Below are 72,089 nucleotides of genomic sequence, written 5' to 3'. Positions count from 1 at the left end.
CCATCAATGTTTAGTGTCTGTACAACCCCCTTTTAGGCCTACCGTGTGTTCGGCTTAGATACAGGGCCCAAGCTTATACTGCATAAGAATACTGTCTGCTGGACCCTGTATCTAAGCCTACCTTAGGCTTAGTTACAGGGTCCAACAAACAGTATCACACAACACATGGGCCCTGTACCTAAGGCCCTGTTCACATCACTGCTGCCCTTCCGTTGAGGGGTTCTGTCTGGTTAACCCCTCAACGTAAAGGCAAATGGCAACCTTAGCTTCCGTTTGCATCACCATTGATCTCAATGGTGATGGAAACTTTGCTAATGGTTCCCGTTTGTCACCGTTGTGAACGGGTTCCGTTGTTTTGGCAGAATCAATAGCGCAGTCGACAACGGAACCCTGCCATAACGGTGACAAACGGAAATCTTTAGCAACGTTTATGTCACCATTGAGATCAATGGTGAGGTAAACTGAAGCGGAGGTTTCAGTTTGCCTTTTGTTGAGGGGTTAACCCGACGGAACCCATCAATGGAAGGGTAGCGGTGATGTGGACAGGCCCTTACTAATGTGTTTTTTAGTGTTTTTTTTTTTTTTTTTTTTACAGGTTGGGTCGTTGGACTACGTCGGATTCGAGGACTACTTCGATGACGGCTTCTTTATTTTCAATAAAATGGTTAATGAGGGTTGTGTGGGGGTGTTTTATTTCAATAAATCTATTTGTTCTGTCTTTTTTTTTTTTTTTTTTTTTTTTAGCCTCAAAACTGATTACATAAAATGTCATAAAACTAGCATCAACTGGTAAGATATCTCAACTTTCTTGAGTTTGTTATAATGTAATGGCCTAATTTTTATCCTTGGGCTACATTAATAGGACTGTGAAAAAAGGCTGATTACACAACGATTTTTAAAATGGCCCGTGAAGATTGATCGTCCAAAAAAGTTATTTTAATTATGAATGCATATATTTTTATGATATGCCTGCGTTCTGCTTGTGTTCATTTACCTGTAGGCACCTTAGAAAGACTGCATATAGATCCTTTACTGCGTGCATTCACGGCTATTTAGGTATAGGAAGTAGACGACCCATTCCGTCCTGCGTCGTACGCAAAGTCTGCGCTGCTTTTCCCGATTTGGATGGAGAATACATGGGATACCTTCCTTGTAGTGATACTCCAGCTGAATTCATGGCCTTTGAGTAGTGATCTAATTCATTTTTCAATTCGTTCTGTTCTTCAAGCATTATGTTGCACTTTATACACTTTCATTTTTTTTTTTTTGTTTAGGGCTAATGCAATTGTTTAATTTTAAACCTTTGTAAAAGTGAAAATGTCAACAGCATTTCAACTATTGAACTTTCTTTGTGTTCCGACCATCAACACTCCTGCCGTTTAACCCCTTCCGCTTTGGCCTCTTTTGACCTTCCTGAGGAGCCTCATTTTTAAAATCTGACATGTTGCACTTTAGGTGGTATTAAGTTCAGAATGGTATTTTATCAGCCATTTCTCAGATTTTCATTCCGTGAGAATTAAAATCCACATTTTTTTAAAGAAAATGTCGGTTTTGCAGTTCTTTTTCTCATTTCCACAAGGACTAAAGGAGAAAAAGCACCACAAAATTAGTAAAGCCATTTTTCCAGAGTAAAAAAAATACCCCACGTGTGGTCATAAACAGGTGTTAGGACACACGGCAGGGCTTGGAAGGCAACTGCTAAGATGCAGCGATCGATTACGATCGCTGCATCGAAGGGGTTCATGGCAGGGATCGGAGCTACAGGGGTTAATGGCATGCATCCACCGTTACAGGTGGATGTCAGCTGTAACATACAGCTGACATCCACCGCTGATGACGCCGGCTCAGCCCAGTCGACTGCGCAATTTATTTTGTAGAAAAAAAGGAAACCTGCCGGAACGTTGACAGATGGAAACCATTATCAATGTTTCTGTCACCATTGATATCAATGGCGATGCAAACGGAAGCTAATGTTTCCCACTGGCTTTCCGTTGCGGGGTTCCACGATGGAAACCTCCGACGGAACCCCTCAACGGAAAGCCAACGCTGATGTGAACAGGCCGTCTAATGTACCGTGTACTCTTTTGTTTAATCTTTATACACCATATTAGACTTTAAAAAACCAAACCAATGTACCACACTAAACTCGTATTTTTCTTATACAATTTCTGAAAACAAACATTACATCTAATAATTTGATTGGTAATAGTAAGAATAGACTTTACACAGTTCATGTTATTTTAATATTTTTATTTTGAAAATAAATTTGTTAAGGTCAACTTTTGTAATACACTTATTATAAAATAAACTTTGTTAAATGTTTTTTGAAATTATTTTATTCAGCAAAAATTTATTAAGAATCCTATCATATTATGACTGTTTCAAAACACTCTCTATCTGTTTGGTCGTAAACTTATTTATCAATAACTGTGCCATAAACCAGAAGCTTTGCACAATAGATTTGTATGGTTTTTTTAACATAATTTTTGTATTGGAATAATACATTTTTGTGAATTTTGTTTTTCAATAAAGAGTTTAAAATGTACCATGAAAACCAAATGGGATAAAATGTATACACATGCTAATTGGTGGGAGGGGCAGAAAACTTGTTTGTAAAATTAATTGAAACAACCACATCCATTTGCTGCTTTTTATAAATCTGTTTATGTCTGATGGACTTCTAATCCTCAACAGTTTTCTAAAATCGGCATGTCTGTTTATATGGGCATACTGGTCAACTTACCTAATAATTTCATTCATGGGCTAATTAATGTTTTTGTAGTTTTTTCTTATTTTTTTGTGTATTGTATCCACTGTAATCTTATATTTTCAATGCGATAAAAGCTAATTGTTAAAAACAATGTTGTAATAAAATTTTTAGTTTTAAAATCAGGAATGTTATCTGGTTAGTATTTTCATCTGTATGTAGTGTTCACACTGTAGGAAAAAGAAACAACAAATATTAAAAACATAACCCTGATCTATATTCAAATTCAATACGGAGTTCTTAAAAAAAATAATGAATTCTCTATACTTATGCTCTATTCACATCAGCGTTGTGCCATTTAGTTCTGCTACATCAAATCAGCATAACAAGGGAATAATGGAACCAAGGGTTCCATAGCACTTGGGACACCGCCTATGGAACACATTGACTTTGTGTTTCATCGGCTTTACGTGGTTGTATCTGTGATTTTTACAGGACACAATAGCTTTGCTATTGTCTCAGGTAAACAATGCGTAATGGATCTACGTCGCAGATGTGAACAGAGCCTAACATACATAATGTTGTGCAGAACAAGAGTATAACATCATAATCCCAATACTGCAACAAAACGAAGGTTTTTCTTTCACAAGATTTATTGCCTCACAATGAACACATGTAAACGTATGCAATCACGTAATATGATACTTTGAAACCCCAAAAATACATGAGTAGCATCTGGTCAGCAGAACTAAAAAAGTAACAGAACAAAGTAAATAAAGTTACTCACTTTTTCATTTTTCTCTTTATAGTCTGAAAAGAACTTCTGTAATACAAAATATAAAAATGTTATCTCAAATATAAAAATAGAACAATAACTGTGTTAATTTGGATAATTAAAGAGGATATGTCACTAGGTTACTAATGGCCAATGTACTCTATAACATAAGAGGCAATGTCATAACTATAGTGTATCTTTGAAACCAAAGGAAACATCAAACGTAGACAAACGCAAAGCAACTGATATTAAAAAATTATGATTGTCAGGAGAATAGCTGTCGTTGACATTTTGAAGGAACTATCGAGCATCTATCTGGCAGGAGGTACGGAAGCGTTCTATTTTTTTGTTTTATTTCTTTATTTGGCCTTTCTAAATTCGCTAAATTAGGTGGTAGGCTTGGTGCTCTAGAACTCCACGCTGATGTTACTTCTCCATTGGCAATCTTTAGTACATTAACGGCCAGTTCTTCCAAATATTAAACGCTTATTTTCTCATATAAATTTTTAACTCCATCTTGATTTTCCTTTTGGAACAATTAACCCCTTCCCGACATCCGCCGTATATATACGGCGCTGTCGGGAGGTGCTTCCTGCAAAGCGCCGTATATGTACGGTGCAGTGATGGTGCGGGCTCAGAAGCAGAGCCGTCACCATCACCGCAGGGTGACAGCTGTATTATACAGCTGGCACCCTCCTGTAACTGCCAGGACCGGAGCTATTCTCCGATCCGGCAGATAAACCCCTCAGATGCTGCGCTCAATAGAGCGCAGCATCTGATAGGTTTTCACCCGACCGGCAACCCAGTGATGCAATCGCAGAAAATGGCGTCCGAGTCTGCCTTGTACGGGAGCCGATGAGGACCCGCCTGCGGCGTGTCCTCATAGACTTGCTGTCAGTGAATAACTGACAGCGCTAATACACTGCACTACGTATGTAGTGCAGTGTATTAGAGTAGCGATTGGGGCATCAGGCCCTCATGTCCCCTAGTGGGACAAGTAAAAAAAGTTAATAAAAATGTGGTAAAACAATAAAAACACACACATTTCAAATAAAAATAAAGCTAAACTGACTTTTTTTCCCATAGTAAGTCTTTTATTATGGGAAAAACCGTAAAAATAAAAAAAACTATACATAATTGGTATCGCCGCGTCCGTAACGACCCAAACTACAAAACTATTATGTAATTCATCCCGCACGGTGAACGCGGAAAAAAAAAAAAAAAAAAAACAGCACCAGAATCTTTGTTTTTAGGTCACATCTCCTTCCAAAAAATGCTAGAAAAAGTGATCAAAAAGTCACATTTACTCCAAAATAGTACTAATAAAAATGACAATCTGTCCCGCAAATAATAATCCCTGACACCGTTTCGTGCACGCAAAAATAAAAAAAGTTATGGGTCTTAGAATGTCGACACAGAAAACAAATGATTTTATAAAAAAGTGATTTTATTGTGCAAAAGCTGCAATACATAAAAAAACTATACATAATTGGTATCCCCGCGTACGTAACGACCCAAACTACAAAACAATTATGTAATTTATCCCGCACGGTGAACGGCGTAAAAAAAAAACATGAAAAACAGCGCCAGAATCTTTGTTTTTAGGTCACATCTCCTTCCAAAAAATGCTATAAAAAGTGATCAAAAAGTCACATATACTCCAAAATAGTACTAATAAAAACGACAATCCGTCCCGCAAAAAATAATCCCTGACACCGCTTTGTGCACGCAAAAATAATAAAGTTATGAGTCTTAGAATGTCGACACAGAAAACAAATGATTTTATAAAAAAGTGATTTTATTGTGCAAAAGCTGCAATACGTAAAAAAAACTATATAAATTTGGTATCGCCGTAATCGTATCGACCCGCAGAATAAAGCTAACCTGTAATTTAGGGCACACTGTGGATGCCGATAAAAAAAAACAATAAAAAACTATTCCAGAATTGCTTGTTTTTGGTAATATCATTTTCATGGCCTAGTTCCAAAAATGTTTGCAAAAAAACTGGCCGGTAAAAATGCTTGCTACACCCCTAAATAAACTCCTCGATGGGTGTAGTTTCCCAAATGGGTCACTTTTGGGGGGTTTCCACTGTTATAGTTCCACTAGACCTGTTCAAAGCTGACATGGTGCCTAAAATATATTCTAATAAAAAGGAGGGCCAAAATCCACCAGGTGCTCCTTTGTTTCTGAGGCCGGTGCTTCAGTCCAGTAGCACACTACAGCCACATGTGGGATATTTCCTAAAACTGCAGAACCTGGGCAATAAATATTGAGTTGCATTTCTTGGGTAAAACATTCTGTGGTACAAAAAAAATGGAATTTCTGGGAAAAAATATTGAACTTTGTAAATGTCACCTCTACTTTGCCTTAATTCCTGCTCAATGTCTAAAGGGTTAAGAAACTTTCTAAATGCTGTTTTGAATACTTTGAGGGGTGCAGTTTTTAAAATGGGGTGACTTATTGGGGGTTTATAATATCTAAGGACCTCAAAGCCACTTCACAACTGAACTGGCCCCTGTAAAAATAGCATTTTGAAATTTTCTTGAAAATGTGAGAAATTGCTGCTAAAGTTCTAAGCCTTGTAACGTCCTAGAAAAATAAAATGATGTTCAAAAAACGATGCCAATCTAAAGTAGACATATGGGGGATGTTAGTTAGCAACATTTTTGTGTGGTATAACTGCCTGTCTTACAAGCAGATACATTTAAATTGAGAAAAATGCTAATTTTTGCAATTTTTCGCTAAATTTTGGTCTTTTTCACAATTAAATACTGAAATGTATCGGGCAAATTTTGCCAGTAACATAAAGTCCAATGTGTCACGAGAAAACAATCTCAGAATCGCTTGGATAGGTAAAAGCATTCCGGAGTTATTACCACATAAAGTGAAACATGTCAGATTTGAAATATGAGGCTCTGTCAGGAAGGTCAAAAGCGGCCAAAGAGGGAAGGGGTTAATCTGGTTCTGTTTGTGCCCTTTTTTTCAGTGTTTTTTTTTGGGTTTTTTCACGGTGGCCTGCTCTCTTCCCACATTTTTATTATGAGTAAGGGCAGCTAATTTTGTTCTTGCCTCCATTGCATCAATGCCGAAGTGTATCCTTTTGGCTCTATATTTCAGGACCAGACTATGAATATTCTCAAGACTTCCTGTATGACAGTTTTTCACTAAATGTGGCAGTTCGGCAATTAGTTGTGGGTTGTTCACAATTTTTTCAATTGTGAGATATGGGGCAGTCTCCCCCATATTGAGTATTGAGCCACAATACTTTACCTTCTTGTTCTACAGCATGCAGGGATCCATGGCTACATTGGGTATAAAGTTTTCCATCCCATTCGTGTTCGCCTGCAATGTGGTGAAGCAGAGACAGCCATTTTTCTTTAAGATTTTCCTCGTTATCACAGGTTTGTATAGACCACCAGAAATGAAGGCCGATTTTATCAATCCAGGGAGTAATTTCTTTACAAAACCTCTGGTGGCTGGCTTGGGTTAATTTTTTTTTTTATGGACTTGACATAATGCAAAACATCGAACTGTTGTCGTATATGTGGATAGTCTAGCCTCATAGTTTTTCTTATGCTGACATGTCTATCGGAAGCAAATATTAGAACTTTTAAACCGGAGGTAATTATTCTTTCAAGACAAATTTTAAATCCGAACTTCTCCATTGCGACGGATGAAGAACACTGATTTCTGAACAACTTCAAAATCAAGGATCTTGTCTGATAAGCTATCCAGTATGGTATATGTAAAGTATTTTGCATTGTGACCTGGGCTGTCACATTGGCCATCACCTGACACACATATTGGAGTGTTCTTTTCTCCTCTTGCCACGCAATGTCAATGGCCGGAAAAAGAAACTTACTCTGGGTGCCGGTAGTAAGTCTTTTCTGAAATACTTACCATGCCAAGTATGTTGAATAGTTTGTTGACCTTCTGAAAGTTCAACCCACTAAACAAAATCGATGCAGACGGTAGTAGGTTTCCCGAGGACATTCTTCCGATTTTTGGTTGGGACTCAAAAATTGTAAACTGATGGCCTTGGTAACATTTTCCATAAATTTTACATGCGGACGCATCAAATTTTTCTTTAAAGCTCTTTACAATGTAGTTATATTTTGGTGTATACTGACATTTAACTTTCATGATTAGATTGTCTAAACATGATTCAAATACCAGAAGCTTTCTGTCAATAACTTGTTGTCTAAGAGTTAGAGGTGTCATTCTAGGTGGTGAAAGAGGATGGTGCGTGTAAATTAGTGAGGCAGAATCTAATATATCTGAATCTGTCATACTGGTATCTTGGGGGAGATAGTCTTCATCTTTATGGCCATCATTTTTATCCAGATATGCATCACTTTCTGTGTCAATGCTTTCTTCTAGTATCCCAAAAGCTTCTTCAATAGGAGAAAGTGGTATGATGTCTTGAAAGTTGATGTCGTCTTCTTGAAAGTCGCAAGTCTCTTTTGTATCAATCTGTATAAGTGCTTTTTTTTATTTTTGGGGAGAAGAGAATTCCGAGTTACTTACCGATTTCAGGCTGTATCTGTTCCTGAGATGTAAAAAATCATAGCATTTAATAGGGTATAATCTGTTTGAGTAGACACAGAACACTGCTTTGGATGACACTCAGAGGGACTTTCTTTGCCTGGATCCTGCAAGGCGAGATCTTCACTGGTCGAGGTACCAGCAACGGCAGAATCAAATGGTCTCTTCATTTTTTTCTTCCTTCTGTCCTTCTTCTGGGTCTCTTCTATGAAACACTTACCCTCTGGAATTTGTTGGAAAATGGTAGGCAGTGCATCTTGTTGTATGCGTTGTGGATCCTTTGGAAAGGAATGCAAGCGGATAGCTATGCTTTGATCCTTTCTGCTGGTCTTACTCAGGCAATTGCTAAAAACGCATGAAGGCATTGTATTTATCTGTAATCGCAAAAAAAAAAGAAAATTGTCAGTTAAATCTATAGAAAAAAAAGGCATATTTTAAAACGGTTAGTTGTAAGAAAGACACTTACCAATGTTTAAGAAAAATAAGTTAAAGTTTTTACCTTGGTAAGTTGATTGGTTGACATGTACGATGTTATCTGTTTCAGTATTGCCTTCAAAAATTTTTAGAATATACTTACCAAGTCCACAACACATGAACGAATGTACGTCCTAAGAATGTATGATTTATTGATTGCCTAGTGTACAAAATTAATATAACAATTAAAAAATGTTTGATACGTTTTTATTCACTGTGCAATAAATCTATATATTATAAGAGTTGAATTACTGAAATAACTTTTTGATATTCTAATTCATTGAGAAGGACTAGTATGCCCGTATACTAAAGGTAAAAAAATCTAAATTAAAAATCCTTCTGTGGGATTCAAAAAAAGTAAAATTAATAAAAACAAAAGTAATGTTAAATAAAATAAAAAAATACACACAATACACATTTTTACAATAAACTTTATAAAAATGGAAGTCCCAAAACATAAAATAATTTTGGTATCGTCAAAACCGTAACAACTTGCACAACAAGCTTACAGCGTCCTGTATAATTAGTGTATACTGTAAACAAAAAAAAAACTGCATCAAAACTTTTTTTTTCTTCTGCATTTTTGCCGAAATAACATTGTATAACTAAACTCCTTAATGACAAGTCCATTTTACACGTTAATGACGAACGATTTTTATTTTTACACTGTTACATTCTAGGAGTCTTTTTTTTTTTTTTTTTTTTTTCTCTCCTTCTGTCCACATAGCTGTATAAATGCTTGTTTTTTGTAGGACGAGTTGTATTTTTCAATTGCACCATTTTTGGGTGCATATAATATATTAACTTTTATTAACTTTATTTTAGGAAAGAATAAACCGCTATTCCAGCATTGTTTTTCACGTTCTAAATTTCACTATGTGGCATAAATAACATGTTACCTTTATTCTATGGGTCGGCACAATTACAGGGATACCAAATTTGTAAAGGTTTTATGTTTTGCTACGTTTACAACATAAAAACCCTTTTTAAAAAAAATACTTTTGCATCGCCATATTCCAAGACCCGTAACTTTTTTTTTATTTTTCTGTCGATTGTAGACATTTGTGTGCTTGTTTTATGCGGGACATGGTATAGTTTTTATTGGTAGTGCTTTGGGGTACATGGGGTATTGATTAACTTAATTTATTTTTTATGGTGGGAATGGGAGTAAAGAATTTTGACATTTTTGTTTGTCGCGTTTTTTTTTGGACGCTGTTCACCCGGCTGTTTAAATGTGTTAACTTTTATTGTTTGCACCGTTACGATCATGGCGATACCATATGTGTTTGTTTTTGTGTTTTTGTTTTTTGTTTTTTTTTGCATTTACTAAATAAAACCACTTTTTTTTATTTTTACAGTAATCTAAGACACACCTCCATCACCATTGAAACGGCTGTTTTTGACGCGTCCGTGAGGCCGTTTTTAGCGGCCGTGTGATTTCCGTGTTTTCGAGCGCCGAGCATGGTACTGTCCAGGGTGCTGAAAGAGCAGGGTTGTTCAGCGTTAGTCCCTGTACAGGGTGCTGAAAGAGTTAATGGGCTGCACTGATCGGCGGTAACTCTTTCAGCATCCTGGTCAGTGACTAGCGCTGAAGAATGAGCATGCTCGGTGCTCGCAAAATACAATTTATGAAATAAAAAATAAAAATATCAGTTCATACCTACCCAGAACTCCCTGCATTTTCGTCCTGTCCGGCCTCCTGGGATGACGTTTCATCCCATGTCACCGCTGCAGCCAATCACGGGCTGTAGTGGCGGTCACGCAAGTCTGGATGACCTCAGAAGGCCGGCCTCCAGGGATGACGCTTCACCCCACGTGACCGCCTCTGCAACCAATCACAGGCTGCCGTGTCATACAGGAAGGTCGGACTGGAGGAAGAAGAGGGACTCGTCACCAAGACAACGACCGGGTACGTTTGAACTGCTTTTTATTTTATTTTTAATCAGCAGCCTCTTTTCTCTATCAGCGATTGATAGACAAGTGGCTGCATATTCGTGTAATATATCTGTAATGTACTTCTGCCCGCCCGACCGTTGCTAGGCAATGGCTCCGTCACACAAGGACGGCACACGCATGCCTTCCATGTGCCTTCAGTGTTTTTGACGGTCCCATTGACTTGCATGGGCCTCATGGTCACGGAATCTCGGAACAAAGTAGGACTGTCGTAACGGAGGAACGGGACAGTAAAAAAAAAAACAGAAGTGTGCATGGCCCCATTGAAATGAATGGGTCAGGGTGCTAGCCGTCAGAAAAACAGCTAGCACCCTGAAGAAAAAGACTGAAGTGTGCACTAGGCCTTTTTTTTTTTTGTCCCACTAGGGGACTTCACCATGCGATCTGCTGATTACTTATAGAAGTATATATGTATATTTGGTATACCAAAGCATTGTTGCCGATCAGTGTAAAACTAACAGGCAATTTCCAGAGGCATGGCCTAATAGGCAGTTTCTGAAGGCAGACCTGGGGGCCTTTGTTACGCTCCTGGCTGCCATGGAAATCCAACGGCTCCCCGCAATTTCTTTGCAGGGGCGCCAATGGGGTGACAGAGGGAGCTCCCTCCCTCTGTCAAACACATTGGATGTCGCTATTGACAGAGGCATCTAATGGGCTAAACTGACGGAATCGGAGCGCAGTTAGATTGCGGCAGGAGCCTGGCTGTGTTTTTTTTTTTTTAGTTAAACAGTTAGTGTATAAATGATTAAACATTGTTCTAATTTTTTTAATTTTTTCACGAGTCAGGAAATATTATAAATTAGATTCTAATTTATAACATTTCCCTTTGCTGGTCACTAGAGGGAGCAATTCCCAAAATTGCAGCATTGGCATGTGGTAAAGCAACCACATTGCTTTATGCTGCAAAATCTGAGAAGACACACTCGCTCTAGCGTCCTCAAACAATCCCCCCTCCTTTATCCTGGCTAGTGCCAGGAGAAAGGAGGGGATTGAACGTTCAAACCTCCTGCACTGTGTGTCGCCATTTTTTGAGCGAATACACAGTGTAGTAGGCTTACATACAGTGCTAATCACACAGTAAAACACGAACAAACATAGACATAACTTACCTGCTCCTGCCGCCGCCGCTCCCTCCGGTCTGTCTGCTTCCTCCGCTCCTAGTGCTTGCATCAGAACACATGTCCGGAAGCCGCGACCGAAAGTAGTAATCTTACTGTCCGGCCGCCCCATAAATTTCAGAAGTTTTTACAAGTGCACGCCGTTACAGACGTCATTGGAGCTGTTTTTCAATGGAGTCAATGAAAAACGGCTGAAATTACGTCCCAAGAAGTGTTCTGCACTTCCTTGACGCGGGCGTAATTTTACGCGCCGTCTTTTGACAGCGATGCGTAAAATGACAGCTCTTCTGCACAGAACATTGTAAGACCCATTGCAAGCAATGGGCAGATGTTTGCAGACGTATTGGAGACGTCTTTTCAGGCGTAAGTCGAGGCGTAAAACTCCTCCATTACGTCTGAAAATAGGTTGTGTGCACATACCCTTAGTGTTAAACATTGATTAAATAAATGTATATGTGCGCCTATGGATTCTCAGCAGTTTTTACTGCTTTTCTGCTGTAAAAACTTCAACAAAACCTGTTGCAGAATTTATTCCCCCTTATTGAAGACTATGGGCCAAACACGCAGCATAATTTGACATTCCTCAGAATCGATAGACAGACCGCAGAACACTTTCCGCGTGACTTCTGTAGTGCGGGCATGGGATTTTCTAAATCACTCACTTTGCGTCTATTGTAAATGCTGCTGAATTTCTGCGCAGAATTTCCTCTGAAAATTTTGCAGGGTTTCTTGTACGTGGAAACCAGACTAAAGGGGTTAAAGATGCTTGGCAAACAGTCAACACTTAATCCAGAATATAGCTCATGTGCAAGAATTATAGAATACTTCACTATAGGGGGGTTCCCCAGAAATGGAAAAAATAGTTCAGGTGTTCCCCCAAAGTATTAAGATTGATAATCACTTCCTTAGATGTTCAGTTTCTACTCTTTATTAGCTGATGCTTTAACATCTGCCTATAAAAAGAAAACGAAACCATGAAACCGGAAATAGCTCTGTATTCTCCTTCGTGGTACAAAAGATGGAGCTGTAAGTGATCCAGTGACTGCTCCATTTACTAACTGCACTTTGTCTCATAGTAACCACAGTAACCAGATTATTATTTTTTTTCTCCCCTTTTTTTTTTTTTTTTTGTCAGGTCATCTAAATGCGCTTTTGGGTCACTTGAACCTGGTACTGCAGGCATATAGTTTACAGACAACCGACTAAGAATGAGGTGGAAGTCTCCTAAGAAAATAAACAAATCTGCCATTAAATCCAGAATTTTGCCTAGCCACAACTGTCCTTGAAAAATCTGCAGTAATGCACCACACACAACTTGCATTACGCAAGGATATTGTAACAATCTCAAAATTAGAGGTTTATTGGGACTCTAATGTATTTTTCTCTCTTTCACCTGTCTAACTCTAAACTGTACAAAAAAAATGTGATACATAGAAGCTGCAGAAATAAAACTGCATTATTATTTTTTTTTAAAACCAAAGTAAATTACAAAATGTATTTTTAGCACTAAAATGCATTTAATAAAACAACAAAGGTGTCCATAGCCTTTACTGTGTCCACATCCAGAAATGCACAGATAAACACACAAGCTGTTGTCTCTCTGCTCCACTGGGTACTGTAATCACAGGGATCCCTGGTGTGGTGAACCAGCTGCCTTTGGCAGAGTAACCTCTGCAGCTTCAGAGGAGATACTGAGCAAGTGAGTGAGACCGCGATACTGCAATTGTGCTTGCTCAGCAACTCCTCTAACAAGAAGAGAAGACTCTTTACAGTCAGCCGGCTCCAGGGATCCATCCACAGACCCAGCGGCAGTGGTGTAACTAGGAAAGGCTGGGCCCCATAGCAAACTTTTGACTGAGTGCCACACACAGCCCCCTGTAGATTGGGCCCCCACCCACCGCTTAAAGGAGTATTCCCATCTCCGACATTTGTGGCATAGAGGATATGCTGTAATAGTTGGATAGATAAGGAGCCCACATCTGAAACCCACACTTCTCTCTAGAACCGGAAACCCAGAACCCCATCAAACTTTGTGCTGCTGGTCCTCCACCACAGTTGGACGAGTGTACCAGGTTTTCTGGAAACAGCCGAGTGCATTTTGTTAGAAGTAAATGGGAAGGGGGCGTGGCCTGACCGTGCATGGAGTGAGACACTCTCTTCACATCTCCTGCCTCCGCTCCAGTCAATTATCCGGCTTGCACTGATTACCAGTGAACAAATTTGGTGCTTCTGCACGGTAACAGGATCTTCTACTCGTCCTGACTCCGGGGACACCTTGGGCTACTCTATGCTGCGGAAAAGCGGTAAAACCCCTTTGATAATCAAGCGCCATGCCGATTTCCAAGATGGTGCCGAAAGGGAGCGGAGGTCCGGGACCCAGGCTCTGAGGAAGTCTGATGTTGCATAGGTACAGGTCCCGCAGCGGTGGCAGGCCGAAACACGTGACAGCCCTGGGGTAGGGTTGCTGGGGAGCCCACGATGAGAGATGTGCTTAAAGAGGCTCTGTCACCACAGTATAAATTCCCTATCTTCTACATAATGTGATCAGCGCTGTAATGTAGATTACAGCAGTGTTTTTTATTTAGAATAACTATCATTTTTGACGGAGTTATGACCTATTTTAGCTTTATGCTAATGACTTTCTTAATGGACAACTGGGCGTGTTTTACTTTTTGGCCAAGTGGGCGTTGCGGAGAGAAGTGTATGACGCTGACCAATCAGCGTCATACACTTCTCCCCATTAATTTACTCAGCAGATAGCTTTCTTACTAGAACACTATGTGCATCCACATAAACACACTATAACGCTACTCAAGTGTCCTGACCGTGAATATACATTACCTCCAGCCAGGCCGGGATGTCTATTCAGAATCCTGACACTTCTGTAGCGTTTGTTTGAGATTTACAGCAAGGCAAGCGTAATCTCGCGAGATTACGATGTAACCTGTCATTTAAAATGAGATTACGTTTGCCTTGCTGTAAATCTCACACAGGTGCTACAAAAGTGCCAGGATTCTGAATATAGACATCACGTCCTGGCTGGAGGTAATGTCTATTCACGGTCAGGACACTTGAGTAACATTATAGTGTGTTTATGTGGCTGCACATAGCGATATAGCTATATCGCTATCTGCTCTGTAAATGAATGGGGAGAAGTGTATGACACTGATTGGTCAGCGTCATACACTCCTCTGTACAACGCCCACTTGGCCAAAAAATAAAACACGCCCAGTTGTCCATTAAGAAAGTCATTAGCATAAAGCTAAAATAGGTCATAACTCCGTCAAAAATGATAATTTTTCTAAATAAAAAAAAACACTGCTGTAATCTACATTACAGCGCCGATCACATCATGTACAAGATAGAGCACTTATAATGTGGTAACAGAGCCTCTTTAAGGCTATCTCTAAATGTAACACCGCCATCAGTTCCCTGTCACTGCAGGTGGGAGGCATGAGACAGGAGCTGTCTGTCCTTAGACAAGATGTCCATAAGATCTCTGAAAGGACCACTGAGGTGGAAGCTAGAACCTCGACCCTGGAGGATGACATGCTTAAAATTAAGAGGGCATCTCGGAGGGCCGTGCAAGATTCCATGGCTCTGTGGGCAAAGGTGGATGATCTGGTGAATAGATCTAGACGCAACAATGTCTGTATTATTGGGGTCCTGGAGAAGGCAGAGGGAACTAACCCCACAGACTTTTTTGAAGGCTGGTTTGTCTTAACAATTTGGGGAGAATGTATTGTCACCACTGTTTGCCGTTGAAAGGGCGCATCGGGTGCCCACCAGACCATTACCGTCTGGATGGCCGCCGTGCCCAATTCTGGCCAGTGCTTGATTTTAAAGACTGGGACACCCTGCTACGTAGAGCTCAAGATATGCCGGACCTCGGCATCAATGGATGTAAAATTTCTCTCTTTCCGGATTATTCGGCGGAGGTCCAGAAATGGAGGGCCCACTTTATGGATATCAAGAAACGCTTGAGAGAGTTGAAAGTGGTCTACTCTAAGCTGTTTCCCGCCAAACTTCGGGTGGCGGCTTTGGGCGGCACCCATTTCTTTGAGGATACTAATAACGCCGCCTTGCAGTGGCTTGATCAGCATGAGGGACAACTTCGCCTGGAGCCTGCACCCCCTGACACGTGAGGTGTCTTCCCGGAGGGACTTTTTTTTACTACTTTTTTTTTTAAGAGAATTTTTGTCTTTAATGGACCCGTTTGACTGCTCTGAGTTTTTTTTTTTTTTGCAATGTCATATTGCTGTGTTTTTGCTTCTGCCCCCCTTGGATTTAACCCAGGGGGAGTGAGGGGTACTCCTTTTCTCACTGTTTATGCATAGGTTGGGTAATGTGCTACAGTAACTCCGTGTTTTTGTTTTTTTGGGCTGACCCTGACTACTGTATTGATTTGTGGTAGTGATGTTTAGTTATGGGGACGAAGGTTTAAGCGGAGAGGGGATTCGACCATTCTGTATGCTCTGGTTTGGGAGGTGGCGGGCTTTGTGCATACGTCTGCTATGTCTTAATGGCAAAAATGTGAATTATGCCTCTGACTGTGTCGCCGATAATTAGCTGGAATGTCAGAGGGCTCTCTGATGCTACCAAAAGACACGGTGTCTTTAGATTTGTTGAAATGCCGCCCTGCCATATGCTGCCTGCAAGAAACGCATCTTACTGCGGACAAAATAGATTTACTGAAACAGCTGTGGATAACCTCTGCATATCATGCTGTTTGTTCTCATAATTCTAGAGGAGTTTTCATCTTGGTGAATAGAGACATATCATTCCAGGGCATGGCGCAGAGTATTGATGTGGAAGGCTGCTATATTTGTTTGCTTTGCAGAATTGACCAACAACTTCTTGTCCTTGTGTCAGTATGCATTCCTCCATTTTCCTTGGCCTTGATGAAAGATATTGGATTTAGTAGCCTTGCACCATGGCTGGAGACTTTAATAATATCCCTGATTCGGCCTGGGATAAATGTAGGATCGTCACAAACTCCTTTTGGGGTCCTTACCTCTAAATTAGGCCTTTATAGATGTATGGAGGGTTAAACCTCCCCAGGATAGGCAGTTTTCCTGTTGCTCTTCAACATATGCTTCGCTATCAAGAATTGACTTGGCCCTTTGCAGCCTGACGCTGCTCCCTAGGATAGGGGAAGTGGACTATATATGCCTAGGTCCCTGTTGGACCACTCTCCCTTGCGGGTGGTTCTGAAACCCGTGGTGGGATATAATGACTCTCGGGGGTGGAAGCTTAACCCGTTTTGGTCATCTATTATGCACGATGGGAAACAGGTTCCAAGGTTGCTACGGAAATATTTAGAATTTAATGCGGGGTCAGCATCGGTGCATTCGGTATGGGAGGCTATGAAAGCCTACTTGAGAGGGATAGTAATTAAGTCCATCAATATTACGAAGTCTAAGTCAAAGGCTCTGGATGATAAATTGCATGCGGATGTGACCGCTGCGGAGGTAGATTTTATAGCTAATCCGGTGTCTGATACCAGTGAGCGCTTGAAACCGGCTTAGACGTCCCTGAGAACCCAGCTTTTTGAGGTGGCAGATAGGAAGAGACAGTTTGCTAAGCGAAGGTTCTATACGGAGGGGGAAAAGGTTGGCCACATGTCTGTCATTTCTATATCTCAGCATGAGTCCTCCCACATTGCCGCTTTAAAAGACAATACGGGCACCTTAATCTCTGATACCCCAGGGGTCTTGGGAATTTTACAGTCCTTTTATGCTTCGTTGTACTCCTCAAAGGTGTCTCCTACTACTGCAGATATTCGGTTTCCTGGGAACTGCTAATCTCCCTGGTTTGTACAGTGAGGATAAGGCCCTGTTAGATGGCCCCCTTAGCCGGGAGGAATTGCAGGAGACTGTGCGAGGTATGGCCAATGAGAGAGCCCCAGGAGTGGACGGCTTGCCCACGGAAGTATATAAAAACTATGGGGAAGTGTTGTTGCCTAGGCTGCTATGTGTTTCAGGAGTCCCTGGTGGTGGGATATTTGCAGGGAATCCATGCGAGAGGCCACCATTGTAGTGCTTCCCAAAGAGGGTAAGGACCCACTGCTTCCTGAGTCCTACCGCCCTATCTCTTTGTTGCCTACAGATGTCAAAATTCTCGCAAAAGCCCTGGCCAACAGGTTAAATAAGGTAATTTCCGCCATTATTCATGATGATCAAACAGGCTTTATGCCAGGTAAGGCGACATCTATTAATATTCGGCGTCTGTTTCTTAGTTTACAGATTCCGCCTGATAATGTAGTTATACGCTGTTAGACGCCGCTAAGGCATTCGACAGTGTTGAATGGCCCTATCTGTGGCACACGCTTGAAAGTATGTGGGTCGGTCCGGTTTTCATTTCTTGGGTTAAAGTTTTGTACTCCGGTCCCAAGGCTAGAATTAGGGCTAATGGAGGTCTATTGGAGAGATTTCAGCTCCTATAGGTACACGACTAGGGTGTCCACTTTCGCCCCTTTTGTTTGCAATTGCTATTGAGCCTTTGGCGGCAGCGGTTCGGCTTTCCCCAGCGATTTTTAAAGGATTCACATATGGGAATTATGTGAGTAAAATTGCCTTGTACGCGGATGATGCGTTGTTCTTTTTGGGAGATACGGGACCCTCTTTAACAGCGGCTATGTCCTTGGTGGATGAGTTTAGACGTCTATCTGGACTTACTATTAATTGGCAGAAAACAGCGCTACTTCCGATAGACCCCCTGGTTGAGCCTGTGGAAACAATAGGGAGCTCGGTCCAATGTGTTGCACAAATGCGGTACTTGGGGATAGAGGTGACACGGATATCTGATTTTGAGGATTTGAATCTCATGCCTTTGCTACAGAAATGTAAACCTAAAATAGGTGCGTGGTGTAAACTGTCTGTCGTAGGCCGTGTGAATCTTATAAAAATGATTCTGATGCTGCAATTGCTTTACTTGGTACATAATGCACTGGTGTGGATCCCGCTCACCAGGTTCCACAGGATAAGCGCTCTTTTCCGAGACCTTATTTGGCGAAGGAACCACCCTAGACTGCGGCTGGAAATTTTGCAAAGGCCCAAAACTGAGGGGGTACTGGCTCTCTCAAATCCATGGATTTATTTTTTGGTAGCTCAGTGTCAGCACCTTAAAGGTTGGGGCGCTCGTTCTGGGGAAGACGCATCTGCAGTTATATTGCAGTATCATTTGAAATGTGACATTTTATTGGAGTCTGTTGAGAGTGGGCGTCTCTCGGGTAGAGTATCTGTGTTTCCAACGTTCGATCTCATTCTTAAAACCTGGGGGAAAGTTAAGCAATTGAGAGGGGTGACGGGATACACTGAGTATATGACCATATGGGGAAACAGACTGTTGCTGAGTTCATGGGCCTAGACTGTTTGGAATACTGGATGGAAGCGGGGCTTACGAGGGTATCTCAATTGACAAGTGGGTCTACCTTCTAAATCCTTTCAGCAGTTCCACTTAATGTTCCACATAGAGGGTTCTTTAGGTAATTACAATTGAGGCATGCGTTTCAGGCACAGTTCTCACAGGTTCAAGTGACTATACAACAAGATAATATTGTCCAAGCTCCTGGCCCTACTGGGAAAACGAAGGGGGTTATATCACTTTTTATACCAACTCCTGCTGACTACATTTTTGGATAGTTATCCTTTGGTAGCTATGTGTAAATGGGATAGGGATATACCAGGGATTGATGAAGACCAGTGGTCCACTATAATGGAAGCTGTTCCGAATGTTTCGCTGAGTGAGGGCGGCAGGCTCTCACAGCTCTATATACTCCACCGGGTGTATAAAATGCCAGAGGTTTTACATCGGATGGGAATTCGGCCTGATGCTACATGTCCAAGATGTGGTTTGGTGCCTGCCGACCTCCTCCATATGCTGTGGGATTGCCCGCAACTTGATATATACTGGTCTGGCCTACTTGCAATTGTGGGGAAGGTGTTCTCTATCTGTCTAGGGATCCAAAGGTATGTCTCTTAGGTTTTGTAGACTGTCTGCCTTTGGACTCTAATGGGAAACTGGCAGTGGGAAGAATACTGTATGTGCCCTGGAAACTCATAACACAGGGTTGGATTCATGCTTCTCCCCCAAAGGTTCAGGAGTTTGTAGATAGCGTGAACCAGTTGCTCATTGATGAAAAGGCGATATTTCTTAAGAGGAGCATCTGCCAGGTTTGACAAACACTGGTTGCCATGGTTACATAGTGATGGGTTAACAAGTTCCGGACTGCTAGGGGGTGGGGCTGTTGGGATTTGGAGGTAAATCAATTCTTGAATATTTGATTTGGGTCTGTGTCAATGGGGTAATACTTACTTGGGTGGAGAGTGGGTTATGATATCCTCTGCTACGGATGTGTGTATGGCATGTAGATTATATCTGCTAGCGGAAGTAAAACATATGTTCCTGCCCTGCGTGGTGATTTTTCTGTATGCCAAATGTATACGTTCATTTTCCTTTATGGTGTATGGTTGACCGTTCGTGGGGGGGTCCTATTTCTGGACTGTTGTAATTGTTAAAAATGTGCAATAAATGGGAGTTACGGAAACCACTTAGCAGTGAGCTACAATGTTTCCGTAGCTCCAAGTTTGTGGCCATTAGCCTGAAGTCTGATGTGATCACAGCCTTGCATTCGGACTGCTTGCAGAAGACTGAGGTAAAGGGGTTTTCCAAAAACTGACTAGTCTGAAGCTGGCCACTTCTGGTATTGCGGCTCAGGCTCATTTATTTAAATGTTGCTGAGCTGCAATACCCAGACAGAGACATGAGTGGCCCTATTTCTAACAAAAAACTTATCTTAGAAATCTACCCTTTTTAACAATTATCCGTAATAGTTCAAATGTAATCTACTCCATTGGTGAACACTTTTTGCTTTATAATGGTAAAACCAGGATCATATCGTTTACCTTACGATCCTCAAAGAAAACTACCTGTTGGTGCACAGATACAAGATTCAAACTATTTGCCATCAGTTTTCCATTGTTTGAAATATCCATTCTTCGATGCCCCTTTTCCCAACAAGAACTATCAAAAAAGCTTTGGAATGTTCAGCGGATTGGGGAACAAGTTTTACTTCTATAGCATCTTAACCCCTTAATGACAGCCGATTAGCCTTTTCACGGCGGTCATTAGTGGGCTTTATTCTGATGCAATAGTCGTTTCACTGTGCTGCATCAGGATAAGTAAACCGAGCAGGGAGCTGTCAAATCTCCATGCTCTCAGCTACCAGAAGTAGCTGAGGGCTGGGGACATCCCTACTCGAACGTGTGAGATCGATATTCGTATCGATCTCGCCCGTTTAACCCCTCAGATGCGGTGCTAAATAGCGTGCACCACATCTGAGTGGTTTTGGAGAGAGGGAAGGAGCTCCCTCTCATCCCACAGACAACCGGCAATAAGATCGCCCAGTGTCTGTGTCTTCTATGGCAGCCGGGGGGCCTAATAAAGGCACCTAGGTCTGCCTGTAATGAATGCCTGGTAGGTCATGCCAGAGGCATGACCTAGAAGATGCCTGTCCGTTTTAAACTGCAATACAAAAGTATTGCAGTGTATTATAAAAGCGATCGGATGATCGCATATTAAAGTCCCGTAGTAGGACAAGTAAAAAAAAAAGTTTAATAAAGTTAATAAAAAAAAATGAAAAACCAACCCTTACAAAATGCTTTACTATTAAAAAAAAAAATAAAGGAAAAAAGTTACACATATTTAGTATCGCCACGTCCGTAACGACCCCGACTATAAAGCTATTACATTATTTAACCCGCACTGAACGCCGTAAAAAATGAAATAAAAAACAATGTAAAAATTGTTTTTTTCTGTGAATCCTGAAGTGATCAAAAAGTCGCATCTACTCCAAAAATGGTACCAATAAAAACTACAAGTCGTCCCGCAGAAACAAGCCACCATACAACTGCATCGGCGGAACAATAAAAAAGTTATGGCTCTTCAAATATGGAGACACAAAAACAAATTTTGGAATAAAGTTTTTTTACTGTGTAAGTAGTAAAACATACAAAATCGATACAAATTTCGTATCGCTGCAATCGTACCAACCCGCTGAATAAAGATATCGTGCAAAATTTCAGGTTTTCTTCTACCCCCCCCCCCGAAAAAAAGTTAATACGTTTAATCAACAAATTCTATGCACCCCAAAATGGTGCTATCAAAAAATACAACTTGTCCCGCAAAAAACGAGATCTTATACAGCTATGTCGACGCAAATATAAGTTATATCTCTTCGAATGCGACGATGGAAAACTTAAAAAATTGCTTGGTCACTAGGGCCCAGAATGCAAGCAGGGGGAAGGGGTTAAGAGTTCTCAAGTATGGTACTTACTGGCAGCAGAACCTTGAAGGAATTGCAAGTGAGCATATGCATCTCTATGATCAGATGGTTCCATTAATTCATTAATAGATTTAGTAGCTGCATTGATTTATATATTAACCATGATGTCTTTTGTTTGCTGAGAGTATCTGGCTATTTTCAAGAAAACTGTGGCAATGCATGGTGTTCCTGTGTCGTGTGGCAGCCCATCCTATTCTTAGAAAAGATTTAAATTTTCATGTCTTTTTGGAGTACAATCAAGATGTAAGTTGCATACTGTCATATCTCAGATGTAAGTTCTAGACCAAGTACGTCACTTAAAGGGGCTGTCTTAACAGACATCATTGGTATATCGCTAGGATGTACTAGCAGTGTCTGATTGCTTTGACTTCCACCAATTGCTAGAACATAATGGTGGTAGCGCTACAAAAATACTTTTTTTTGCCTTTTTCTGTTCAGTCCTATAGTTGATCATTAAGGGTATGTTCACATGGCAAACAAATAATGGCTGTAAAATACGGAGCCGTTTTCAATCGAAAACGGCTCCTGAATTTCAGCCGTCTTTAAAGCGTTTTTTGATGTATTTTTTTTTTTGGCTTTTTTTGCACCTGGTTTTCTATTGAGACCATGAAAAACATCTTAAGAAGTGACATGCACGTGACAGGGCGTTTTTCCCACTGAAATCAGTGGGCAGATGTTTGGAGGTGTTCAGCCCCGGTATTTTCAGCCGTTTTTCTGGGCGTTTATGGCCTGAAACACGGCTGAAAATAAGCAGTGTGAACATACCCTATTGGGGTTTTCCAAGAACAAAAAAAAAATCACCTATCCACAGGCTGGGTCATTTTCTGATCTGCTGGGACCTCAACTGATAGAGAGAACAGGGGTCCTGATCTTTCCGATCCTCCTTACTGCACGCCCCACGGTTCTGATTGACAGCGATGAGCACTTCACGTGTCAGCCGCAACCCGTATAAATACTCAGCATTATCTGTATATAGCTACCCTGTACATTAAGCAGAGCAGCATGTTCACTACATACAGTGTACAGATGAGTTACTGAAACAGCTGAGCGCTCATTCCCAAACTTTGAATGGAGCGTCAGCACGCATGCTTGACCACTGCTCCATTCAATGTCCTCACTGCAGTCAAGCAGTGAGGAGGAACAACGTGTTCAGGACTCCGGTACTCACGATTTGTGGGGGTCCCAGTGGTAGGACCCTCAGTGATTAGAAAATTCAAAACAATCCTGTGGATTCTAGAGATACCCCTTAATGACCGGCCGTTTGGGGTAGTTCTTCTGGAGTGCCGACGTGAAAAGGTGGCACTTCAGAAGAACTTTTCCCGCATTGTGCAGAGTTCTCCTGAAGCCATGGCTGTTGCTAACAGCCTCGGGCTTCAGGGCAACGATCGGAGACCACTAGCATTGGTCCCCGATCATATTTAACCCCTCGGATGTGGTGCTTAATAGCTAGCGCCACATCAGAGTGGTTTTAGAGGGAGGGAGCTCCCTCACACCCCACTGGCTCCACGTGTGCATCGCTGGGTGCCGATTGCTTTTATGGCAGCCTGGGAGCCTAACTAAGGCCCCAGGTCTGCCTTTAGTGATTGACTGTTAGGCTATGCCAGAGGCATGTCCTAACAGATGCCTGTCAGTTTTACATGGAAAGGCAATAATACACTGCAATAGAGACGTTTTTCAATGTAGTATATAAGCGATCAAGAGATCGCACCATAAAGTCTCCTAGTGGGACTAAAAATAAGTTTAACGTTAAAGTTTGAAATCAATAAGTCCCAAGTAAAAACAAATTGAATTCACTTTTTCCCCTTACAAGATCCTTATGAAAAATATTAAAAAGTTACTCATATTTGGTATCGCCACGTCCGTAACCAACCCAACTATAAAACGATTACATTATTTAATCCGCACAGTGAACGCCGTAAAAAATAAAACGAAAAACATGCCAGAATTGCGGTTTTCTGTTCATCCTACCTTCACTTTACCACATTTTTTTGATCGAATAGCCACATGTCGTTTTTATTGGTACCAGTTTGGAGTACAAGTTGTCCCGCAAAAAAAAAAAAGCCCCTATACAGCTGCATCGGTCAAAAAAGAGAAGTTGTGTCTCTTAAAATGACGACACAAAAATAATTTAGAGAAAAGTGTTTTTACTGTGTAAAACTACGAAAACATTAAAAAAAAAAACTACGTTTTGTATCGCGGCAATTGTAACAACCCGCTGAATAATATTTATACCACACGGTAAACAGCGTGGAATTAACTCCTTAACGCCGAAGGACGGATATATCCGTCCTCAGCAGCTGCTAGTTCGCGCAGGAGGACGGATATATCCGTCCTGTGATCGCGCGGGTACTGCCAGTGTACCCACGCGATCAGCAGCAGGAGCACGGCTGTTCTACACAGCCTGGCTCCTGCTGCAACTGCCGGAATCGAAGCGCGCTCCGATTCCGGCAGTTTAACCCATTAAATGCCGCTGTCAATAGTGACAGCGGCATCTAATGTGTTTGATAGAGGGAGGGAGCTCCCTCTGTCACCCGATCGGCGCCCCCGCAAACAAATCGCGGGTCGCCGTCGGGTTTCCATGACAGCCGGGGGTCTAACAAAGACCCCCAGATCTGTCTTCAGCATCTGCCTGTTAGGCGATGCCAGAGGCATGACCTAATAGGTTGCCTGTCAGTTTTACACTGACAGGCAATAATGCTTCGGTATACTAAGTATACCAAAGCATTATATATGCGATCAACAGATCGCATAGTGAAGTGTCCTGATGGGACTTAAAAAAAAATGACAATCAGTTAAATAAAGTTTGTAAAAAATAAAAAAATAAAAAATTACAGTCAAAGTCAAATAAAACTACTTTTTTGGTCCAAAAAGTGGTTTTATTTAGTAAAACTGTCAAAACAAATCACACATACACATATATGGTATCCCCGCGATCGTAACGACTAGACCAATAAAATGAACACATTAATTAAACCGCCGGATGAACGGCGTCCAAAGAAAACGCAAAAAACAACGGCAAAATTCTCTCTTTTCTCCCATTCCCCCCATAAAAAATAAAATAAAAGTTAATCTATAAGTCCTATGTACCCCAAAATAGTACTAATGAAAACTACACATTGGCCCGCAAAAATCAAGCCCACATATGACCACATAGACGGAAAAATAAAAACGTTACGGCTCTTGAAATGCGGCGATGCAAAAACAAGTAATTTTTTTCTAAAAGGGTTTTTATTGTGCAAACGTAGGAAAAACATATAAAACCTCTACATATTTGGTATCCCCGTAATCGTGCCGACCCATAGAATAAAGTTAGCATGTTATTTACGCTGCATAGTAAACGGCGTAAATTTATAACGTGAAAATCAATGCTGGAATAGCTGCTTATTTTCAATTCTCTCCTAAAATAAAGTTAATAAAAGTTAATCAATATGTTATAAGCATCTAAAAATGGTACAATTACAAAATACAACTCGTCCCGCAAAAAACAAGCCCTTATACGGCTATGTCGACGGAATAAAAAAAAAGTTACGACTCTTGGAATGCGACCATGAAAAAACAAAAAATAATCCTTGGTCATTAACGTGCAAAATGGCCCGGTCATTAAGGGGTTAAGACGGAAAAAAGAATGGCGACATTTCTGGGTTTTTTTTTTTATTTTTTTCAGTACCCCTCTAAAAAAGTTCATCTAAAATATATGTACCCCAAAATGGTGCTATTAAAAAAAAAAATACAACTTGTCCCACAAAAAAAGTCCTCATACAGCTATGTTGACAGAAAAATAAAAACGTATAGCTCTTTGAATGCGACTATGGAAAAACGTAAAAAATTGCTCGGTCATTAAGGTTTAAAATACCTTGGTATATAGGGGTTAAACTATAGATGCAATGATTAAAAAAAAAAAATAAACCAGCCTGATGTGGCACAACATTTTCCTGTGCCACTTCTAGTTTTTGGGCAGGATTTACAGCAGTCTGACACCTGTCAATCAGACTGGCTACATATCCTAAGAACCTCTGCATGAAGTTTGTATCGTCTCCCTATTTTTTCCTCTCGGGTTTTCCAGTTGGAGGCCCCCCATTGGGGACAGGTACTGATGTTTATGATAACCTCTGTACAGTGCTGCAAAATATGATGGTGCTATATAAGTGATTGGAAATAATGTAATTCCTTGTGGTTTACATGCCATTCATTGTGATTTCACTTGACCGCAGAGTGTAATAGCGATAGGCTTTGTTATGCCGTGCTGCCTGTTATGCTATTCTGATCAGGCTTAGGCCTCATGCACACAAACTTATTTTTTCCTTCCCGTCAATACTGGTGTAAATACGGGTCCTTGGTCACACGTATCCGACCCGTATTGCACCAGTATTTACGGATCCGTGCCCGTAAATACGGGTCCGGTGTCACCAGTATTCCACCCGTATTTACAGGCACGTTTTCGGCCGTTGCCGTAATTACGGCCTGAAATAGGACATGTTCTATATTTTTCAACGGCACGGGCACCTTCCCGTAAGCATATGGGGAGGTACCCATGGCCAATAGAAGTCCACGGGCCGATAAAAACGTGCCGTAATTGTGGGCATTTTTACGTTCGTGTGCATGGGGCCTCAGTCTGAAAATTTAGCAAATGGTCACTGCCTGGTTGTTCTCTTGTATGGGGTAAATTTGGATCTCACTGGATCAATTCCATAACGCCTAAAATTTATTTTTTTAAACTCGGTTTATTGTAAAAGTACATACAAAAATCTTCAGCAAATGGAAACAAAATAGTGACATTAACATTAACTTTCCTGCATACCATGAATACACATTAGAAACAAGAGTTTGCAATTTACTTTTATACATGAAGGCGAGTCACAGGAGACTCCAAATATTCACTGCACGCAGGCAGGTCAGTGTCTCACTTATTTGTGATTTTGTAGATATACAGGTCGCAGTTATTTACCAGATCAAAGCTCCATTCTCACACCTAGGGTATTAAATACCTGGTCAAGTAGATCTCAGATCCCTCCTACTTGAAGTGGTAAGGATTCTCTAAGGTCGCCCACGCTGAAAGATGCAAGAGGTGAGGAGCACCACTCTCCTCAGATTTTCAAGAATTTATATTGACATCCTCTATGTTTATATACTATATTTTCATATGGGAGAATAGCATTGACCAGGCTTTTCCATTGTGATGTATCCGGAAAAGTGTCCCCCATCCATCGGATGGCTATCGCTTTTCTGGCTAAGAACAGGGCTTCTCGCAGGAAGATACCCTCATAGTGTGTCCGTGTCCTCTCTCCCAATAGCCCCAATAAGCAGAGACCTGGTTCACATGGAATCGGGTTAGTCATAATTGAGGATAGTATTTGCGTCACTTCTTTCCAGAAGTTGGCTATGACTGGGCATAACCACATCATGTGATCAAAGCCAGCCTGGTCTTGAGAGCATCTAGGGCATCGTGTGCTAGATGCCCTTCCCATCCGATATAATCTGATAGGGGTAATATAACATCTGTGTATGATGTACAATTGCGTCAATTTATTGTTCGCTGCAGGCGAGACCAAGAGATGTGATCCCATGGCCTCCCCCCAGTCCTCACTGGATAGTGTGGGAATAAGACCCCTCCATCCAACCTCAACCGACATCTCAGCGTGAGCGACCCTCTGCGACAGAAGGTAAGTATAAAGGGCAGATACCATCCCCCTTGGTCCCTGTGTTCTCAGAATACCAATGAGTGGAAGTGAAGAAATGGATCTCTGATCTTCCCTGAACTGGGATTGTAAAGCATGCCTAATCTGTACACAACGGAATGCATCTCTCTCAGGAACCCGGAATGTATCCTGTATCTCTCTGGCTGATATCATATGCCCCTCGTCATCTATCAGGTTTTGCACCTGCGTTATACCTACTTCAATCCAAAAATCAGAATCCTGCATCCCCCTAAAATGAGACAGACCCTGATGAGACCAAAGTGGCAGCTCTGCAACTATGTCCTCCCATTCCAGAACTTTCTTAACATGTGACCAGACCTGCCTGGCTAGTTTAATTATTGGCAAGGAATGCCTAGGGCTATACCCATGTGGCTCAAGTATGGGCCACAAAGAGGGGATCCTAAGAAAGTGGGCCAAGTGGAGTTCTGCATTAGGCATTGGTTCCTCAGCCACCCATGCCTTAATATATCTTAATTGGCCTGCCAAGTAATACAAGAACACGTCAGGTAGAGCAGCCCCCGCCTGTTCCTTGGGGCGTTGGAGCGTGCTAAGTTTAAGCTTGGGGCGACTCTCCCCCCATACAAAGGAGGAAAATAAGGAGCTTACCAGATTGAAAAATCGTTTAGGGACCAGGGTGTCCGCATGTTCTAGGAGATATAACATTTTGGGCAGCACTATCATCTTAATTAAATTTATTCTTCCTGCTGTCGATATAGGGAGCGCCTTCCAGACAGCAAATTTATCTCTCAGATATGTCAACAGGGGATATATATTTAGATCATATGAAGCGCCACTATCCCTAACTATATGGACCCCTAAGTATTTAAAACAGGAAACCACCTGCAGGCCCTGGAATTCCGTATCCCACCCACCGTTATCGGGTCTAAGGGGCATAAGGAATGACTTACTCCAATTGATATATAGGCCTGAGAACCATCCAAACTCTTCCAGTATTGTCATTGCTCTTGGTAAGGAGGCGTTTGGATTAGCCATATACAAAATCATGTCATCGGCATAAAGACCGATCCGATCCTCCCGTGGTCCTATGCGGATACCCTGAAAAGCCGCATCTAGACGGATGCGGATAGCCAGGGGCTCAATGGCCACTGCAAACAGAAGAGGGGACAGGGGGCATCCCTGCCTCGTGCCTCTATGGAGACAAAAGGAGGGAGACAATATCCCATTGACCAACACCGATGCTTTCGGATCTTTGTATAGGATTTTAATCCATTTAAGGAATCTCTCGCCGAAACCAAATCTGCGAAGGACCTCAAACAAATAAGGCCACTCTACTGAATCAAAGGCCTTAGCCGCGTCCAACGAGGCCAATGCCCAGTCCTGCTGCTCCCACCACCCTATCTGGGTCACCACCTGAGCTCTGCGGATATTATCCGATGTTGATTTGCCTGGGATAAAACCGAATTGGTCCGGATGAATAATATCTGTGATAGCGCCACTAAGTCTATTAGCTAAAAGTTTGGTTAGAATTTTATAATCCACATTGAGTAGGGATATCGGGCGGTACGACTCACATTCCTCTGAATTTTTCCCTGGTTTCAAAATGACAACTATAGTGGCATCTTTCATCGAGACTGGTAATTCACCCTTCTGAAAGGCGTCCTCAAATACAGTTAATAACTGGGGATTTAGAGTATCTGCATATTTAATATACACCTCTAGAGGGAGACCATCCGGACCTGACGCCTTCCCTTTTGTCATGGAGGCTAAGCATTCTTCAATCTCCTGTACCGAGAAAGGGGCCTCTAACTTTATTCTATTCTCCTCTGACAACCCTGGGAAGTTTGCCCCATCTAAATAGAAGTTCAATTCCTCCATCGAATACTGTGCCTGCGAAGTGTAGAGCTCCCCATAAAAATCTGCAAATCTATTCAGTATGTCTAATGGCGTAGTAGCCGTACCCTGGTTTGGTTGGGATATACGTAGCACTGGAGGGGACATGGTATTCTGTTTCGCTATTTGTGCAAGCAGCTTACTCGATTGATTACCGTGCTCAAAAAAGGATTGTTTAGAGAAGAGTATCCTTCTTGCTGCCTTTTCCTTGACTAGAAGCAAGTATTGTCTGCCCGCTGCCAGCCACGCTTCTCTGTTAACCTGGGATGGGTCCCGTACGAAAGTATCCTCTAAACCCCTGCATTGTTGTTAGGGATCTGCCAGGTACTTCATCTAGGTATACTCCTGGGATTAATCAATCCACACCTGAGGCCAGACCTGTTCGACTGACACCATCTCCCACCAACCAGGGTGGCAGGCTCAGGAGTGGGAGAGCCTATCGCGGCCTGGTCTGTCGGAGTTAGCTCCGCCCCCTGTCCTTTATTACCTGCCCTGTTCTCTCCCTCAGTGCTTGTAATTCTTTTGGATTCCTGGCCCCACTGCTGCTTGCTCCAGCCTGCTTCTGCCGTGCTTCTGCCTTGCTGCAGTTCTGCTTGACCTGCTTTGCTTTGCCCCTGGCTTGCTTCTGTCTCCTTGCCCGCTTGGGTGTACTCACTTCGTCCTGGTCCTGACTGTCCGTTCGCCGCTCCGTTTCCTCGTGGCGTTCCGTGGCTACTGCCCCTTCCCTTGCATGTTCCCTGTTTGTTTTCCTGTGCACTTAGACAGCGTAGGGACCGCCGCCCAGTTGTACCTCGTCGCCTAGGGCGAGTCGTTGCAAGTAGGCAGGGACAGGGCGGTGGGTAGATTAGGGCTCACTTTCCCTTCACCTCCTTCCGGCCATTACATAATTACAAGCCCTTACCTAGTCTACCATTTCTCCTACGCTGACGCTATCATGGACCCCCTTGAGACCCTGGCCCAGCAGATGCAGGGCCTCTCCCTACAGGTCCAGGCCCTGGCCCAAAGGGTCAATCAGGGTGACGCTGCTTTAGTAGTACCCCTCACCTCACCTCTAGAACCCGACCTCAAGTTACCTGACCGGTTCTCAGGGGACCGTAAGACGTTTCTCTCCTTCCGGGAGAGTTGCAGACTGTATTTCCGCCTAAAGCCCCACTCCTCAGGTTCCGAGAACCAGCGGGTGGGTATCATCATATCCCGACTCCAGGAAGGGCCCCAAGAGTGGGCCTTCTCCTTGGCTCCTGACGCCCCTGAACTTTCCTCTGTTGATCGTTTTTTCTCTGCCCTCGGACTCATTTACGACGAGACTGACAGGACTGCCTTAGCCGAGAGTCAGCTGGTGACCTTACGTCAGGGTAGGAGACCGGTTGAGGAATACTGTTCTGATTTTAGGAAGTGGTGCGTAGCTTCTCAGTGGAACGATCCGGCCCTAAGGTGCCAGTTTAGGTTAGGATTATCTGACGCCCTGAAGGATCTGCTGGTTAGCTACCCCTCGTCTGACTCCCTTGACCAGGTTATGGCCCTAGCAGTACGACTTGACCGACGTCTCAGGGAACGTCAGCTAGAACGCTTCAGTGTGCTCCCCTCTGACTTTTCTGCGATCCCCCCCGAGGTCCCGTCTCCTCGCCCCTCCACGGAGGACTCGGAGGTACCTATGCAACTCGGGGCCTCCATGTCCCCTCGACAACGTAGGGAGTTTCGCAGAATGAATGGTCTCTGCTTCTACTGTGGGGACGACAAGCATCTACTGAACACCTGTCCCAGGCGCAAGAATAAGAAGCCGGAAAACTTCCGCGCCTAAGTGATCATCGGGGAGGTCACTTGGGCGCACAGGTATTTCCCGTTAATGTGAAACGCAATAAAATTTTGCTTCCCTTTCAGGTCTCGTTTGCTGGCCGGGCTGCCACGGGCAGTGCTTTCGTGGATTCAGGGTCATCTGCTAATATCATGTCTGCGGAATTTGCTATGTCTCTAAAGATGCCTTGTATTGATTTACCTTATCCTATCCCTGTAGTAGGAATCGACTCAACTCCCCTTGCTAATGGTTATTTTACTCAGCATACTCCTGTTTTTGAACTCCTTGTTGGCTCCATGCATTTGGAGCAGTGCTCTGTACTGGTGATGCAGGGATTATCGTCTGATCTGGTTTTAGGCCTTCCCTGGTTGCAGTTGCATAATCCCACGTTTGATTGGAATACTGGGGATCTCACCAAATGGGGTAATGAATGTCTTATGTCATGTCTTTCTGTTAACTCTATTTCTCCCCGGGAGGAGGTAAACACGCTTCCTGAGTTTGTTCAGGACTTCGCCGATGTGTTTTCTAAGGAGGCCTCCGAGGTGTTGCCCCCCCATAGAGATTACGATTGCGCTATCGATTTGGTGCCTGGTGCCAAGCTTCCTAAGGGGAGGATATTTAATCTTTCATGTCCTGAACGTAAAGCTATGAGGGAATATATCCAAGAATGCCTGGCCAAGGGTTTCATTCGCCCCTCGACTTCTCCTGTAGGTGCTGGCTTCTTCTTCGTGGGGAAGAAGGATGGTGGTCTTAGGCCGTGCATTGATTATCGTAACCTGAATAAGGTCACCGTAAGGAACCAGTACCCACTTCCTTTGATTCCGGATCTTTTTAATCAGGTTCAGGGAGCCCAATGGTTTTCTAAGTTCGATCTACGTGGGGCATATAACCTTATCCGCATCAAAGAGGGGGATGAGTGGAAAACTGCGTTCAACACACCCGAGGGTCATTTCGAATACCTGGTCATGCCCTTTGGGTTGTGTAATGCCCCTGCTGTCTTCCAGAATTTTATTAATGAAATCCTGAGAGAGTACCTGGGTAATTTTCTTGTTGTGTACCTTGATGACATACTGGTGTTTTCCAAGGACTGGTCCTCCCACGTGGAGCATGTCAGGAAGGTGCTCCAGGTCCTTCGGGAGAATAATCTGTTTGCTAAGACTGAAAAATGTGTCTTTGGGGTACAGGAGATACCATTTTTAGGGCAAATCCTCACTCCTCATGAATTCCGCATGGACCCTGCCAAGGTTCAGGCTGTGGCGGAATGGGTCCAACCTGCCTCCCTTAAGGCGTTACAGTGTTTTTTAGGGTTCGCCAACTATTACAGGAGATTTATTGCCAACTTCTCGGTCGTCGCTAAGCCTCTTACGGACCTTACCCGCAAGGGTGCTGATGTCCTCCATTGGCCCCCTGAGGCCGTCCAGGCCTTTGAGACCCTCAAGAAGTGCTTTATCTCGGCCCCCGTGCTGATTCAGCCCAACCAAGAGGAGCCATTTATTGTGGAGGTTGACGCTTCCGAGGTGGGAGTGGGGGCCGTCTTGTCCCAGGGTACCAGCTCCCTCACCCATCTCCGCCCCTGTGCTTACTTCTCTAGGAAGTTTTCGCCCACGGAGAGTAACTATGATATTGGCAACCGCGAACTTCTAGCCATTAAATGGGCTTTTGAGGAGTGGCGGCACTTCCTGGAGGGGGCCAGACACCAGGTAACGGTCCTTACGGATCACAAGAATCTGGTTTTCCTAGAATCGGCCCGGAGGCTTAATCCTAGACAAGCTCGGTGGGCACTATTCTTTACCAGATTTAATTTCTTGGTTACCTATAGGGCTGGGTCCAAGAATATTAAGGCTGATGCTCTGTCACGTAGTTTCATGGCCAATCCTCCTGAGAAGGATCCTGCTTGTATTTTACCCCCTGGTATAATCGTCTCTGCCACGGATTCTGATTTAGCTTCTGATATCGCGGCTGATCAGGGTGCAGCTCCCGGGAACGTCCCTGGGGACAAACTGTTTGTTCCCCTGCAATACCGGCTGAGGGTACTCAGGGAAAACCATGACTCCGCTCTATCTGGTCATCCTGGCATCTTGGGCACCAAACACCTCATTACCAGAAACTATTGGTGGCCTGGGTTGCCTAAAGACGTTAGGGCTTACGTCGCCGCTTGTGAGGTTTGCGCTAGGTCCAAAACCCCTAGGTCCCGACCTGCGGGCCTACTACGTTCCTTGCCCATTCCCCAGAGACCTTGGACCCATATCTCCATGGATTTTATCACCGATTTGCCTCCATCTCAGGGCAAGTCGGTGGTGTGGGTGGTAGTCGACCGCTTCAGCAAGATGTGCCACTTTGTGCCCCTTAAGAAGCTACCTAACGCCAAGACGTTAGCTTCTTTGTTTGTGAAACACATCCTGCGTCTCCATGGGGCCCCAGTCAATATCGTTTCTGACAGAGGGGTACAATTTGTTTCCTTATTTTGGAGAGCTTTTTGTAAAAAGTTGGAGATTGATCTGTCCTTCTCCTCCGCCTTCCATCCCGAAACTAATGGCCAAACGGAAAGGACCAACCAATCCCTGGAACAATATTTAAGGTGTTTCATCTCTGACTGTCAATTCGATTGGGTCTCATTCCTTCCCCTTGCTGAATTTTCCTTGAATAACCGGGTCAGTAACTCGTCAGGGGTCTCCCCGTTTTTCTGTAATTTCGGGTTTAACCCAAGATTCTCCTCCGTCTCCCCTGGTTGTTCCAATAATCCTGAGGTAGAGGATGTTCATCGGGAACTGTGCACCGTCTGGGCCCAGGTTCAGAAGAACCTAGAGGCGTCCCAGAGCGCACAAAAGATTCAGGCGGATAGTAGACGTTCTGCTAACCCCCGGTTTGTCGTCGGGGATTTGGTCTGGTTGTCGTCCAGGAACTTGCGCCTTAAGGTCCCGTCCAGGAAGTTTGCTCCCCGATTTATTGGACCTTATAAGATCATTGAAGTCCTCAACCCTGTATCCTTCCGTCTGGAGCTCCCCCCATCATTTCGCATACATGACGTCTTCCATGCCTCCCTCCTTAAACGCTGCTCCCCATCCTGGTCCCCCTCGAGGATACCTCCTGTTCCCGTTCTCACCCCTGAGGGGGTGGAATTCGAGGTGGCCAAGATTATGGACAGTAGGATGGTCCAGGGCTCCCTCCAGTACCTGGTCCATTGGAGAGGATACGGGCCGGAGGAGAGGACTTGGGTACCTGCCCGTGATGTTCACGCTGGGGTATTGATCAGGAGGTTCCACCTTCTCTTCCCCACTAAACCGGGTCCCCTTAGTAAGGGTCCGGTGGCCCCTCATAAAAGGGGGAGTACTGTTAGGGATCTGCCAGGTACTTCATCTAGGTATACTCCTGGGATTAATCAATCCACACCTGAGGCCAGACCTGTTTGACTGACACCATCTCCCACCAACCAGGGTGGCAGGCTCAGGAGTGGGAGAGCCTATCGCGGCCTGGTCTGTCGGAGTTAGCTCCGCCCCCTGTCCTTTATTACCTGCCCTGTTCTCTCCCTCAGTGCTTGTAATTCTTTTGGATTCCTGGCCCCACTGCTGCTTGCTCCAGCCTGCTTCTGCCGTGCTTCTGCCTTGCTGCAGTTCTGCTTGACCTGCTTTGCTTTGCCCCTGGCTTGCTTCTGTCTCCTTGCCCGCTTGGGTGTACTCACTTCGTCCTGGTCCTGACTGTCCGTTCGCCGCTCCGTTTCCTCGTGGCGTTCCGTGGCTACTGCCCCTTCCCTTGCATGTTCCCTGTTTGTTTTCCTGTGCACTTAGACAGCGTAGGGACCGCCGCCCAGTTGTACCTCGTCGCCTAGGGCGAGTCGTTGCAAGTAGGCAGGGACAGGGCGGTGGGTAGATTAGGGCTCACTTTCCCTTCACCTCCTTCCGGCCATTACAATTGTTGTGCTAAATCCATTTCTTGTCTGGCTGAGGAGCGTTTAACATAGGAAATAGAGGATCTCAAGCACCCTCTCAGATACGCCTTCAATGTATCCCACACCAGTGCACTATTTTGTTCTTGTGAATGCGCTCCTAAAAAGACATCTAGTTGGTCAGGTATTCTGTCACTTCCCGTAAACAATTGCAACCAAAATGGGTGTATCTTAAGAGCTCCCCTCCTTCCCTCCGCACGTTGATGTAACTGTAAAAGAATCGGGCTATGATCCGACACCCCTCTGGGCAAGTGCTCTATAGAAGCCATGCTTGAGAAAATGGCGGGAGATCCCAACACGTAGTCAATGCGAGACAGAGCGTTAAACTGCGGAGTATGGCACGTGTATTCCCTTATTCCCGGGTGGCTCACTCTCCATAGATCCAACCATCCTATCTCCTCTATCATAGATGCTAGCGGAGTGGGATTCATGGGGTCCCGGGGGCCCGACCTAACAGTAAAGCGATCCAACAGAGGGTCTATGGTGAGGTTCAGGTCCCCCATTAGTATAACTCGCGCCTCCTGATAAGTGGATGCGAATGTGATGGCTTCTCTGAGTATACTCATTGAGCCCTGTGGCGGATTGTAGATACCAATTATGACATAAGGGACAGAGTTTACATTAGCATGAAGCAGCACATATCTACCATCAGTATCTATTCTTGTATGTAACGCCTCCCAGCGTAAATTGCTATGTACTAGCAGTGATACTCCCCGTGATGCTGAGGATCTAGTAGCATGCCGCCCCCATTGAATCCAAGATTTACTCAGCATATGCACCTTATCTGCCGTAAGATGAGTTTCCTGAAGGCATATAATATGAGGCATGTGCCTCCATAGTACAGAAAAGATCACATTTCTCTTACCCGGCGTTCCCATTCCCCTCACATTCCAGGACATAAATTTAAGTGTCGCCATATTCCTCTCTATACCATATCTCTATGTGAAGGCACCATCCCCCCACAATCAGCGAGCAGTGATAATGGGACCCTGTTCCCATATCATCATGTAGCAGGCATGCAAAACCGTATTGAACCTTAAACCAATAACCTTGAACAATTAAGCTCATCAGGAGCTGCTTAAGCCTACAAGGCATAAAAAATGCAAAGTGCATAAAAACGGGGGAAGTTTCCACTGCTTAGGTTAGTAACACAGAGGAATCAAGATAAGCAATAGTACCTTTTCAATGGCTTCACCCTTTGTTAAGCTGTATTTCAGCCATATAAGATTCCATGTTTCCTTCCTTATATCTTAGATAAACGTGAGGGTAATTAATCCAGTTATTTAAACGATAACATTTTACTCCTATGCCGCCTCAATATATCTGCCCCTCTCCCCTTATCTTCTTCAAGGTTTAGTACATACATATACTCAGTACATCATGAACACTTCCAAGTATATACCCCATGTGTGTGCGAGATCAAATATCCACTGCATAGGGACCCCTCATAAAATACATATTGCAATCATGTAAACTCACTGTCCCCTTCATATAAAACATGGTCCTCAAGTCAGCGTCGAGGAGATCGTCCATGCCTGGTGAGCCACTCATCTGCCGCCTCAGGGGTAGTGAAAAACACGGATCTCTCTCCATCCACAACTCTCAGTCGCGCAGGGTACGCCATAGAATATGGGATCTGACGCTCCCGAAGTCGTCTCTTGACGTGCATGTACGAGGCCCTCTGTCGTTGTAGCTCTGGGGAAAAATCCGGGAAAATGGACACCGTCGTGTTCTCCACTCTGATCTCTCCTTTGCGCCTCGCCGCCTGCAGCACCATATCTCGGTCCTTGCAATTTAGCAATCTCGCCAGCAATGGTCTGGGATTCGCCCGAGGGTGGTGGTGGTCTCGCTGGCACTCTGTGCGCCCTTTCAACTGCAAAGGCCATTGAAAATACTGTATCCGGGAATAGGTCTTTCAGCCACTTCTCCACAAATTCATCTGGTCTGGGTCCCTCCGACCTTTCAGGGAGGCCTATTATCCTCAGATTATTTCTTCTCAGTCGATTCTCGAGATCATCTGCTTTTTGGCGCCACAGCTCCACTTTTCCCGACAGGTCCCTCAGCGTGCGCGGTACTGCTGCCGTTACATCTTCCAGGTCCGAAACCCTTGTCTCAACCTGAGTTACCCGGTCTCTCAGATTATGGAGGTCCTGCCGCATCAGACCGACATCCACCTTCACCTCCTCCACTTTCGTTGTTACCGAGGTACGTGTCTCCAGAATCGCCGCCAAGAGCGTCTCCGTCACCTGCTTCAGCGTTAACTCGGGGGGCACCGCTTCCCCTGCCTCGGCGAGTGCAGCAGGCCGTCTCTCCTGAACATGTGCCGACGAGGACTGCTCCCCCCGGGCGCCATCTTGTCCCGAGTTCCTGGCGAACTCTTTCAGTTTTTCCACCGCTCCCGAAGTCTTGGAGGGTCCCATATTGTACCGAGTGGGTTTCCTACCCTTCTTTCTCAACAGGTAAGGAATTTTGGCTGAAATACTTTCTCCACAGGATGAAATACAGGGTTCAGCACACGGAGCTAAGGTTCAGTGCGACCGCTCACATCCGTGCCTGGCCACGCCCCCCCTCCATAACGCCTAAATTACTTTCCATCTGCACTGTTTCCTACCTAGATTGTCTCGTAGTATCTATATGCTGGTATACATGCTGTAAATCTCACTTGATCTTTAGAAGTGATTGATATGCCCTAGTACAAAGGCTGATAGTTGGGTGGGTAAGAATTTGTGCTTTTAAATTAGAAAGTATTAATCCTGGAATTAGGCCATAATAGGAAAAAAAATACTTGTTAAAACATGTTAACTGCCTTTTAAGAAAAAGTCACATCCTAACCAAAACTTCTGACGTAAAAAGTTTAATCGGTCGTGGTCCAAGCACTGAGACCCCCACCGATCGCTGAACCGATTGGGTGAGCACTGTGCCGCTTTATTTCTGATCGGCTTTTCAAGTGAAGTTTTTAAGTTTAGTTGCTCATTAAGATTTTACTGCAACCTAGATTATGTCCACACTATAGCCATAGAGAACAGCAAGGACGTGTAAAGAAGTCCACTCCATTGCCCAACGTGACCTTTTTTTTTTCCAACATTTTACAAAAACAGCATGAGAAGCAATTGGAGACTATATGACGTAGGTAGTAACCTCACCAGCAGATAAGCAGTATTACACAATAATATACACATAGTAATATGAGCTGGTCATCCAATTGCTAATCTACATAAATGAAATATATGGAGTGACCGGAGTATAAAAAGTCTACAAAACCAAAAGTAGACATTTTAACAAAACCTAAGGCATATGTCATATTCTCTGTTATGTATAACTGACATATCATGTTATCAACACTTTAAGAAACACTACTACATTTTGAAAACACTACTAAATATGTATTGTCCAGATTCTGCAGTTTTTAGAAATGTCCCACATGTGTCTCTAGTGTGCTCGTGGACTAAAACACAACCCCCAGAAGCAAAGAAGGACCTAGTACATTTTGAGACCGCTTTTTTATTAGAATATATTTTATGCAGCATGCCAGGTTTGAAGAGGTGTTGAGGTGCCAAAACAGTAGGAATCCCACAAAAGTGACCCCATTTCGGAAACTACACTCCTCAAGGAATTAATTTATGGTTGTTGTTACCATATAACTGACATATCAGGTTATCAACACTTTAAGAAAGATGGTTATGGAACAGACAGTGAGTTTATCAGAAACATCAGATATCCAACCATTGACCCCAGATTTTACTAAATTTATCAGGGCAGCCCCTGTGATAAAGTAATTGCTCATAGGAAATGATAGTATTGACAAGTTTTCCATGCCGATAGCTATGGTGGCGTATCTGCCATCCAGTGCATAGCAATCGTTTTCCTTGCTAAAAAAGTTTCTCTCAAAAAAAATACATGTATAATGTGACCAGAGTTCCTCCTCCAGAAGCCCTAACAAGGCAATTTTCGGTGTGAACGGCAAAGGGGATGGTAGCGTAGGTGCAATAAAATCGTAGACTTGTTTACAAAAAACCGAAACAAATGAACATTTCCAAATGAGGTGTCAAAAATCTGCCTCAGAGTGATAACCTCTATGGCAATCGGATGTGGGAGTTCTACCCATTCTGTATAGGAGTGAGATAAGTCTGGTGGATAATATATAACTGAATAAGTCTATTATTGATTGCCGGAGACACCAATAAATGTGAACATAACAGGTCATTCACGTTGTCGGGGGAAAGATCTCATATTTGTATTTTCCACTTATCAAGTACTGGGAGTGGAAGTTTTCCTGGCTGAGAGCAAATGAGTATATAGGGCCGAGATGAGGCCTCTGGGGCCCTTAGACTTCAATATTCAATAAAGGCGTAATTCGAGATAATTGTTGTGCTAGGTGGAAATTGTACCTGTAGAGAATGGCGGAGCTGCAAGTATCTGTACCATTGTAACCCTGGAACATGGTAGGTATCCTGCATCTGTGTGAATGTAAGTTGAACAATTCCCAGATGTTGAAAGATCTGAGTCTGCCAGTGTTTGAATAGAGGGTAAAGTAGGGTTATGCCACAGAGGTAATTCAGAAATAGTGTCCTTATAAGCAAGTATTGTTTTAGACGTACGCCAAATTGTTAATGCCATATTGTGTAGAGGAAGTAAGGTAATTCGCGTAGTGAATCCTGGATATTCTAAAAAACTAAGCAAGCTATGACCTGCTACCAAAGATGCCAAATCTGCATCAGAAAGAGTAGCATTACGCACCCAGTCTCGTATATTACGGAGTTGACCAGCCAGGTAATATACATGAATGTCTGAAAAGCCATACCTCCATCAGTTTTAGGACGTTGTAAGGCAGTGAATTTAAGTTTGGATCTAGACGAGCCCCATATGAACCTAATAACTAAGGAATTAAGGGATCGGAAGAAGGACATAGGTACCACAACAGGCAAATGTTGCAACACATACGTATATTTAGGTTGTGCTACCATTTTAACTAATTTTATGTGGCCTGCTACGGATAATGCTAATTTGCACCAAAAATAAATTTGTCTATCTGTCCTAATAGCGGAGTAATAGAAGTCGCATGGGCACGATTGTGATCAAGAACCATATTAATCCCAATATATTTAAACTGGGAGACTGTTTCAAGACCATATTGTCGAGCGTAACGGATCAGGAGTGGGATTTCTATCCATGTACATTATAGCCGATTTCTGACAATTTACTTTTAGTCCTGAGTATCGTAAAAAAGTATCAAGTAAGTTAAAGGAATCAGAGGGGTTTCTTTAAAAAAAAAAAAAGACCATATCATCGGCATATAAACCCACCACAGTCGTCCTATCCTTCCATGTGATGCCCGTAATGTCTGGTGAGGAGCGGAGTCTAAGTGCTTTTGCTTCTATTGCTACAGCAAATAAAGCTGGCGATAGGAGACAACCCTGTCCCGTGCCACGAGCTAGATGGAAAGGGAGGGAGGCAACCTTGTTAACCACATTAGCTATAGGGGATGCATAAATCAGTCTAATCCACATTTGAAACTGGGGACCAAAGCCAAAACGTGTCAAGCAGGCACATAGAAAGGACCGTTCCACAGAATCAAATGCCTTCATTGTATCCAAAGAGGCAATTGCCCATGCACCTTCCTTATTTATAGTAGTGGACTTTCCTGGCATAAACCCAGTCTGATCTGAGTGGATTATAGAAAGGATAACCTCATTTTATTCTCCTGGCTAGCATCTTAGTCAAGATTTTGTAGTCTACATTGACCAGTGATATGGGCCTATAGGAGCCACACTCAAGAGGGTCTTTGTCAGGTTTTAGTAGCACAATGATCGTAGCATCATTTAAAAGAATTAAACCTATTTAGCCTTGAAAAAAGACGACTAAGGGGGACATGATTAACTTATATAAATATATTAATTGCACATACAAAAAATATGGTGAAATCCTGTTCCTTGTAAAACCCCCTCAAAAAACAAGGGGGCACTCCCTCCGTCTGGAGAAAAAAAGGTTCAACCTGCAGAGGCGACAAGCCTTCTTTACCGAGAGAACTGTGAATCTATGGAATAGCCTACCGCAGGAGCTGGTCACAGCAGGGACAGTAGACGGCTTTAAAAAAGGGTTAGATAATTTCCTAGAACAAAAAAGTATTAGCTCCTATGTGTAGAAATTTTTCCTTCCCTTTTCCCGTCTCTTCGTTGAACTTGATGGACATGTGTCTTTTTTCAGCCGTACTAACTATGTAACTATGTATATGTAACTATTTAATGTAGAGGGAAGAGAGTGTAAGTGTGAGGCTTGATTAAGGGTATCCAGTAGGAGTGGGGCCATCGTGTCCAAATACCTTCTATAAACATCTATAGGTAGCCCATCGGGGCCAGGAGACTTATTCAAGGCCAAATCCCGTATTGCATCCTGAACCTCTGCTATTGTAAATGAGACATCTGAACTGGATACTTGTTCAGTAGAAAGAGTTGGGAATGTGAGATCTCGTACCCCAACGTGATCTTTAAAATCGCATTTTCCGTTTTGTGGTATTTGTTTCAACCCTTTTTAGTAGAAAAATTCAAATTAAACTGTATAGTAGTAATAAAATGCTGGGGTAAGCAGAATTGTTTTTTCGTTTTTTTCAGGGGAGCCTCCCCACCACCTTTTACACATTCAGACACTGTTATAGTAGGGAAAAAATGCCTTCCTTCCACATTGCACTGAGGAACCTGTGGCAGCCATCTTTCTTTTGAACATAGGCTAAGCCTCTGAATTAGGCCTCATGCACACTTCATTCACCGTTTTTGAGGGATCCGTGTGCCCGTTTTATTATCCGTGTGCACTCCGTTTTTCCGAGCGCCGAGCTTGGTACTGTCCAGGGTGCTGAAAGAGCATTGTTGTTCAACGCTAGTCACTGTACAAGGTGCTGAAAGAGTTAATGGGCTGAACTGATCGGCAGTAACTCTTTCAGCACCCTGGACAGTGACTAGCGCTGAAGAATGACCATGCTCGGTGCTTGCAAAATACAATTCTAATGAAATAAAAAATAAAATCCGTTCATACTTACCCAGAAATCCCTGCTTTTTCCTCCTGTCCGGCCTCCTGGGATGACGTTTCATCCCATGTCACCGCTGCAGCCAATCACAGGCTGTAGTGGCGGCCACATGGGATAAAAGTCATAAAAGAAGGCCGGACTGGATGACATCAGAAGGCCAGCCTCCTGGGATGACGCTTCATCCCATGTGACCGCCTCTGCAGCCAATCACAGGCTGCAGCGGCCACATGGACTGCCGCGTCATACAGGAAGGTTGGACTAGAGGAAGAAGAGGGACTCGTCACAAGACAACGACCGGGGTACGTATAAACTGCTTTTTATTTTTATCAGCAGCATTCTTCTGGATAGAGAGAAGTGGCTGCCGATTAGTGTAATATCTCGAATGTACTTCTGGCCGTTGCTAGGCAACGGCTCCGTCACACAAGTCGGCACATGGATGCCTTCCGTGGCGTGGACTTCAGTTTTTTTTGACGGCCCCATTGACTTGCATGGGCCTCACGGTCACGGAATCTCGGACCAAAGTAGGACATGCTCTACTTTTGTCGGAACGGAGCAACGGGATTGTTAAAAAAAACTGAAGTGTGCATGGCCCCATTGCAATGAATGGGTCAGGGTGCTAGCCGTCAAAAAAACGGCTAGCACCCTGACGGAAAAGACTGAAGTGGGCATGAAGCCTTAATCCTTGTTTAGGCCTATACATCATTTTTATTATCCATATTGTACTTACAACCCTCAGGGAAACCAGTGAGAAGAGCAAATAGAAAACAAAATTGGATAGTGTCTTTAAGGCTGGGTTCACACAGAGTTGTTTGCAGGAGGAAAATCTGCCTCAAAATTCAGTTTGGCATTTTGAGGCAGATTTTCCTCTGCCTGCATGTCGTTTTTCGCCCGTGGCCATTGAATGCCGCGGGCCTAAAATGCCACAAAATATGCTTACTCTGCCTCCCATTTCAATGGGAGGTCAGAGGCGTAAATGGCTCCCATTGATTTCAATGGGAGTCAGAGAAGTTTTTTCCCGCAAGCGGAAAAATCGGCTCGCGGGAAAAAACTTCTCTGACTCCCATTGAAATCAATGGGAGCCATTTTCGGACGTTTTTTGGCGAGTTTTGCGGCGTGGTTTCCCCGTCAAACTCGTCAAACTGTGTGAACTGGCCCTAAAGGGGTATTTCGAACCTAGCTAGGCTGTTTCTGTAACTTTCGGGAGAATGAACGGAGAGAGCCATGGCCACCCCTGTCATCGTACCCCCACATTCTGGAGATGGATGCAGATGCTCTGAGACCCACACCTCTCTGTCATTTATGGCATATTCTGTGGATTTGCCATACATGTATACATTGGGAATACACCCTTCAGGAATATGCGGTAGAATATTAAAATCAAGGTAAAGAATTTATTCTGTGCAATTTAAATGTGAATTTGTTTTAAAGTAGCATTGCTGCAAATATAATTTGTCATTGTTGGAGGCCGTAAACATTGACCCAATAAATGTTATTTGTGTGTTTACAGTTAAGTGTTCGAGGGAAAAATAAGAAGGAAAAACTGGAAGATTTCTTTAAAAGTGTAGTGAAATCGGCTGATGGAGTCATTGTTTCTGGGACAAAGGTGAGCTAAATGTTTTTCACTATTGTGCATAGTGTTATAAACAAACGCTGACAACTTCTTCTCTTTTCCGATTTGTCTTTCAAGGATGTAGATGATTTCTTTGATCACGAGAGGACATTTCTTTTCGAATATCACAACCGAGTAAAGGATGCATGTGCAAAGTCTGATAAGATGACGAGATCCCACAAATGCAAGTTTCTTCATTAACAGGTTCCCGACCGCTGGCTGTATATATACGGCCAGCGGTCAGGGTCTCTGAAGTCCGCCGTATAGACTAATTACGGCGGCACTTCAGAGACTGTGCACGCGCGATCGCGTGCACACAGCTCTATGCCCTGGCTGTTGCTAACAGCTCTTTTGGCCCCTGAACATGTGATCGCTGTGACAACCAATCACAGCGATCACATGCATTTCTGCATATAAAACAGTGTGCACGCGATCGCGTGCACACAGCCCTGTGCCCACGCTGTTACCAACAGCTCTGGGCACTGGGCAGAGTATCAGGGACCAATCTGATGGTCCCTGAACATGTGGTCGCTGTGAAAATCACAGCCACCACATTTGTTTTATTTTGACTTTTCTGGCAGTAAATCTCCTGCCTCTTTTCTTCTCCTCAAACATTGTTTCAGTTTGAGGAGAAGAAGAGACTCGAGAGAATTGCTGCCAGAAGATTACAGTGAAAAAAAATACAGTTACACTATAAAACATTCTCTGTATAGATAGATTGTATAGATAGATAGAAATCTATCTTTCCATCTATCTTTTTTTCTATCTATCTACCTTTCTTTCTTTTATTCTATTAGAATAGGCAGGTAGGGAGTATATAATTATATATATATATATCCACATATATATAATATATATAGCAATAGCGGTTTATTTTTTTGTTAGTGGTAGTGTAGATATATATACCAGTTAGTTTGTGTGTTTTATAAAAAAAATAAAATAAAAATGTGTTTAGTTAGTGTTAGTTACGTTATGGCGAGGAAGTTGTTTAGCGCCGAGGAGGCATACGCCATGCTGTGGTCTGAGTCGGAGACCGCATCAGAGATGGCGTCCGAGATGGAACCTGTTTTAGGTAGTGACGATGACAGCGTCACTTCAGGTTCATCTTCAGGGGACGTTGTCCCTGATGCAGTTGAAACTGCAGAACATGAAAGCGCAGGGCCAAGTAGCGCTGTAGCACGGGACAGCCTGGTCCCTCCAGTCCAGGCTCTTGTATGGGCACCTGCTCCATCTTTTGGGCCTAGAATCCACGGATTTACTGCCACTCCTGGCATAACCGTGGACAATACAAATTTTGTCCAAATGGATTACTTCCATTTATTTATAACGGACGACATCCTAAATCTGATTGTCCACGAAACGAATTTATATGCCACTCAATATATAAGGCAGAAACCTTCATCCACCCATACCAGAGATTGGACGCCCACCAATTTGCAGGAATTAAAAAAAAATTTGGGGCTCACCCTAAATATGGGTATTGTCAAAAAGCCCTCCATTAGGTCTTACTGGTCAACAAGACCCGCCCAAGCCACCCCAGTATATTCTGCAGTAATGCCCAGGTCTCGTTATGAGACAATAATGAGGTTCCTCCACTTCAATGACAACGCACAGGCCCCCCCAAGTACCGATTCAAACCGGGATCGGTTGTTCAAAATAAGACCGCTAATAAATTCCCTGAATAATTTATTTCTGCAACTCTACACCCCTGAGCAGAATGTAAGTGTGGACGAATCCCTCCTCAACTTTCATGGCAGACTTAGCTTTCGCCAATATCTACCTTCCAAAAGGGCAAGATATGGCGTTAAGCTCTACAAATTGTGTGAAAGCGGGTCAGGATATACCACCGCCTTCAGGATTTATGAAGGGCGGGACCGCACAATAAATGTTCCTGGATGCCCCCCTGATCTTTCCACCAGCAGTAAGATCGTGTGGGAAATAATGCAGCCTCTGCTTCACAAGGGGTACCACCTGTACTGCGACAATTTTTATTCCAGTGTGCCCCTGTTTAGGCATTTGCATGCTGCAAGGCCTGGGGCATGTGGTACCATGCGCAAAAACCGAATTGGTTTTCCACAGCAATTAGTGGGAAAGCGCATGGTAAAGGGGGACTCCTGTGCTTATGCATCTCAGGAATTGCTGGCGGTCAAGTTCAGGGATCGCAAAGATGTGTATGTGCTAAGCACGATTCATACCGCAGGAACAGTGGCAGTGAGGGAAAGGGGGGCATCATCGGAGACCGCATCAGAGATGGCGTCCGAGATGGAACCTGTTTTAGGTAGTGACGATGACAGCGTCACTTCAGGTTCATCTTCAGGGGACGTTGTCCCTGATGCAGTTGAAACTGCAGAACATGAAAGCGCAGGGCCAAGTAGCGCTGTAGCACGGGACAGCCTGGTCCCTCCAGTCCAGGCTCTTGTATGGGCACCTGCTCCATCTTTTGGGCCTAGAATCCACGGATTTACTGCCACTCCTGGCATAACCGTGGACAATACAAATTTTGTCCAAATGCATTACTTCCATTTATTTATAACGGACGACATCCTAAATCTGATTGTCCAAGAAACGAATTTATATGCCACTCAATATATAAGGCAGAAACCTTCATCCACCCATACCAGAGATTGGACGCCCACCAATTTGCAGGAATTAAAAAAAAAATTGGGGCTCACCCTAAATATGGGTATTGTCAAAAAGCCCTCCATTAGGTCTTACTGGTCAACAAGACCCGCCCAAGCCACCCCAGTATATTCTGCAGTAATGCCCTGGTCTCGTTATGAGACAATAATGAGGTTCCTCCACTTCAATGACAACGCACAGGCCCCCCTAAGTACCGATTCAAACCGGGATCGGTTGTTCAAAATAAGACCGCTAATAAATTCCCTGAATAATTTATTTCTGCAACTCTACACCCCTGAGCAGAATGTAAGTGTGGACGAATCCCTCCTCAACTTTCATGGCAGACTTAGCTTTCGCCAATATCTACCTTCCAAAAGGGCAAGATATGGCGTTAAGCTCTACAAATTGTGTGAAAGCGGGTCAGGATATACCACCGCCTTCAGGATTTATGAAGGGCGGGACCGCACAATAAATGTTCCTGGATGCCCCCCTGCTCTTTCCACCAGCAGTAAGATCGTGTGGGAAATAATGCAGCCTCTGCTTCACAAGGGGTACCACCTGTACTGCGACAATTTTTATTCCAGTGTGCCCCTGTTTAGGCATTTGCATGCTGCAAGGACTGGGGCATGTGGTACCATGCGCACAAACCGAATTGGTTTTCCACAGCAATTAGTGGGAAAGCGCATGGTAAAGGGGGACTCCTGTGCTTATGCATCTCAGGAATTGCTGGCGGTCAAGTTCAGGGATCGCAAAGATGTGTATGTGCTAAGCACGATTCATACTGCAGGAACAGTGGCAGTGAGGGAAAGGGGGGCATCATCGGACAAGCACAAACCAGTGAGCGTGTCAGGTTTTACAGCCCTATTTAGTAAAACGCAAAACTAAAACCTGGTACAAAAAAGTGGCCATTTATTTGTTACAGGTGGCAATCCACAATTCATTTGTGCTCTACAAAAAAAACAGAGGCAGAGACACATACCTGGATTTCCAGGAAAAAATGATTGAAGGCCTCATTTTTGATGTTCAGGACACCCGAGAATGCCCCCAGTCTGAGGATGTCACGCGACTGACTGAAAGACACTTCATCAGTCGGATTCCCCCAACACCAACCAGAAGCAACCCCCAGAAAAAGTGCCGCATCTGCAGAAAAGACGGTCACCGCAAAGATTCCTGATATTTCTGTCCCTCATGTCCCTCGCAACCAGGCCTGTGCATTGAGCCATGTTTTCAAAAATACCACACTGTTCTGAATTATTAGATTTTAGTTAATTCGTTGAAAATATATTTGCCCTACATTACTTTTTTATTTTTCCCCTGATTTTACTCCAAGGGTGAGGGAGGGAATGGGTGGGGGGTGGATGTCATGTTTGATGTTTTCTAAAGTTCATCTGCTGGATAGCTCCATTTGCATAAACCTGCAATTTCTTATTTTAGAAAACCCAAAAAAATAAATTCCCATTATACCCCTAGATGAATATTTTGGGATTTCTGCTTCAAGAGCAGATATTTTGGAAGTGTTATAGAAACTCTGAGTTTTGTAAAACCAGCTTTGAAAAAAAGCGATTTGTGAAATAAGCTTCTTCTATCGTCCGCCCTCCTACATCTCTATGTGATAATAAGGCACACATATTTGGTATCCCCATGCACGGGAGAAGTGGAAGAATGTGAAATGCGATGAATTTTGTCTATGGTCCATTTTGTGTGTGAAAAAGCTAGCATAAACTGACGCATTTGTTAAAAAAAGCTAATTTTATTTTGTTCCATCTTATTCAAGAAACTTTCAGAAGAAAACTGGACTGTCTAAAAATATGATAAACCCCTTGAAGGAAACCTTGTGGGGTCTACTTGTGTGAATGAAGTAATTTATGGGGTGATTCTAATGTTTCAGCAGCATTACGCCCCCCAGAAAACAGTACGCTGCTATAAAATCAAATGCAGAATTCCTGGACCAAAAAGCCTCCTTTTATGCCAAGCCCTGGCACATGCCCGCACAGTGAATAAGGCACACATATTTGGTATCCCCATGCATGGGAGAAGTGGAAGAATGTGAAAGGAGATGAATTTTGTCCGTGGTCTATACCGTGTGTGAAAAATACTAGCCTAAACTGACGCATTTGCTAAAAAAGCGCTGATTTTTTTTTTGTTCCATCTTATTTAAGAAACTTTCAGAAGAAAACTGGATTTGCTAAAAATATGATAAACCCCTTGAAGGAAACCTTGTGGGGTCTACTTGTGTGAATGAAGTCATTTATGGGGTGTTTCTAATGTTTCAGCAGCATTACGCCCCCCAGAAAACAGTATGCGGCTATAAAATCAAATGCAAAATTCCTGGACCGAAAAGGCCAAAAAGCCTCCTTTTATGCCAAGCCCTGGCACATGCCCGCACAGTGAATAAGGCACACATATTTGGTATCCCCATGCACGGGAGAAGTGGAAGAATGTGAAAGGAGATTAATTTTGTCCGTGGTCCATACCGTGTGTGAAAAATGCTAGCATAAACTGACGCAATTGCTAAATTCTTGCATTTTTTTCCAATTTTGCCCACTTTAGAGAAAAAAATAAAAATGATATATACTGACAAATGCCACTAAAACAAAGCCCTATCTGTCCTTTAAAAAGAGTGTAAAATTCAAAGATGAACTTTATTCACCTGCAGAGTTAGGTCATGTTCACACGAGGGCGTCCGTAACGGCTGAAATTACGGGGATGTTTCAGCCTGAAAACATCCCCGTAATTTCAGCCGTACCGGCATGTGCACGCGCTTGAACGCCGCGTCAATTACGGGCGTAATTAGCGCTGCTATTCATTGGAGTCAATGAATAACAGCTCTAATTACGGCCAAAGAAGTGACAGGTCACTTCTTTGACGCGGGCGTCTATTTACGCGCCGTCTTTTGACAGCGGCGCGTAAATATACGCCTCGTGTGAACAGACAAACGTCTGCCCATTGCTTTCAATGGGCAGATGTTTGTCAGCGCTATTGAGGCGCTATTTTCGGGCGTAATTCGGGGCAAAAACGCCCGAATTACGTCCGTAAATAGGCCGTGTGAACATACCCTCATAGTCATCTAAAGAAGCGCATAGCAAAATTGTTAAATTTGCCCTGGTCATTTAGCTGTAAAACAGCCTAGTCCTTAACCGGTTAAAATTATAATTTATTGCTAATGGAAATAGTTTTTTCTAAGTCTGACATAAACCTACTATAATCCGTTGAAAGATTTATTTATACATTTTTTTGGTGAGATTTAACCCTTTCCCGTCACTGATCTGTAAATTTACGTCGGCGAAGGGTATTTAACCCCTTAAGGACGTAGCCTTGTTTTGGCCTTAAGGCTCAGAGCCCATTTTTCAAATCTGACATATTTAAATTTATGTGATAATAACGTCGGAATACTTAAACATATCCAAGCGATTCTGAGCTTGTTTTCTCGTGACACATTGGGCTTTATGTTAGTGGTAAAATTTGGACGATCTATTCAGTGTTTATTGGTGAAAAATTGCAAAATTTAGAGACAATTTATAAAAAATATAATTTTTCAGAATTTAAATGCATCTGCTTGTAAAACAGACGGTTATACCACCCAAAATAGTTACTAGGTCAGATTTCCCATATGTCTACTTTAGATTGGCATCGTTTTTTGAACATTCTTTTATTTTTCTTGGACGTTACAAGGCTTAGAACATAAACAGCAATTTCTCATATTTTTAAGAAAATTTCAAAAGCCTTTTTTTAAGGTACCTGTTCAGTTCCGAAGTGGCTTTGAGGCGCCTATGTCTTAGAAACCCCCATAAAACGCCCCATTTTGAAAACTAGACCCCTCAAAGTATTCAAAACAGCATTTAGAAAGTTTATTTAACCCTTCAGGCATTTCACAGAAATTAAAGCAAAGTAGAGGTGAAATTTGCAAATTTCATTTTTCTTGCTGAATTTCAATTGTATTCAATTGCAGTTTTTAGAAATGCCCCACATGTGTCTCTAGTGTGCTCGTGGACTAAAACACAACCCCCCAGAAGCAAAGAAGGACCTAGTACATTTTGAGACCGCTTTTTTATTAGAATATATTCAATATATTATGCAGCGTGCCAGGTTTGAAGAGGTGTTGAGGTGCCAAAACAGTAGGAATCCCACAAAAGTGACCCCATTTCGGAAACTACACTCCTCAAGGAATTAATTTATGGTTGTTGTTACCATTTTGACCGCACAGTTTTTACACAGCACGTATTTGAATTGGGCTTTGAAATTAAAAAAATTTTTTTTTCCAATAAGATGTAATTTTTGATAAAAATTTCTTATTTTCACAGGGAACAAAATACCCCATTTTGTTGCCCATTTTCTCTTGAGTGCAGCAATACCCCATTTGTGGTGATAAACTGCCGTTTGGGCCCCTTGGGAGGGCTCAGAAGGGAAGGAGCGCTGTGTGTTTTTTGGAGTCCAGATTTTGCTGGACTGGTTTTCGGGTGCCATGTCTCATTTGCAGAGCCCCAGAGGTATTGGCAATTGAAACACACCAGAAGTGACCCCATTTTGGAAACTACACCCCTCAAGGAATTCATTTATGGTTTTTGTTACCATTATGATCGCACTGTTTTTTCACAGCACCTATTTGAATTGGGCTGGGAATTTAAAAAAATATATTTTTTTCCAATAATATGTAGTTTGGGCTGAAAATGTCTTATTTTCACAAGAAATAAAATACCCCATTTTGTTGCCCAATTTGTCCTGAGTGCGGCAATGCCCAATTTGTGGTGATAAACTGAAGTTTGGGCCCATGGGAGGGCTCAAAAGGAAAGGACCACCATTTGGCCTACTGGGGATTTTCTGGTGCGAAGTCATGTATGCAGAAGCCCCTGAGGTACCAGTACAGTTGAAACCCCCAAGAAGTGACCCCGTTTTAAAAACTACACCCCTTAAGAGGTGTAGTGAGCATTTTTACCGGAGACATACACCCCATAAACTAATGTGGGTTCTCACGGGTATGGCAATACCCTCAATGTGGCTGTTATCAGCTGCCTGGGCACACGGCAGGGCTCAGAGGGAAAGATGAGGGGGATAAGATGTGCGGAGTGCATCAGGGTAAGTAAAACTGGGGTAGATTAAAAATCTAGGGATGTATGATACATTTTGAAGTACTCTTTCATACGGAGCCTTAGTTTTTCGGGACACGTGTCGCATTAATATATTGTGTCCTCCCTTATCCCCCTCTTATAGCAGACTTTGTACCTCTTTTGACTTTTTCCTTTCTTGCCAGTTTGGGGAACTTTTCCTGGAAAGTGTTGCCCTGGTACGATGCGTGTGGCCCCACTTCCAGAAGTACTGGGTGCCCCCCCCCCTTCTTGGTCCCTAAAAATTAGTTTCTTGATAACCACCTCTTGAAATTCCAGGAAAGTTCCCCTCTGGCCTGTACATCGACGTAGCACGTACACATTGTACAATGCCATATGTATGATGTGCACGGCCAGCTTCTTATACCACACCGCATGGCGCTGTAGGGCTTCAGGACTTGATCTGACAAGTCCACCCCTCCCATGTACCTATTGTAGTCCAGGATGCAGTCTGGTTTGGGGGTCTCTGTACTGGTACCTCGTACAGGTACATGGGCACTGGTGTGGCTATGTATTGTTGTCAATACAAGGACATCTCTCTTGTCTTGTACTTGACACACAATATATTGCTGCTAGATTGTGCCCTGCTCTCACCCCTTCTGAGTGTTTGCCCAAGCAGAGTCTTAGGGAGGCCTCTCAGATTTCTTCTAGCAGTGCCGCAGGACTTCTGGAAGCGAGGCAGTTGAAGAGTGGGACGCTGGTATAAAAGTTATCCAGGTAGAGGCGGTAACCCTGGTCCAGCAGTGGGTGCACCAAATCCCACACAATTTTTGCATTAACTCCCAGTAAGGGGGGGGCATTCTGGGGGCTGAGCACTGGTGTCCTTCCCTTCATATATCCTAAATTTGTAGGTATACCCTGATGCACTCTCACACAGCTTATACATCTTCACGCCATACCTTGCCCTCCTACCCGGCAGGTACTGGCGGAATTGAAGCCTCCCTTTAAAATGTACCAAGGACTCCTCAATAGAAATACACTTCTCGTGGGTGTATGCTTGGGAAAACCGGGCACTGAAACGGTCTAATAGGGGTCTCCGTTTATACAAACGGTCAAAACTGGGGTCGTCTTGGAGTAGGCAATGCTCATTAGGAGAAGTGAAGTATTGCCTCATTTTTTTTTTTTTTTTAGGTTCCAGTTCAGTTCTGAAGTTGCTTTGAGGGGCCTATATATTAGACACCCCCCATCAAACACCCCATTTTAGAAACTGGACCCCTCAAAGTATTCACAACAGCATTTAGAAAGTTTATGAACACTTTAGGTGTTTCACAGGAATTTAGAGCAAAGTAGAGGTGAAATGTACATATTTTTGTTTGTCAGAAAATCCTTTTTATACCATTTTTTTCTATTACCAGAGACACGCAACTTAATACTTATTGCCCAGATTCGTCAGTTTTGAGAAATATCCCACATGTGTCCCTAGTGCGCTAATGGGCTGAAACACCGTCTCCGAAACAAAGGAGCACCTAGTGGATTTTGAGTCCTCTTTTTCAATTAGGCACCATGTCCGGTTTGAAGAGGTCTTGTGGTGCCAAAACAGTGGAAACCCCCAAAAGTGACCCGAATATTGGAATCTAGACCCCTTGAGGAATTCATTGTAGTTTTCTTGGGGTGCATATGGCTTTTTGATCAGTTTTTATTCTATTTTTTTAGGTGGCGTTGTGACTAAAAAACAGCAATTCTACTATTGTTTTTTTATTCTATTTTTTTTACAACGTTCACCGTGCGCTATAAATGACATTCACTTTATTCTGCGGGGCAATATGATTACGGTGATACCAGATTTTTATATTTTTTTTTGTCTTATGACGTTTGCACAATAAAATACGTTTTGTAAAAAATCATTCACTTTTTGTGTTACCATATTCTAAGAGCCAGAACTTTTTTATTTTTCCATCAATAATGCCGTGCGAGGACTTATTTTTTGCATAACGAACTGTAGTTTCTATCATTACTATTTTTAGGTACATGCGACTTTTTGATATTTTTATTACATTTTTTGGGAGGTGAAGTGACCAAACAATTCTGATTGTGGTACGGTTTATTATTTTATTTTACGGCGTTCACCGTGCGGGATAAATGAAATAATTTTGTAGTTCAGGCCGTTACGGACGCGTACCAATTATGTATAGTTTATTTATCTATTTTTATTAATAATAAAGGACTGATAAGTGAAAAAGGGGGATTTTTACTCCTATTACTTTTAAAACTGTTATTTTCTTATTTTTACACATCTTTTTTTTACTTTATTACTTTGTCCCACTAGGGGACTTGAGGGCAGGAGGCCCTGATCGCTATTCTAATACACTGCACTACATGCGTAGTGCAGTGTATTAGAGCTGTCAGCTACTCACAGCAAGCATAGTGGGTCCTGACTTTGTCAAGACCCACTAGGCTTCCGTCGATGGCATAGCCGGACGCCATTGTTTGGTGTCCGGTTGCCATAGTCACCATCGCCGGCCGCTATCGTGTAGCAGGCCGGCGATGGTAGCTTAACCCCTAAAAAGCCGTTTTCTCTATTGAACGCGGCTTTTAAGGGGTTAATCAGCGGGGACACAGCGTTCGGTCCCCGCTGTAGGTGCTGGGGCAGCTGCTGAACAAGACAGCAGCTGTTACAGCTCCTGTATGTGTCGGGAGGACGGCCGAAACAATATGGTTACCATGACCTAATAGTACGTTTAGGAGCGGGAAGGGGTTAAATATGGCACCCGCTCAGCAGAGCGGGTGTGATAGCCACCCAGTCTCTGCTGTGTTACAAGCAAGCATTTGACCCCTCCGATGCCGGTGTCAGATGTGACTACCAGCCGTTGAGGAGTTTTTACTGCCCCTTTCACTTCGGGGCCGGTCACCGGCTCCCATGTGGCAAGATCGCGGCAGCCAGTGTATCCCTCCCCACAGTTGGGAGCTTTCTGAACGCTCCCAGCCCTGCTATAGGAAGATTGCTATTGAGACCTCCCTGTGGTAAGTCTCAATAGCAATGCGCTGATTTTTCCATACTGTCATACTGTGATATTGCAGTCTATGGCAAAAGCGATCTAATCGCAGGTTCAAGCTCCCTAGGGGGGCCTAAATAAGAGTAAAAAAAAAGTTTTTATAAAAATTCAAATCACCCCCCTTTCCCTAAATCACATATAAAAAGAAATAAACAATAATAAACACACACTAGGTCCAAAACTACCCGATCTATAAAAATATTTATCTAATATGGAACGCCATAGCGGGGGAAAAAAACGATCAATGGCCGAATCGCAGTTTTTTTGGGGGTTTTTTGGCCAATTCAAATCCCCAAAAAAGTGATCGTAATACCTGACATTCCCCAAAATGGTTTTAATAAAAACGACTTCTTTCCATGTACAAAAAGACGCCTTACACAGCTCTATATACGCAGAAATTGATGGCGGTTAAAAAAAAAAAAATTCCAAGTTTGAAAGACTAACAATTTTTTGCAAGGTACTAAAACGTAAAACTATAAATTTGGGATCACCGTGATCGGACTAAGGCTTTATTCAGACGAACGGGAAAAACGTCCGTGCAACGCGCGTGATTTGCACACGCGTTGCACGGACCTATATTAGTCTATGGGGCCGTGCAGACATGTCCGTGATTTTTACTCAGCGTGAGTCCGCTGAAAAAAAGTCACGACATGTCCGTTCTTTCGGCGTTTTGCGCGAATCACGCACCCATTGAAGTCAATGGGTGCGTGAAAACCATGCATGCCGCACGGAAGCACTTCCGTGCGAACTGCGTGATTCGCGCAACAGCTGTCAAAAGGATGAATGTAAACAGAAAAGCACCACGTACTTTTCTGTTTACAAACATCCAAATGGAGTGTCATAATGATGGCGGCTGCGCGAAAAGCACGCAGCCGCGCATCATATGCTGATGCCACACGGAGCTGTTAAGGAAATAAGTATTTGATCCCTTGCTGATTTTGTAAATTTGCCCAAAAAAAACAGAAAATCACATTGTCAAAATTATATATATTTATTTGCATTGTGCACAGAGAAATAAGTATTTGATCCCTTTGGCAAACAAGACTTAATACTTGGTGGCAAAACCCTTGTTGGCAAGCACAGCAGTCAGACGTTTTTTGTAGTTGATGATGAGGTTTGCCCACATGTTAGATGGAATTTTGGCCCACTCCTCTTTGCAGATCATCTGTAAATCATTAAGATTTCGAGGCTGTCGCTTGGCAACTCGGATCTTCAGCTCCCTCCATAAGTTTTCGATGGGATTAAGGTCTGGAGACTGGCTAGGCCACTCCATGACCTTAATGTGCTTCTTTTTGAGCCACTCCTTTGTTGCCTTGGCTGTATGTTTCGGGTCATTGTCGTGCTGGAAGACCCAGCCACGAGCCGTTTTTAATGTCGTGGTGGAGGGAAGGAGGTTGTCACTCAGGATTTGATGGTACATGGCTCCATCCATTCTCCCATTGATGCGGTGAAGTAGTCCTGTGCCCTTAGCAGAGAAACACCCCCAAAACATAATGTTTCCACCTCCATGCTTGACAATGGGGACGGTGTTCTTTGGGTCATAGGCAGCATTTCTCTTCCTCCAAACACGGCGAGTAGAGTTAATGCCAAAGAGCTCAATTTTAGTCTCATCTGACCACAGCACCTTCTCCCAATCACTCTCAGAATCATCCAGATGTTCGTTTGCAAACTTCAGACGGGCCTGTACATGTGCCTTCCTGAGCAGGGGGACCTTGCGGGCACTGCAGGATTTTAATCCATTACGGCGTAATGTGTAACCAATGGTTTTCTTGGTGACTGTGGTCCCAGCTGCCTTGAGATCATTAACAAGTTCCCCCCGTGTCGTTTTCGGCTGAGCTCTCACCTTCCTCAGGATCAAGGATACCCCACGAGGTGAGATTTTGCATGGAGCCCCAGATCGATGTCGATTGACAGTCATTTTGTATGTCTTCCATTTTCTTACTATTGCACCAACAGTTGTCTCCTTCTCACCCAGCGTTTTACTTATGGTTTTGTAGCCCATTCCAGCCTTGTGCAGGTCTATGATCTTGTCCCTGACATCCTTAGAAAGCTCTTTGGTCTTGCCCATGTTGTAGAGGTTAGAGTCAGACTGATTAATTGAGTCGGTGGACAGGAGTCTTTTATACAGGTGACCATTTAAGACAGCTGTCTTTAATGCAGGCACCAAGTTGATTTGGAGCGTGTAACTGGTCTGGAGGAGGCTGAACTCTTAATGGTTGGTAGGGGATCAAATACTTATTTCTCTGTGCACAATGCAAATAAATATATATAATTTTGACTGTGATTTTCTGGTTTTTTTTTTAATATAATCTATCTCTCACTGGTAAAATTAACCTGGCCTAAAAATTCTACACTGTTCATGACTTTGACAGTGGACAAACTTACAAAATCAGCAAGGGATCAAATACTTATTTCCTTCACTGTGTATATGTGTGTGTGTGTGTGTGTGTGTGTGTGTGTGTGTGTGTGTGTGTGTGTGTGTGTGTGTGTGTGTGTGTGTATATATATATATATATGTATATTAAAATATTTTTTTAATAAAGGTCAATCAGTGTCTTTGCAACTTTTAGAATTAGTTTTTAAAAAAAATGTTTGTTTATTGAGATGCAGCAGCTCTGTATTCTGCATACAGAGCAGCTGTAGAGTTAGCTGAATCCTGTACTTGTCAGGTCCGTGGGACTGACAGACACGCAGGACCTGCTTTCACTGAACCTGACACGCAGGATCCACCTGTTATCCGGCACATCTAAGTTCATAATTTAGATTTGATAGATTACAAGACACGCAGGACCTGCTGACACTGAACCAGTCAAGTCCGTGGGATTGACTGATTCAGGTCTTAGCGGATAACACAGCTGCTCTGTAAGCAGAATAGAGCAGCTGTATCTCAAAGTAAGAATAATCTTACATAAGAACTAATTATAAAGTTGCACCAAACTGCCCTTTTTTCTTATATAAAAAAATAATAATCCTTATCAAAGGTGTACATAGCCTTTAAGTCGTCCTAAGCCTAATTTTTTTTTCTGCACCCAGTACGGTGGCAATGCCGGTTTGTGCTGATAAACACAATTTAGATTCACTGCAGTGTTTAAAGATGTTATGGTGGGATAACCATCGCCTATCCATAGAATAGGTGATAAGTGTTTGTTTGATTACTGTGGGACCCGTCGTTTACGCTCTATTCATTCTCGAAGGGAATTTGCACTGGAAACTGAACGTGATGAGCGCATTGCGTTCAGATTCCGGTCAGTCACTTACACAGAGGCCTATGCAGCTATTCTTGAAAAAACTTGCAGATCTCCCTTTGATAATGGCGTTTCATGAAGCCAAAACTTTTAAGGAAGTTTTGCTTATGCCTGACAACCACTTCTCTGCAAATTTCCTTTAAAAAAAAAAACACCAACTTTTCAAACCTGTTCTAATCTAATATACCTGATATGGATCAACTTTATAATTTACTTACTGTTCACAGAATTTGCATGGATAAAGAAAAATGCTAAGTTACTGCCACTGGGTGTCTCCCTTCCTGTAATCTGCTGTCCACCCCGTGTTGTCATGCAAAGTTCATCCCTGGTTACTGAGCAGAATTGACAGACTGCAGATGGTTGGGATGTGTCCCTTCACAGCCTGCCTATAGAAGTCTATGGAGAAGAGAGGGTGGAGCAGAGTGAGTTAGAGAGACACGCTGTCAATACAAGTCTGGAGTAAGGCGGAAGTGAAAAAGGTACACTCCAACATGCTGCAGCAGCTCCTGGTAAGTTCTCACCCTAGTGCTGGATTCTCAGCTACACTGCTCATTACAGCTGTATTAGCTCCTCCATGCTGCAGCAGCTTCTGTTTACACTCCTCAACGTTGAACTTGCAACACCAAGATGGAAAAGTTCCTTTAATTGTGGAAATCACAGGATCGATAGACATGTTAATGATATGCAAATGATGAAAAAATGGAAACAAAATATTACTAACATCTTGGTTTATTCGGTATAGTGCGAGCGCCACATTCAGAAATACATTCCCCAGCACGCGTTGGCATGCTATCAATGAGGTAAATGGTTGTCTGAGGAATGATATGCCATGCTGAAAGCACTTGAACACGCAAATCATCAAGTTTGGCGACTGGTAGCTCCCTTTGCAATTGCCAACCAATGACATCCCAGATGTGCTCGATCGGAGACCAGTCCAAATACAATGTAGGCCATGGTAGCACATTTAAGCCACACAGGCTGCTCACAGTAGCACAAGCTGCATGCGGCCTGTTTTTGTCCTGTTGAAAACTAGTCTAGCCATTTCTCCAAAGTGTCCCAGAAGCTAGAGGGGTCTGACTACTGTATATTATGCCAACTCACACCAGTAGGACTGGTGCGACGTTCCCTTGTTAAGGTAGAGACCTTAACAAGGTTGCCCACGTGGTCTACAGACCAATCATTGCATCCGAGACAAAAGCGGGACTCATCGCTGAAAGGGATAGACCTCCATTGCCGTCTTGTTCTGCACCATAATAGCCATTGAGAGCGGTGGCGTATGGTCTATGGAACACATGTAGCTGGACTTCTGGCTCGTGGCCCAATGTCATATCCGCCTTCTGATTGGTTGTGTCTTCCAATCAGACTATTCGTCCATGCAGAGGTTCGCCTCTGCACTTCTTGCTGTCATTCCCGTTCGTTATTGTTCTCCCAACCTCTGGGACGAGCAACGTTGAACGGTGCTGACCTCGGCCTAGACGCATATCTATCTGCCTGAGTGATAAACTAAGGTCTCTCAGTTAAGGGATTCTGTCCCCCCTCAGTCTGTGCCAAGTGGCGATAACTGGCACGTCGACAAACAGGCATCGCACAATCTTCCCACACCACTTGATCCGGTTTTTAATGTTTCAGATGGCTAATAAAAACTTTCCTTTAAATCTGACTTTTATGCTTCTCCCACATGCCACAGATTGGAGCGAGGTGCTTGAGGATTTGATAATTTGCAGATCTTAGACACCTGCTACTTCCTCGATTTGCATAACCTTATGCCTTGTCCTTCTTGGTGCTGCAATTTCAATGTTGAGTGTATATATGTGATGGCAGAGCAGAATTCTCCTTTTCTCGCTCTATATGTGCAGTGTATATAAGACCGCAGTTAGCTCCGTCCACTAGCACAGAAACAACTGAGAATTGGAGAGAGCCTGCAGAGGGGATAACTGCTAAAAAAAAATTAATATAATGGCCAGAAATGGTAGTGTTCCTCATTTACATACACATGACAGATTATTCTGAAAAGTTAGGTACGCTTTAACCGAACAGACTTCGTAACCCAGTAACTGAGCACATATGGCAGCTGATGAATTTATAAATTCACGTGATTAAAAATGACCTTGCAGCACAAGTGGAAAAGTTTTTTTTCTCTTGGGTTACACTTTCTTTTCCTCTTGCTTTAGGTGTTGCTGACGATTACAACCGAATAGGCTCCTCCATGTACGCGTTGGGAACCCAGGATAACACTGACATATGCAAGTAAGATACATATGTACATAGAAATCTTTGACTGCATCTTTGGAGGCAGTCTTTGACCAGTTTTTTGGGAATCTCTAATGCAACCATTCCTTTAACCCCCTTCACGCACCAGGACATGCCTGTACTTCCTGGTGCGGGGAGGGTGAATTATGGAGGGGGCTCGCGCGCTGATCACACTCCATACGCTGCGGGTGTCAGCTGTGTATTACAGCTGACACCCTGGACTAGCTGCTAGGAACAGTGATCGCAGCATATGAGCCATTAGAAAGAGGGGCGGTCCCCTACGAAACCCAGTCGGCCCCCGATCAGAGTGCCAATGGTTATCATGGCAGCCCGGGGTCCCAATTCAAGCCCCAGGTCAGCCGCCTTTCTGCCTCAGAAGCCTGTAAAAATGACAATCCACTGCAATACATTAGTATTGTAGTATATTGAACCAGCGATCTGACGATCACTGGTTTAAATCCCCTAAGGGGACAAATGGAAAAAAAAATTGAACAAAGTTTTCAGTAGTGTACCGAAAAAATAACAAAAGTTAAAATAAAAGAAAAAAGAAAATACTTAAGAAATGTTAAAAAAAAAAGTGAACATAACTGGTATCACGTCTGTAAAAGTTCAAACTATTACAATCTAACGTTGTTCAACCTTCTTGGTGAACGCTGTAAAAAAAATACATTATTCCAAATTTGCTGTTTTTTGGTCTCTGTAGCTCCCCCAAAAAATGGAATAAAGTCGCATATACCCCAAAATTATGCCAATAAAAAACCACAGCTCGCCTTGAGAGAAAAAAATAAGCCCTCACACCGCTCAATTGATAGAAAAATAACATTATGGCTTTCTGAATGTGGTGCCACTAAACTTTTTTTTTTTTCCAACAAATAGTTTTTTAGTCGTTAAACATAAAAAAATTGGTATTGCTGTAATCGTATTTAGAATAGAGTGCACATGTAGTTTTTACCACACAATGAATGTCGTAAAAACAAGACCCCCAAAAAATCAATGTTTTTTTCTTCTCACCCCACTAATAATTTTTTTGCAGTTTCCCAGTACATTAAAGGGCGCCATGAAAAACTACAACTGGTCCTGCAAAAAGCAAGCCCTCATATGGCTGTCGATTTAAAAAAAACAAAGCCTTTTAGAAGGCGGGGAGGAAAAAAGGAAAATCAAAAATTGTCCGTGTCATTAAGGGCTTAATATTACAAATGTCAAAAAAATGCTGAGTATATGAACTCAAGAAAGGTATAGGAATGGATCCAGCACTGAGACCAGGTAGATTGGTTTTAAAATCGGAAACTTCTTCAAAATTTTTTTTTTCAAAAAATAGACAATCAGTGTTCCTTCAGGATACAATGGCTAGTTGAAGGGAATAGGCGGGTGCCTACGCGTTTCAGACGCGATCTGCGTCCTTAGTCATGGCTTCTTATAAGACTCTGACTGGTGCAGGTAGAGTTTATATCCGGTCGTTCATGCGAGGTTAATTGCGGTCCAAACTAATTACTAAGTTGAAACGCTTCTCCATTTTGTATCCATCAGACTAATTGGATGAATACGGGAAAGGTGACCGGAAACAACTAAACGGGTAAGATGAATACTTTATTAATGTATCTTATGTTGTTTTTAATTGTGCCGTGGCCTTAGTTTATCAGATAAATATAAAAGACCAGTAAACAGAGTTTTGTCTAATTATGAGCGAAGTGGGTTAACCCCTTAATGACCAGCCTATTTTAGACCTTAATGACCAGCCTATTTTAGACCTTAATGACCAGGCTATTTTTTAAGTTTTTCCATCGTCACATTCCAAGAGCTATAACTTTTTATTATTTTTGCGTCGACAGCAGGATAAGGTCTTGTTTTTTGCGGGACAAGTTGTTTTTTAATATCACCATTTTGAGGTACATATTATTTATTGATTAACTTTTATTAACTTTTTTTCGGGGGGGGGGGGGGATAGAAAAAAATCTGAAATTTCACCACTCTTTTTTGCATCCTAAATCTACGCCGTTTACCGTGTGGTATAAATAACACAAGTTTATTCAGCGGGTTGTTACTATTGCAACGATACCAAATTTGTATAGTTTTTGTATGTTTTAATACTTTTACACAGTAAAAACGCTTTTTTTTCAAAATTATTTGTTTTTGTGTCTCCATATTTGAAGAGCCGTAACGTTTTTATTTTTTCGCCAATGCAGTTGTATGAGGGCTTTTTTTTTGCAGGAAGACTTGTAGTTTTTATTGGTACCATTTATTGGTACCATTTTGGAGTATGCGACTTTTTGATCACTTTTTAATCACATTTTTTTAAAGTCAGGATTCACAGAAAACGGCAATTTTTCCGTCGTTTTTGATTTAACTTTTTACGGCGTTCCCTGAGCTTTATAGTCGGGGTCGTTACGGACGCAGCGATACCAAATATGTGTAACTTTTTTACTTTATTTTGGTTTTTTAATAGTAAAGCAGTTTGTAAGGGGAAAAAGTGGGTTTTTCATTTTTTTTTTCACATTTTTTTTTTATTAACTTTATTAAACTTTTTTTTTACTAGTCCCACTAGGGGACTTCACTAATCGATCCTCCGATCGCTATTATAATACACTGCAATACTTTTGTATTGCACTGTATTACTGCCTGTCCGTTTAAAACGGACAGGCATCTGCTAGGTAATGCCTGCGGCATGATCTAGCAGGCATTCATTACAGGCAGACCTGGGGGCCTTTATTAGGCCCCCAGCTGCCATAGGAGACACAGACACTCGGCGATCTTATCACCGGGTGTCGGTGGGATGAGCGGGAGCTACCTCCCTCTCTCCAAAACCACTCAGATGCGGTGCACGCTATTGTGCACCGCATCTGAGGGGTTAAACAGGTGAGATCGATACTAATATCGATCTCACCCGGTCGAGCAGGGACGCCCCCAGCTACCTCTGGCAGCTGAGAGCAGGGAGATTTGACTGCTCCCTGCTCTGTTTACCTATTCCGATGCCGCGACGTAAAAAGTCTATGGCATCGGAATAAGGCCCGTTAGTGACCGACGTAAAAAGACTATGGGCCGGTCACTAACGGGTTAAAATATACACATGTTGGTGAAAGTGTGTTGCATAAAATAGTTTTATTACACTGTTACTGGAGATAGGTAGAACTATTAGTGCAATATTGTTTGTATTTTATTTTTCTTGTATTTCGTGTATTTGTTATATATTATTTGTTGCTTGGAATGTGACAGGTGTTGAGTTCGATGCAGATAAACAAACAACGAAATGTATCCGTTTTTCAATGTCATACCCCGTTTATATATCTATCATTGCTATTCCCTTTTCCATTGAACTAGGTTCAATATTCTGTACATTGATAATGTTAAATTAAATATGCTTAGCACTAAAACTAAATACCTATACTTGTATAAGTGGGAAAAGTGTTGGAAAGAATGGTTTTATTTTATTATAGTATTACTAAACGTAGCTAGAAAAATCAATACGAGTTATTTTGTGTTGTAATTCTTGTGTTATGTACTGTGTTGTTCATTTGTTCATTGGGGTGTGACAGCGAAGGAATGTATACTACTTGTATCAGTTTGTAGTATAATGACAATATATTTTAATGTGAATATTTATTTATTTTACGGTCGGATAAAATTTAATATTTAATATTTCATATGATAATGATAATGTTGTTAATTGAAGTGATGTTAGGTGGTGAAACTATAGGCTTGTTGGATTATCTCGTTTGAGAGTTTTCAAAGATTAGGCATCGAGATTGAGCAATATTTTGCGGGTATTTGTTTTCCCGTCAATTAAATCTAATGTCTTATTAATGGACTTAATAGTATAATTTCATGTGTGTTGTTTATTATTGAGTTATGGGTTTTCAAAACAGAACCCTCTCTGACTAGTAATGTATTGCGAGTATATGTTTTCCCGTTAATTACTACTATTGTCTCATTGAGCAATAGTATTGGGTTAAGTAGAGGAAACGTAACAATATAATTCCGTGTAGATTATAAATTTTCAGGTTTTATGTAGGTGGTCAGTAATGGAACATTAATTCCTTTTTCAAATTGAGACATTTCGGCACCCTGGTTTGTAATCTAAAAATCCAATATGCCTCTGTTGTGTGTGTTTTGTGTATAAAGTCCCCCCCTCTTTTGGGAGTATGAATTTTTTCAATGGCATAACACTTGAAATGGTTGGTCGATCTGTCATGTCGGTGAATGAAATGTTTGGCAACATTAAAGATGTTCATGATATTCGGATTGCGTATATATCCTAGGTGTTCTAATATCCTTATTTTCATTTTACGGTTAGTGCACCCTATATATTTGAGGTTGCAGTCGGTGCATTCGATGATGTAGATTACCGATTCTGTGTTGCAATTGATATAATTATTGATAGTGAACGTATTGGTATTATTTGTATCAGCAAACACCTTTTTTGGTAACGCATAAAGGCAGACTTCACTGGTTATTCCCACATTTGTAAAAACCTTTCTGTTCTAGCCAGGTAGTTTTGACTATCCTGGAGTTGAAAAAATACGGTGACAGGGAGCTACCTTAAGATGGTGCCTTTCGTGACACAATTCTCCATCCATCCTTGAGGATGTCTTCCAGGGTATCATCTCCCATTAGCATAGGTAAACGTTTGTTAATTATTCTTTTTATGTCATTGAACTGATTATTTTGCTGGAGGACCAAAGTTGGTTTATTTGGAAGACATCCTCAAGGATGTCACCATCTTTTTTCAACTCCAGAATAATACTCCAAATAATACCAATACGTTCACTATCAATAATTATATCAATTGCAACACAGAATCGGTAATCTACATCATCGAATGCACCGACTGCAACCTCAAATATATAGGGTGCACTAACCGTAAAATGAAAATAAGGATATTAGAACACCTAGGATATATACGCAATCCGAATATCATGAACATCTCTAATGTTGCCAAACATTTCATCCACCGACATGACAGATCGACCAACCATTTCAAGTGTTATGCCATTGAAAAAATTCATACTCCCAAAAGAGTGGGGGACATTATACACAAAACACACACAAGAGAGGCATATTGGATTTTTAGATTACAAACCAGGCTGCCAAAAGGTCTCTATTTGAAAAAGTAATTAATGTTCCATTACTGACCACCTACATAAAACCTAAAAACTTATAATCTACACGGAATTATATTGTTAAGTTTCCTCTACTTAAACCAATACTATTGCTCAATGAGACAATAGTAGTAATTAACGGGAAAACATATACTCGCAATACATTACGAGTCAGAGAGGGTTCTGTTTTGAAAATGCTTAACTCAATAATAAACAACCCACATGAAATTATACTAAGTTTTTCTTCATTCAAATTAATAAAGTCCATTAATAAGACATTAGATTTAATTGACGGGAAAACAAATACCCGCAAAATATTGCTCAATCTCGATGCCTAATCTTTGAAAACTCTGAAACGAGATAATCCAACAAGCCTATAGTTTCACCACCTAACATCACTTCAATTAATAACATTATCATTATCATATGAAATATTACATTTTATCCGACCGTAAAATAAATAAATATTCACATTAAAATATATTGTCATTATACTACAAACTGATATAAGTAGTATGCATTCCTTCGCTGTCACACTCAAATGAACAACACAGTACATAACACAAGAATTACAACACAAAATAACTCGTATTGATTTTTCTACCCACGTTTAGTAATAATATAATAAAATAAAACCATTCTTTCCAACACTTTTCCCACTTATACAAGTATAGGTATTTAGTTTTAGTGCTAAGCTTATTTAATTTAACATTATCAATGTACAGAATATTGAACCTAATTCAATGGAAAAGGGAATACCAATGCATCGAACTCAACACCTGTCACATTACAAGCAACAAATAATATATAACAAATACACGAAATACAAGAAAAATAAAATACAAACAACATTACACTAATAGTTCTACCTATCTCCAGTAACAGTGTAATAAAACGATTTTATGCAACACACTTTCACCCACATGCGTATATTTTAACCCACTTCGCTCATAATTGGACAAAACTCTGTTTACTGGTCTTTTATATTTATCTGATAAACTAAGGCCACGGCACAATTCAAAACAACATAATAGACAAAAAGAAAAAGCACACGGCGCCACATAGTGCAATTATCCAAGGGTCATGGGAACAACAATGCTAGGGCAATTGCACTCACCTAGACGGGTTATGCTGACCAGGCACAACACTGTTGAAAGGTGTAGGACGATCTCCAGACAGAGCACCGCTGTGGAGATACGTGAAGAGGAGAAACACCCAAGGTGTGCACAGCCAGATCCGAGGTGTAGCTGCTGCCAAGGTCCAAAAGCCGGTGAACGGGAATTCACCGCCAATGATGAGGTAAGAGAATAGAAAAAAAGGGGACCAATGGAAGGCGCTGCTATACCAATTTAGGTTTTTATTGTTTATATGATTAATTACAGGCTTGGTATAGTAGCGCCTTCCATTGGTCCCCTTTTTTTCTATTCTCTTACCTCAAAAACAACATAAGGTACATTAATAAAGTATTCATCTTACCCGTTTAGTTGTTTCCGGTCACCTTTCTCGTATTCATCCAATTAGTCTGCTGGATATAAAATGAAAAAGCGTTTCAAGTTAGTAATTAGTTTGGACCGCAATTAACCTCGCATGAACGACCGGATATAAACTCTACCTGCACCAGTCAGAGTCTTATAGGAAGCCATGACTAAGGACGCAGATCGCGTCTAAAACGCGTAGGCACCAGCCTATTCCCTTCAACTAGCCATTGTATCCTGAAGGAACACTGATTGTCTATTTTTTAAAACCACCTTTTTTTCGTAAAATAAAACTTGGAAGAAGTTTCCGATTTTAAAACCAATCTACCTGGTCTCAGCGCTGGATCCATTCTTATACCTTTCTTGTTCATCCACTACGTGTGCCGACACGACCCGAGCGCTACAGACAGTGTGACTACCATATTCAGGTGAGCTGGAGGATCCCTCCTATTCTTTATAGGAACTCAAGCTTGATAACCGCACTTCCACCCTCCTGAAGAATGTCAACTTGCACATTTACTGTCCTCCAACTAGATATAAATTTCATGTTTGAAGCCGACACAGGAAGTTTATAACCAGTGTAAATGACAACTCCACTTCCTACATTATTCCCAGTCATAACATGATAAATCACATGAGGCTTCCTGTGTAGGCACAGTTTGTTCTAGTTGACATGTTCCCCACTACATTTTGTAGGTGCTTAAAGCAGTAGAAAATACTGTAGCCACAAAGTGGATGTGACAAAACAAATCTCATCCGCACGCTGCTTAAATAGAGTGGAAAAACTGCTCAAACTGACCTGCAGTGCAGAATTTTATTCCGCAGCATATTCGTTATATTTTGCATAAACGCTGCTTATTTGTTGAGGCAAAACTCGTAACAAATGGCGGCAGTTGCATCTTTTGCAGCGCGTTAGCAGAGATTCCGCCGAAAAAACGCAACTCGGCAGAAAAAATAAAATCTTATACTTACCCAAGATTCTGTGTTGCTTCTTCCAGACTGGCCTCCTGGGATGGCTCTTCATCCAATGTGACCGCCACTGCAGCTGTCTCCTGGGATGAATGGTCATCCCAGTAGGCCGGCCTGTGCTGCAATTTTCTGAAGCGGACATTCCGGGTGAAATACTGCACCACAGTTTGTTTTTATCGCCCGGAATTCCCTCCGCCGCATAGGGTGGATATGCTGTGTACTTTTACGCAGCGTATCCGCACTCTGTGAACTTACCTTAAAACTTGAAACAATCAAAAACGAGCCCTATCTATTGGGGGGAATTATTTCTATAGCCAAAAAGTTATTGCTGTTAATCTTGCATGAACTATACATTGCCTGTCTGGTCACTGAAGATTGGGCAATACTTAATGAAATCCCCCACTTCCTCTTTCTTTTTCTCCAACAGATTTTTCCTAAGAGTGTCTGAATTGTTCGACAAGACTCGTGTATGTATTTCAGTTCTCACTACCGCTATGACAATTTCCTCAAAATTTAAAGTGACTGTAGCTGAGCCGTGTCAGAATGACCTTGACATTCTTTGTGGCAGTGAAAATGAAACTTTTGATTTGTGGTTCTAGACGTGAAATCCGGCTTAATCCCCTTAAACAGAGGAATCTTCACCTCGTGTACCAGTGTTGCAGACAATTGCTGCTTTATTTCTTATTCAGAAACATTGGTCCACATTTATTAAGCGGTATACACCCGGTTTTAGTGTACACGGCGCCTCTAATATTTCTGTTTTAACTGTAAAATGTGCAACTTTATCTCCTAGCTTGCCAAATTTGGTGAGCAACGAGAATAGTGGGAATAGTCTTCATGTAGTTTTGGCTACATTTATAATGTGGACTAAGAGGAAACGGCACAATTTTTTTGGGTAAGTCTCTGGGCCTGCTCATAACTGATTTAACTTCCCCTACCTTTAGGCTGGATTCACACAGCGTTTTGCGGAATTTTTTTGACTTTTTTTTGGTTTTTTTTATTGCCTGATGTTACATTAAGGGAGATAATAAAATATCATCATATGCACTACACAAAATTGAGTTTTTCGTTTGTGGCATTTTTTAAGCAATTTTGCGGTCAGTGGTGTATTTTTCCAAATACAGTATACTCTGCGTATGGCATTTTTTTTTACAAGCATTTTTCCCATAGGCTTCCCTAAGACTTCCAAAATGCCAGGAATAAAAGCACATACAAAATAACACCTAATGAGAGGCATTAAAAACGCCATAAATAAATGCATTTTCAAATGCTCTTTATTTGTCATATATTGCCCTTTTTACAGGAGGTGTAAGTCGTGTGGGGTCTAATTCTAGTCGTTTATACTTGGTACCTAAAGGAATAAATTGTGTACTATAATTACCCAAAGTAGATTTTAAAAACTCCCATTTATCATTTGTACCATTATTTGACATTAGTTCTTCCCAGTCTATCTCCTGAATTGTAGCCCTCACCCTGGGGAATCTCGTTTACCTCGTAATCTCGCGAGATTACGTGTGGTCCTGCTGACCCATGCCTTCACCCTCCAGTTATACCTCACTACCTCACTAACTGCTTGCTCAGGGAGCAGCATGCTCTGCTCAAGATTGTCTATCACCCTCAGTGTTGCATTTTGCTCCTCCAGATCTCTAATGCGAGCTTCCAGATGAACAACATGCTTACATCTATCACAGAGGTATTCACCCTGGAACTCCAGTCGTGCATAAATATGGGTACTTTCACATGTGCAGTTTTGGTGCATTTAAAATGTGCATGCAGATACTGAAAAAAAACGCATGCATTTTTTTGGTGTGTCTTTTTTAATTGATGCTGTTATTTAATTAATTAGGTTTTTAAAAGTATGCATTTTTCAAAACTAGGACACAACGGCACGTTTGAAAGTACCTTAAAAGTGGAGCTGTTGCTGTAACTCCAGAAATTACATTGGCATAATAGAGAATTTTGCAAACCAGTGTTGGAGTGGAACAGATTCTGAGGGCTTACTCTACAGCTGTATAGATAATAGGTTACTTGTTAGATAAACCCCCCCAAAAAATTATAAACCTCAGCAGCATGTGATCTATTTTTACTGTAGCTCCTAATGGGCTTAAATGTTGCTGGATACCATTGAACCCCATTATGACATATTGAGCAATCCCATTAACCGTGTCCTAACATAATCCCATCCCAGTGTCCTGGAAACAGTGTCCGCATAACAGTGTGAAGAATTCCCCCATAAAACAGTGTCAGTCAGTAAGTTTCAAATTATAAAAAGCATTATGATAGACCAATTTCTTGATTTTCACTGATTCTATTTGATACACAGTCAATGATTTGTTATATTACACCTGGCTTTTGGTTATTATGTTGTTTTCTAGGGCGCCTGACAACGCACCTCTTAAAAGCAAGATGATATATGCCAGTTCAAAAGATGCAATTAAGAAGAAGTTCACAGGTATGTGCTATTTACTTCCTATACTTCAGTCAGCCTAATACGTTTATATAGTAAATATATCCAAACATGTTCAATTTTTGTTAATAAAATAGCTATAAATACTGTTTGCTCATCTAGCCAATTCCCAAGCAGACCCACGCTCTTCTTCCCAGCATACAAATAATAATAACATATTCATGAAGAATAAAATGGCTTTTAAAGAACTTTAAAAAAAACTCGCTGACCTGAGCACCGATGTATGTAAACATTGCAGCAGCGTTCAGATTCGTACATGCCCTCCTGTTCCCACTGTGTGTTTATTGTATAGGACACTGTTCAATGTACAGCAAGGAAAGGGTATCCCCGATGCAGCCGTATCACATACAGACAGTGAGAGCGGAGGGGTTCCCCATGTACGGTCCACGTGCGCTGTAAGGAGGTGTGTTTTTTTTTTTTTAAAACAAGTAATTGAAAAGCACTCTTATTCTTTGTGAATAAAAAGGCCTACGATTAATATTAATAAAAAAAAAGAAGAGCCCCTTTAAATAGTTGCCTTTAGAGTGGCCATAAACATAAAGCTAGCTATTCGACCAATATATATCAATGCCGACCCCGTATTAACAGCCACCTCTGGAGCTGCTTTTATCCAGGGTAACAAGGCAAAGTTTGCAACATTTGATTGGGAAGCTTAGTTTATGGCCATCTTAGTATGTAAAATCAAAACAGATCATTAATTTTCTATAGAAAACCATGTTTTGATTGGGAAGCAAGCAAATAACATATGGAATCTAACAGGTGCCTTAATATAAACTAGCTAGCAGGAACTTCTTCACTCATTAAGCTATCCCTCCTGTTCAGGGTACCACAAAATAAGTGTGTCTTATAGGAGTTGTTCCACAATTAAATATAAAATTTTCTGTTAGGCCCCATGCACACGAACGTGCTTTTGTGGCTGCAATTCCCCCGAAAATCCACAGGAGAATTGTGGCCCCTCTCATTCCTATGGGGCCATGCACACTACCGTGGTTTCCACGGTCCATGTAGGGCCCAGGAGCCTGGTCCGCAGAAAGACGGGCAAGTCTTATTATGGCCGTGTTCTGCGGTCCAGGCGCATAGCAAATAATGGCCGCGGCCATGTCCACGGCCCGCGGGTGACACTCCGCCCCCGGCCGACCCGAAAATCACGGCCATGCACATGGCTATAGTCGTGTGCATGAGGCCTTAGATCATGAAAAACCAAAACATTTTCAATTGTAATAATTTTTAACAATTTGCTTGTGTCAAGATATTTCTGTTGATGTTCTTTTAATTTCCTCTCAGAATGTCCATCCAACGTGCTCAGGATTGGTGAAAAACTTCTTCTTGCATGACAGTTCTTATTGTGAATCAAAGGAACACCAGGGGGCGCCTTAACAAGTATCAACAGCAATATCTACACTTCTCAACCTTGAAATTGCAACACCAAGAAGGAAAAGTTTGGGAATTGTGGAAAACACAGGATTGATAGACATGCAAATGATAAAAAAAAAATGGGAAAAAAATATTCCAAACATCTTTCAGTATCGTGTATGAGTGCCACACGCAGAAATACACTCACTTACGTGCCTTGGCATGCTATCAATGAGGAGTGGAGGAGAGGTAACAGACTGAGCTACGTAATGGTAAGAGCAGAGTTCACAGCAGCACAGAGTATTTCAGGAGAGGAGCGTGCAGATTCTGTGCTGCTGTGAACTCTGCTCTTACCATTACGTAGCTCTCAGTCTGTTACCTCTCCTCCACTCCTGTCCTCAATAACACCTTCACATGATTGGCAAGTCACCACCCCGCACAAGATCCGCACGCTCATCTCCTGAAATACTCTGTGCTGCTGTGAACTCTGCTCTTACCATTACGTGGTGACTTGCAAATCATGTGAAGGTGTTATTGAGGACAGGAGTGGAGGAGAGGTAACAGACTGAGAGCTACGTAATGGTAAGAGCAGAGTTCACAGCAGCACTGAATCTGCACGCTCATCTCCTGAAATACTCTGTGCTGCCTTAAACTATGTGGACAGGTCAGGATCCTGTTTATTTTAAATGCTGCA

The 72,089-nt window shown here is 42.4% G+C and overlaps 1 pseudogene; it reads left to right on the top strand.

Moving 5' to 3' along the window:
- The first annotated feature begins 21,900 nt into the window (after positions 1-21,900).
- On the top strand, positions 21,901-71,376 carry LOC142760535 (sorting nexin-6-like; annotated as a pseudogene).
- The last annotated feature ends 713 nt before the right edge of the window (positions 71,377-72,089 follow it).

Source organism: Rhinoderma darwinii, chromosome 4 (genome assembly GCF_050947455.1).
Source record: "Rhinoderma darwinii isolate aRhiDar2 chromosome 4, aRhiDar2.hap1, whole genome shotgun sequence".
Taxonomy (NCBI): domain Eukaryota; kingdom Metazoa; phylum Chordata; class Amphibia; order Anura; family Rhinodermatidae; genus Rhinoderma; species Rhinoderma darwinii.
Note: the sequence above shows the minus strand (reverse complement) of the source record. Positions and strands in the feature narration are given on the sequence as shown.